The 60948-nt window shown below is 43.1% G+C and overlaps 2 protein-coding genes across 8 annotated transcripts; both read right to left on the bottom strand.

Annotated features, from left to right (window-relative positions):
* Positions 1-238: 238 nt before the first annotated feature.
* Positions 239-33076, bottom strand: ZUP1 (zinc finger containing ubiquitin peptidase 1). 7 transcript variants are annotated; one of them, XM_066606804.1, is made up of 10 exons: positions 32818-33076; positions 31884-32469; positions 30347-30454; positions 25547-25656; positions 24141-24309; positions 21118-21306; positions 20400-20568; positions 5359-5513; positions 1460-1680; positions 239-529 (listed from the first exon to the last, which is right to left on the bottom strand). In XM_066606804.1, the coding sequence occupies exons 2-10, from the start codon at positions 32425-32427 to the stop codon at positions 482-484; spliced, it is 1713 nt and encodes a 570-aa protein (XP_066462901.1). In that variant the 5' UTR covers positions 32428-32469; positions 32818-33076; the 3' UTR covers positions 239-481. The 7 variants fall into 7 exon arrangements, with proteins under 7 accessions (XP_066462901.1, XP_066462910.1, XP_066462893.1 ...); XM_066606813.1 differs by having other exon boundaries at positions 32822-33076; XM_066606796.1 differs by having other exon boundaries at positions 32832-33076.
* Positions 33077-36914: 3838 nt separating this feature from the next.
* Positions 36915-51294, bottom strand: LOC136579967 (protein FAM162B-like). Its single transcript, XM_066580136.1, has 4 exons — positions 51153-51294; positions 47310-47418; positions 40910-41018; positions 36915-38636 (listed from the first exon to the last, which is right to left on the bottom strand). The coding sequence occupies exons 1-4, from the start codon at positions 51292-51294 to the stop codon at positions 38529-38531; spliced, it is 468 nt and encodes a 155-aa protein (XP_066436233.1). The 3' UTR covers positions 36915-38528.
* Positions 51295-60948: the final 9654 nt, after the last annotated feature.

The following is a 60948-nucleotide window of genomic DNA, read 5'->3' as shown; positions in this document are numbered from 1 at the left end:
TTTCGAAACTTATATTGGTACTTGTATTTCAAACCATTTTAGAAACCTCCTATAAGGTCAGTACATTCATTCTTCCAGTATTCTGCTTGATGTCTTTTGCTTTTAAAAATAATAAAAAAAAAAAAGATCTGTTACAAGACAAAATTGTGGAAACCTCATCCATTTGAATACTGAAAACTTCTGGATTAAGAAAAAACAAAAACATATTTCCAATACTAATATAGTTATTAATATTTTATTAGTCATGTGCAAATAGAAAAAGGTTAGTACAGCTTAAGACACTTCTTTTCCCCTCAAATACCCATATATAAAAAGATAAATTACACAATAAAGTATATATATAAAATCTAAAAGCAGATTCCCGCCAGGGTCAGACAACTCCGAATGTGACCATAAAACAGGATTGAATCCCCTACTAGAGGCATTAAGTGAAAACTTTCTGTTTGAGACTTTCTTGCACTATTTAAAGGTTGAATTTTCTTCAAGGAATTCTCTGAGCTCGGAAGACTTTTGACATCAATAAACGGGCCTTTAAAATAGAAAAGCCACATATTAGGTTTGCAAGATCTACAACACAGGAATAATATTACTGAGTACTGTCACCAGTATCTAACAGTGCGTAAAACAAAAAAGAGGGTTGGTCAGGATTAGAAAAACATGTCTGCTTTCTTTCAAGAACAGAGCAAGTTCTATTCATGGATTGTGTGAAATATTACAAATCAGCTCCATTCTCTTCGATGAAACAGAGCAGCAACTCCAGGGAATTCATGGACAAGTGTGGTGCTCCTACCTGCGGCAGGAATGTTTTTTCCAATCCTGGCAAACAAACCGCAGCATGTTCTATTTCTCTGCTCACAGAGCCCCAAACAGAAACGTCAGTGTCCGGCCGCCGGCTACGGTCTGCACATGCACCGGCTGCCCGGCAAGCCGGCACATCAAACAGCCGGAGCCGCAGGAGCGGGTGAGTACGCGCTGCTCTCTGCAGGCGCTCGGGTCGGGTCCCGCGGTGAGAATCCTCGCAGCCGGATCCGACCCACCCGTCTGCAGGCGGCCATACTTGAATTCATTTATTGTTGATTTTCCAGGCACATCTGCTGGAAGTTTGTTCCAAGCATCTAATAATCTGTCAGTAAAATAATATTTTCTGACATTGCTTCTGATTACCCTCCCCCCCACCACCACCATCACTAATCTCAGATTGTCCCCTTTGTTCTAATGTTTAGCTCCCTAATAAAAAACAAACAAACCACTTCCCCCTAAACATTATTTCTACCTTTAACATATTTAAAAGTGTCACTCATGTCCCCGCTCTCCCCTCTCTCCTCCAGGCTATATAAATTAAAGTTCTTCAAGTCTTTACTGATAAGTTTTTTCTTTTCCTGTTTTTTTTTCCTGCAGAGACTGTGCATGAAAAAATCACTACACAACTAAGATTTAAGAGCCTTTAAGTAATACTTACAGCCTTTTCCTCTGGTGAGAGAACGCCCTCTACTGCCACAATCTGGTACTGCTTATGTTTTAGATCGCCTACATATTTGCGGATAGGTTTTAGATCAGCAGCATCTGCATTTTTTCTAGCGAGTCTCTGCATAATTTCTGAAGGACATCCAGGATCGAATAGTAATAAACAGTAGGATTTATTTTTCCTTTCCTCAATTCCTACAATGGTGCGACTGTGACCTGCAGCAAACCCACAAATGTTAATACACTTTCCAAGTATTAACTACAAACATGCAAGGGGAAAGTTTTATTCTGACCAAGTGTATAAAACTAGAGTTCTCCTACACTGGGCTTATTTTATCAGCAGCTGCAAACTCCAGAGCGGTTCCAATTCGCAGTTCTTAGTTAACATTAGTTCAGAAACATTAACTACTCGCAGAAGGACCAGCCAAGCTTCACGTTTAGGATCTTCCTTCCATCACTGCATCAGGACATCCACAACTGGTAATTAACATCAAGTGTGGCAGCAAGATAAAGTGCAATAACCTTTAAAAGCTAGCAGGAGATCTAAAATGCCCTTAGTCTACATAAAAAATAAAAATAAACACACACAACAGATAAAAACAGCATTTAGTACAAAGTGCAAGTTTTCCCCACCAGACTCCAGTTTCACTCAGTTAGCACCATATGAATAGACTCATTCTGCCACAAACCAATCCTTTACACTTATTCATGTCAAAAGAGGAAAGAAAAAAAAAAAAAAAAAAGTTACTGAAAACTGCACAGAAAGAATAAAAATGTCAAAAAGCTCATACATAAATGTGCACAAGGAGATACAGACTAACACATAAGCCTCAGATGTTCAGTTCAAAGCCTCCAATAGAGATGCAACATAAAATCCCAGACAAAACAGCACAGAATGCTACGCTATTTAATTCAGCGGGAAGGCTGCAGGAGATTTCTCTCCTCTCGCTCCCCTGGCCCTCTCCATTGAGATAACACAGTAGCTGTTCACTATTGAAATGCTGCCATTTACTCTAAACGATGAGCTCATCATCCATCGTTTATGCAGCATCAGGTAAAGCGTATTTGTCAGATGAAGCGTATTGGCGCTGGTCTTAACTGACTTTCCAAAAACCAGGTGGCATGTTGGAAACAAGAATGTAATTGAAGCGGTAGGATATTAGAGGGATTCTGTCACCAGGTTCATGAAGTATGACTCGGAGCCAAGCTCAGGTCATGGAGGTGGACTGTGCCAGCCTTTCTCTGCCACGTGGTGACAGAATCCCTTTTATGAATGGTTTCCATAATGCAAAAAAACTGCCTGACTTTTTGCTTTTTTGAGTCCTGCATCTATGAGTCCACCCAGAAGACGAAAGATAGTTTCGACAAAAATAGACACAGAGAGGGTGGACTTGTGGAAATCCATTCTTGTAAAATCAATTTGCAGGCTGCAGTGGAGACCTAATACATATTCATCAGTGTCATTTGGAGAGGATTGTGTGTTGCACCAAAATGGCCCATTCAGGTGTTATTTGCACTAGGGGGAACAAACTGTTGTAAATTTCTCAGCCTCTCGCCAATAGACTTGAACAACCAAGCAGGACCACAGATAATGAGAGAGATGTGCCTCAGGACCCTTTGGACATTAGGGCAATTAACTGCCATCAATTTTGTGGTTACGAGAGGGAAAACTATAAGCCCTGTATGCCAATTTGAGTGCCACATCTGAGTACATGGAGCATGAAAAACACAGTAGCTTTGTTAGTAATGTCAATTAGTTCTTCCAGTGAGAGCCCCATAAAATTCACCATCCATCCTGATACACCCTAAGCAAACTTTTATGTAACCTTATCTTTCGCATTAAAAAGTGGGTATTTACTAAAGCAGACACCAGAACATCAGTGGTGGCTGGGAGCATGTGCCAAACCTTTGCTGTGCAGCTTTGTGCTTGTATATAGTGGAACATGTTGTTTTGTATGTGGAATTTGCTCTTTACTGCTAACGTTGGCATGTGTCTACCATGGTTAGAAAGTTCCCTTTTGTAGTGATGCCTATAGATTTCTAAGAAAGGAATGTGCTGTGTTGGCTCACACTTGTGAAAGAATGGATCACCTACAAAAAAGGTAATAACGTGGAATAATGAGGACTGTGGGCCAGTAGATGTCCGGAGCGTTGCCAAGCTTTTATAGTTGAAAACACAAGGGGGCTGAATGACATCCTCTGGGAGCGAGTCAGGTGTGGCATGTACAAGGTAAAGTAAAGAGAATAGTTTTGCAAAGTGTTCGTCTACGGGCATGGCTATGCACGAAGATGAGGAGCTGATTCAGTTCACTGCGATGCGCAAAAGTGAGGCCAAATTGTAATGATGTATATTTGTTAGAAGGCTACGTTAGGTTGATTAGGGACTAAGTGTTGAAAGAAGAGTATTGGTGATACATAGTGAGTTCTTGAAAAATATACCTTCCATTAGGATCTGTGAATGTATACTAAACTGTAAGTTCTTGTGTAGTAAAATGGCAATGCCCCTGGACTTTGAGGTATAAAAGGACGAAAAGGTACGGGGCGATCCAAGGAGTCTTTAGTGAGCACACACCTCCTTTCCCCAAGTAGGTCTCCTGCAGAAGAAGTATATGAGGATGTAGTTGCTGCAAGTGGGTTACAACTTTGTTTCACAGGTGTGTTAGTCTGTAGGAATGTAGCAGAGCTTATGTTCAGTGTTTGCAAAAGCCTTTTTAGGATGGTTCTTATCCATTTACAGTGTCCCCTACCAGTATCATGAAGAAAAGCTAACAATCCAATGCATATGGGGCAGCCCAATCTTTGAATAAGCCAAATAGATAACTTGTTTATGGCCCAGAACATGGGTGCCACCAGCAGATTGCAGTCTTGCGAGAATGGGAATGTATATTTAAAGTATAAAGTGGTGTCAGACCTTCATGCGGACATCTAGAGACGTCATTTATTTAGACACATGACAAAATCAGAAGAGATTTCATTAATGGTACACAGGAGGAGATTCTTAGCCAAAAACTATGAGTGGATCCTAAAGGGGGAACACATGTAAGCGAAATTATAGGTCTTTCATAAATTCCCTTCTTATAGTGCTCTAAATAAAATGCATCAAAGTCTGCACTGTAGGAACCTGGTACATGCAGCTAGGGACAGGCTGTTGTGATATTCTCTCTCCCATGACAGAATACACTGTATCCAGCACCGTGATAGGGATTCTTGCTGGGAATTTGCCATATTTCTTCCAGTTCTAAAAGGCATTTCAAGCTAATAGCTATATATCAGATGAACTGCTGCAAGTGTATAATCCCATGTAAAGCCTAGTAATACTCTTGTATGTCAACATATTGTTTGTATGTCTGCACACTGGCGAGGGCGATATCAGGCCATGATTCACGGCCCAATATCACACACGCAGTCCTGAAAACCTTTGGATGCAAGGAGTTTTCACAAGGAAATCACCTCGCATCACTGCGGGGGGTTCCCTTCATAGCTGCGGCAGGAGGTAGCGATGTTCTCCCATTGTTTTTAATGGAGCCGGTGCTGCTGCCGCCAGCCCCATTGAGAACAATAGGCGATCTCGCAAAAAGAATGGGCATGCTGTGATGTGTCTCCTGCATAGCAACACAGTGCCATGCAGGGAAACATCGCAAGTGTGTATGAATCCCTTAAAAAGGTATAGGTTTCATACTTGTACGTCTCGCAATGCACAGATCTAACACAATTTTCTAGCCAGTTTGAAGGAGCCCTTATGCACGCTACTAGTAACCTGAATACAGGCTTTACATATCTTCTACTTTACCACTAAGAATTGTAAGGGGTTGGTATATGCCAGCACCCAAGTTGACAGACAATGACTAAAATCCCATAATGTAATATATTCAATGCCATGGAGTTGTACATTACCTTGGTGCTGAAGGTAAATGGCCGGCTTGGAGGTGCGCACTAATTTCCCTTCAGCTCCTCTTGTACCAGATGCGTAATAGTTTAGAACCCATTCAAACAAAAGGGGATGTGTCCCTGATGGACCACTAGGTGTGTGAAAGTCAAGAACTTGACATCTGTAAAAGACAAATTAAAACATGCAAAAATTTAAATTCTGAAAACTTTGGCTCAGTGGGTGTAATCACCTTTAACCCCTTGAGTGGCACGCCCGGAAATTTTCCAGGACGAGCTCCACTGCTCATAGCAATATAGCCCGGAAGATCTCCGGGCTATGTATCACTATGGGAGTTGCAGAGCACAGTGCCACAAGCTGTAGCATTGTGTTCTGCCTGCACAGTCCCACACAGAGCAGTTCAGCACTTTTAAATAAGAAGCTGGGAGATATTGCCGATCTGCCAACTTGTCAGAAGCAAGCTGGTGGTCTCTGTGGCAGGGAGAGCTGGTGCTTAGCTGTCAGAGGACAGCCAGGCACCAGCTCTTACAGCAGAGATCAGAGAAAACCTCTGATCTCTGCTGTGTTAACCCTTTACATGCTGCAGTCTATGTGACTGCAGCATGTAAAGGGCTGTCACTATTGGACCCCTGGAATGTGATCAGGGGGTCCTGATGGGTCTCTGTGGAAGTCCCCTAAAAGCGACAAAAACAAAAAAAAGTGAAAAAATTATTAAAAAAATAAAAAACAAAAACACTCGTTTCCCTTTACTTTGTAAAAAATTAAAAATAAAATTACACATGTGGTATCTCTGCATCATAATGACAGAGAAGGAAGTTAGTACATTATTTAACCCCTTAATGACATGGCCCCTTCCCCCCCCATTTCTTTTTTTCCTCCCCCTGTTTAAAAAATCATCCCTCCTTTATTTATCCATCGACGTCGCTGCTTGTTTTTTGGGGGCTTGTTTTTTGCGAGACGAGTTGTATTTTTCGATTGTGCTATTTAAAGTACCATACAATGTGCTGAAAACCTTTTACAAAAAATTCTAAGTGGAGTAAAATGAAAAAAAATGACATTCCGCCATCTTTCAGTGCGTCTTGTTTCTACGGCACACAAACTGCAACAAAAATGACATAACTTTATTCTCTGGGTCAGTACGATTACTACGATACCAAACTTGTATAGTTTTTTTTGCTGTGGTACTTGTATTTTTTTTCAAAGACATTTAATTTTTGTAAAATTATTTTCTGCTGCACCTTCTGCGAGCAATAACTTTTATATTTTTCCGTCGACATACTTGAGCAAGGGCTCATTTTTTGCGGGATGTCCTGTAGTTTACGTTAGTGCTAACTTCGAATACATGAGAATTTTTGATCGCTTTTTATTGCATTTTTTCTGGGAGACAGGGTGACTGAAAAAGTGCATTTGTGGCGTTCTTAATTTTTTTTTTTTTCCCCGACTACGTTCACCGTGCAGGGTAAATAATTCACTACTTTGATAGATCGGACTTTTATGGACGTGGCGAAACCAAATATGTATTTTTCTTTTATGATTTAGATTTTTTATTATAGATATGGCAAAAGGAGGGTGATTTAAACTTTTATTACTTTTTTTTTTTTTTTTTTTTTTTAGTGTGAAAAAGTCATGAAAAAGAAAAAAAAAAAACTATTTGGTATTGGCATAATTGTACTGGCCTGTAGAATTACTTTAATACATTATTTATACTGCTCAGAGAAGGCAGTGAAAAATAAGAAACATGCCAGGATTAGAGATTCTGTTAATCTTGCCACTAGAAAAAATGAAATAAAAGGCGATTAAAATTTTACATGTTCCACAAAATTAGATAAATGAAGACTGGAGTTCATTCCGCAAAAAGCAAGGCCTTCTAGGGCTCTGGCAATGGGGAAAAAAATGAATATGGCTCTTGGAATGTGGCGACACAAAAGCAAACCTTTAAGAAAAAAAAAAGGTTTTAAATGTACAAAAATAGCAAAACATAAAAAAACTGTATAAACTTGGTATCGCCGGAATCGTGCGACTCAGAGAATAATGTTATCACATTATTTATTCTGTACGCAGAAAGCCGTAAAAATGAAATAAAAAAAACAAATGGCAGAATTTCTTTTTTTTCCCCAATTGCCCTACAAATTTTTTTTACAAAAGTTATGCAATACATTATATATATACCCAAAAATGATGTCATCACAAAGTACAACTTGTTCCGCAAAAAACAAGCCCTCGTATGGCCTGGTTAATGGAAAAATGAAAAAGTTATGGCTCTTGGAACGCAACTGCAAAATTAGTTGAAATTAAATGATTAGACCATTTAAAAAACCTGCCATGGTGGGCACGACAGGGTGGTAAGAAACCCGCCACTCAAGGGGTTAAGTGTCCTATTGTAGATAAATGCAGGAACCATGGCAGCTTGCTCTGTCCCCCTTCCTGGTGCGCTTAGGCCAATGTTACACATGCAGTTTTCGTGATAGATTTTTCTTTTGGGCCAAAGAGAATAAACTTTTCAGTCTTTGTATTTTGCCTCCTTCTTGAGTCCTCTCCTGGCTTTGGTTTGTAAAACTACTTGTGTGATTCTATCCTTAGGCCATCATATTCTGGTAGCCACATGTATAGATGCAAAGAGTTGCCATTACATTCGGTTACAGAGATATATAGCCTTTATGAATTCATACATTCAGATGGCCATTTTCTAAAGCTCGTCTTGAATGACCAATCATAAAGCTGTGCTACATGGTACATCCATTATGATTCACAGACATCTCTCTCACACACAAACACACCTCTACTACAATCCATCATGACTCCACACATCACACACGCAGCTGTACTACATTCACTCTGATGATTTCCACACATGGCACACACAGCTGTACTACATTCATTCTGATGATTTCCACACATGGCGCACACAGCTGTACTACATCCATGCCGATTTCCACACATGGCACACACAGTTCTAGTACATCCATGTCGATTTCCACACATGGCACACACAGCTGTACTAAATCCATGCCGATTTCCACACATGGCACACACACTTGTACTACATCCATGTCGATTTCCACACATGACACACACACCTGTACTACATCCATGCCGATTTCCACACATGACACACACACCTGTACTACATCCATGCCGATTTCCACACATGGCACACACACCTGTACTACATCCATGCCGATTTCCACACATGGCACACACACTTGTACTACATCCATGTCGATTTCCACACATGACACACACACCTGTACTACATCCATGCCGATTTCCACACATGACACACACACCTGTACTACATCCATGCCGATTTCCACACATGGCACACACAGTTCTAGTACATCCATGTCGATTTCCACACATGGCACACACAGCTGTACTAAATCCATGCCGATTTCCACACATGACACACACACCTGTACTACATCCATGCCGATTTCCACACATGGCACACACAGTTCTAGTACATCCATGTCGATTTCCACACATGGCACACACAGCTGTACTAAATCCATGCCGATTTCCACACATGGCACACACACTTGTACTACATCCATGTCGATTTCCACACATGACACACACACCTGTACTACATCCATGCCGATTTCCACACATGACACACACACCTGTACTACATCCATGCCGATTTCCACACATGACACACACACCTGTACTACATCCATGTCGATTTCCACACATGGCACACACAGCTGTACTACATCCATGTCGATTTCCACACATGGCACACACAGCTGTACTACATCCATGTCGATTTCCACACATGGCACACACAGTTCTAGTACATCCATGTCGATTTCCACACATGGCACACACAGTTCTAGTACATCCATGTCGATTTCCACACATGGCACACACAGTTCTAGTACATCCATGTCGATTTCCACACATGGCACACACAGTTCTAGTACATCCATGTCGATTTCCACACATGGCACACACAGTTCTAGTACATCCATGTCGATTTCCACACATGGCACACACAGTTCTAGTACATCCATGTCGATTTCCACACATGGCACACACAGTTCTAGTACATCCATGTCGATTTCCACACATGGCACACACAGTTCTAGTACATCCATGTCGATTTCCACACATGGCACACACAGTTCTAGTACATCCATGTCGATTTCCACACATGGCACACACAGTTCTAGTACATCCATGTCGATTTCCACACATGGCACACACAGTTCTAGTACATCCATGTCGATTTCCACACATGGCACACACAGTTCTAGTACATCCATGTCGATTTCCACACATGGCACACACAGTTCTAGTACATCCATGTCGATTTCCACACATGGCACACACAGTTCTAGTACATCCATGTCGATTTCCACACATGGCACACACAGTTCTAGTACATCCATGTCGATTTCCACACATGGCACACACAGCTCTACTACATCCATGCCAATTTCCACACATGGCACACACAGCTGTACTACATCCATGCCGATTTCCACACATGGCACACACAGCTCTACTACATCTATGCCGATTTCCACACAGCTCTACTGCATCCATCCTGACATTTCACACAGAGCACATTCCACACACAGCTCTACTACCTGCATCCCGATTCCCACACAGGACACACACACACACACACACACACACACACACCTCTACTACATCAATCATGACTCCACACATCACACACGCAGCTGTACTACATTCATTCTGATGATTTCCACACATGGCACACACAGCTGTACTACATCCATGCCGATTTCCACACATGACACACAGCTGTACTACATCCATGCCGATTTCCACACATGGCACACACATTTCTACTACATCCATGTCGATTTCCACACATGGCACACACAGTTCTAGTACATCCATGTCGATTTCCACACATGACACACACAGTTCTACTACATCCATGTCGATTTCCACACATGGCACACACAGTTCTAGTACATCCATGTCGATTTCCACACATGGCACACACAGTTCTAGTACATCCATGTCGATTTCCACACATGGCACACACAGCTCTACTACATCCATGCCGATTTCCACACGACACACACAGCTCTACTACATCCATGCCGATTTCCACACATGGCACACACAGCTGTACTACATCCATGCCGATTTCCACACGACACACACAGCTGTACTACATCCATGCCGATTTCCACACATGGCACACACAGCTGTACTACATCTATGCCGATTTCCACACATGGCACACACAGCTGTAGTACATCCATGCCGATTTCCACACATGGCACACACAGCTGTACTGCATCCATGCCGATTTCCACACATGGCACACACAGCTCTAGTACATCCATGCCGATTTCCACACGACACACACAGCTGTACTACATCCATGCCGATTTCCACACATGGCACACACAGCTGTACTACATCCATGCCGATTTCCACACATGGCACACAGCTGTACTACATCCATGCCGATTTCCACACATGGCACACACAGCTGTACCACATCCATGCTGATTTTCACACATGGCACACACAGCTGTACCACATCCATGCTGATTTTCACACATGGCACACACAGCTGTACTACATACATGCTGATTTCCACACATGGCACACACAGCTGTACTACATACATGCTGATTTCCACACATGGCACACACAGCTGTACTACATACATGCTGATTTCCACACATGGCACACACAGCTCTAGTACATCAATGTCGATTTCCACACATGGCACACACAGCTCTACTGCATCCATCCTGACATTTCACACAGAGCACATTCCACACACAGCTCTACTACCTGCATCCCGATTCCCACACAGGACACACACACACACACCTCTACTACATCCATCATGACTCCACACATCACACACGCAGCTGTACTACATTCATTCTGATGATTTCCACACATGGCACACACAGCTGTACTACATTCATTCTGATGATTTCCACACATGGCACACACAGCTGTACTACATCCATGTCGATTTCCACACATGGCACACACAGTTCTAGTACATCCATGTCGATTTCCACACATGGCACACACAGTTCTAGTACATCCATGTCGATTTCCACACATGGCACACACAGTTCTAGTACATCCATGTCGATTTCCACACATGGCACACACAGTTCTAGTACATCCATGTCGATTTCCACACATGGCACACACAGTTCTAGTACATCCATGTCGATTTCCACACATGGCACACACAGTTCTAGTACATCCATGTCGATTTCCACACATGGCACACACAGTTCTAGTACATCCATGTCGATTTCCACACATGGCACACACAGTTCTAGTACATCCATGTCGATTTCCACACATGGCACACACAGTTCTACTACATCCATGCCAATTTCCACACATGGCACACACAGCTCTACTACATCCATGCCGATTTCCACACATGGCACACACAGCTCTACTACATCTATGCCGATTTCCACACAGCTCTACTGCATCCATCCTGACATTTCACACAGAGCACATTCCACACACAGCTCTACTACCCGCATCCCGATTCCCACACAGGACACACACACACACACACACACACACACACACACACACACACACACCTCTACTACATCAATCATGACTCCACACATCACACACGCAGCTGTACTACATTCATTCTGATGATTTCCACACATGGCACACACAGCTGTACTACATCTATGCCGATTTCCACACATGACACACAGCTGTACTACATCCATGCCGATTTCCACACATGGCACACACAGTTCTACTACATCCATGTCGATTTCCACACATGGCACACACAGTTCTAGTACATCCATGTCGATTTCCACACATGACACACACAGTTCTACTACATCCATGTCGATTTCCACACATGGCACACACAGTTCTAGTACATCCATGTCGATTTCCACACAGGGCACACACAGCTCTACTACATCCATGCCGATTTCCACACGACACACACAGCTCTACTACATCCATGCCGATTTCCACACGACACACACAGCTGTACTACATCCATGCCGATTTCCACACATGGCACACACAGCTGTACTACATCTATGCCGATTTCCACACATGGCACACACAGCTGTAGTACATCCATGCCGATTTCCACACATGGCACACACAGCTGTACTGCATCCATGCCGATTTCCACACATGGCACACACAGCTCTAGTACATCCATGCCGATTTCCACACGACACACACAGCTGTACTACATCCATGCCGATTTCCACACATGGCACACACAGCTGTACTACATCCATGCCGATTTTCACACATGGCACACACAGCTGTACCACATCCATGCTGATTTTCACACATGGCACACACAGCTGTACCACATCCATGCTGATTTCCACACATGGCACACACAGCTGTACCACATCCATGCTGATTTCCACACATGGCACACACAGCTCTAGTACATCAATGTCGATTTCCACACATGGCACACACAGTTCTACTGCATCCATCCTGACATTTCACACAGAGCACATTCCACAAACAGCTCTACTACCTGCATCCCGATTCCCACACAGGACACACACACACACACACCTCTACTACATCCATCATGACTCCACACATCACACACGCAGCTGTACTACATTCATTCTGATGATTTCCACACATGGCACACGCAGCTGTACTACATTCATTCTGATGATTTCCACACATGGCACACACAGCTGTACTACATCCATGTCGATTTCCACACATGGCACACACAGCTCTACTACATCCATGTCGATTTCCACACATGGCACACACAGTTCTAGTACATCCATGTCGATTTCCACACATGGCACACACAGTTCTAGTACATCCATGTTGATTTCCACACATGGCACACACAGTTCTAGTACATCCATGTCGATTTCCACACATGGCACACACAGTTCTAGTACATCCATGTCGATTTCCACACATGGCACACACAGTTCTAGTACATCCATGTCGATTTCCACACATGGCACACACAGTTCTACTACATCCATGTCGATTTCCATACATGGCACACACAGTTCTACTACATCCATGTCGATTTCCATACATGGCACACACAGTTCTAGTACATCCATGTCGATTTCCACACATGACACACACAGTTCTACTACATCCATGTCGATTTCCACACATGGCACACACAGTTCTAGTACATCCATGTCGATTTCCACACATGGCACACACAGCTCTACTACATCAATGCCGATTTCCACACGACACACACAGCTCTACTACATCCATGCCGATTTCCACACATGGCACACACAGCTGTACTACATCCATGCCGATTTCCACACGACACACACAGCTGTACTACATCCATGCCGATTTCCACACATGGCACACACAGCTGTACTACATCTATGCCGATTTCCACACATGGCACACACAGCTGTAGTACATCCATGCCGATTTCCACACATGGCACACACAGCTGTACTGCATCCATGCCGATTTCCACACATGGCACACACAGCTCTAGTACATCCATGCCGATTTCCACACGACACACACAGCTGTACTACATCCATGCCGATTTCCACACATGGCACACACAGCTGTACTACATCCATGCCGATTTCCACACATGGCACACAGCTGTACTACATCCATGCCGATTTTCACACATGGCACACACAGCTGTACCACATCCATGCTGATTTTCACACATGGCACACACAGCTGTACCACATCCATGCCGATTTTCACACATGGCACACACAGCTGTACTACATACATGCTGATTTCCACACATGGCACACACAGCTCTAGTACATCAATGTCGATTTCCACACATGGCACACACAGCTCTACTGCATCCATCCTGACATTTCACACAGAGCACATTCCACACACAGCTCTACTACCTGCATCCCGATTCCCACACAGGACACACACACACACACACACACACCTCTACTACATCCATCATGACTCCACACATCACACACGCAGCTGTACTACATTCATTCTGATGATTTCCACACATGGCACACACAGCTGTACTACATCCATGTCGATTTCCACACATGGCACACACAGTTCTAGTACATCCATGTCGATTTCCACACATGGCACACACAGCTGTACTACATCCATGTCGATTTCCACACATGGCACACACAGTTCTAGTACATCCATGCCGATTTCCACACATGGCACACACAGCTCTAGTACATCCATGCCGATTTCCACACATGGCACACACAGCTCTAGTACATCCATGCCGATTTCCACACATGGCACACACACCTGTACTACATCCATGTCGATTTCCACACATGGCACACACACCTGTACTACATCCATGTCGATTTCCACACATGGCACACACAGCTGTACTAAATCCATGCCGATTTCCACACATGGCACACACACCTGTACTACATCCATGCCGATTTCCACACATGACACACACACCTGTACTACATCCATGCCGATTTCCACACATGACACACACACCTGTACTACATCCATGCCGATTTCCACATATGATACACACACCTGTACTACATCCATGTCGATTTCCACACATGGCACACACAGCTGTACTACATCCATGTCGATTTCCACACATGGCACACACAGTTCTAGTACATCCATGTCGATTTCCACACATGGCACACACAGTTCTAGTACATCCATGTCGATTTCCACACATGGCACACACAGTTCTAGTACATCCATGTCGATTTCCACACATGGCACACACAGTTCTAGTACATCCATGTCGATTTCCACACATGGCACACACAGTTCTAGTACATCCATGTCGATTTCCACACATGGCACACACAGTTCTAGTACATCCATGTCGATTTCCACACATGGCACACACAGTTCTAGTACATCCATGTCGATTTCCACACATGGCACACACAGTTCTAGTACATCCATGTCGATTTCCACACATGGCACACACAGTTCTAGTACATCCATGTCGATTTCCACACATGGCACACACAGTTCTAGTACATCCATGTCGATTTCCACACATGGCACACACAGTTCTAGTACATCCATGTCGATTTCCACACATGGCACACACAGCTCTACTACATCCATGCCAATTTCCACACATGGCACACACAGCTGTACTACATCCATGCCGATTTCCACACATGGCACACACAGCTCTACTACATCTATGCCGATTTCCACACAGCTCTACTGCATCCATCCTGACATTTCACACAGAGCACATTCCACACACAGCTCTACTACCTGCATCCCGATTCCCACACAGGACACACACACACACACACACACACACACACACACACACCTCTACTACATCAATCATGACTCCACACATCACACACGCAGCTGTACTACATTCATTCTGATGATTTCCACACATGACACACAGCTGTACTACATCCATGCCGATTTCCACACATGGCACACACAGTTCTACTACATCCATGTCGATTTCCACACATGGCACACACAGTTCTAGTACATCCATGTCGATTTCCACACATGACACACACAGTTCTACTACATCCATGTCGATTTCCACACATGGCACACACAGCTCTACTACATCCATGCCGATTTCCACACGACACACACAGCTCTACTACATCCATGCCGATTTCCACACGACACACACAGCTGTACTACATCCATGCCGATTTCCACACATGGCACACACAGCTGTACTACATCTATGCCGATTTCCACACATGGCACACACAGCTGTACTACATCTATGCCGATTTCCACACATGGCACACACAGCTGTACTACATCTATGCCGATTTCCACACATGGCACACACAGCTGTAGTACATCCATGCCGATTTCCACACATGGCACACACAGCTGTACTGCATCCATGCCGATTTCCACACATGGCACACACAGCTCTAATACATCCATGCCGATTTCCACACGACACACACAGCTGTACTACATCCATGCCGATTTCCACACATGGCACACACAGCTGTACTACATCCATGCCGATTTTCACACATGGCACACACAGCTGTACCACATCCATGCTGATTTTCACACATGGCACACACAGCTGTACCACATCCATGCTGATTTTCACACATGGCACACACAGCTGTACCACATACATGCTGATTTCCACACATGGCACACACAGCTCTAGTACATCAATGTCGATTTCCACACATGGCACACACAGCTCTACTGCATCCATCCTGACATTTCACACAGAGCACATTCCACACACAGCTCTACTACCTGCATCCCGATTCCCACACAGGACACACACACACACACACACACACACACCTCTACTACATCCATCATGACTCCACACATCACACACGCAGCTGTACTACATTCATTCTGATGATTTCCACACATGGCACACGCAGCTCTAGTACATCCATGTCGATTTCCACACATGGCACACACAGCTCTAGTACATCCATGTCGATTTCCACACATGGCACACACAGCTCTAGTACATCCATGTCGATTTCCACACATGGCACACACAGTTCTAGTACATCCATGTCGATTTCCACACATGGCACACACAGTTCTAGTACATCCATGTCGATTTCCACACATGGCACACACAGTTCTAGTACATCCATGTCGATTTCCACACATGGCACACACAGTTCTAGTACATCCATGTCGATTTCCACACATGGCACACACAGTTCTAGTACATCCATGTCGATTTCCACACATGGCACACACAGTTCTAGTACATCCATGTCGATTTCCACACATGGCACACACAGTTCTAGTACATCCATGTCGATTTCCACACATGGCACACACAGTTCTAGTACATCCATGTCGATTTCCACACATGGCACACACAGTTCTAGTACATCCATGTCGATTTCCACACATGGCACACACAGTTCTAGTACATCCATGTCGATTTCCACACATGGCACACACAGTTCTAGTACATCCATGTCGATTTCCACACATGGCACACACAGTTCTAGTACATCCATGTCGATTTCCACACATGGCACACACAGTTCTAGTACATCCATGTCGATTTCCACACATGGCACACACAGTTCTAGTACATCCATGTCGATTTCCACACATGGCACACACAGTTCTAATACATCCATGTCGATTTCCACACATGGCACACACAGTTCTAGTACATCCATGTCGATTTCCACACATGGCACACACAGTTCTAGTACATCCATGTCGATTTCCACACATGGCACACACAGTTCTAGTACATCCATGTCGATTTGCACACATGGCACACACAGTTCTAGTACATCCATGTCGATTTCCACACATGGCACACACAGTTCTAGTACATCCATGTCGATTTCCACACATGGCACACACAGTTCTAGTACATCCATGTCGATTTCCACACATGGCACACACAGTTCTAGTACATCCATGTCGATTTCCACACATGGCACACACAGTTCTAGTACATCCATGTCGATTTCCACACATGGCACACACAGTTCTAGTACATCCATGTCGATTTCCACACATGGCACACACAGTTCTAGTACATCCATGTCGATTTCCACACATGGCACACACAGTTCTAGTACATCCATGTCGATTTCCACACATGGCACACACAGTTCTAGTACATCCATGTCGATTTCCACACATGGCACACACAGTTCTACTACATCCATGCCGATTTCCACACATGGCGCACACAGCTCTACTACATCCATGCCGATTTCCACACATGGCGCACACAGCTCTACTACATCCATGCCGATTTCCACACATGGCACACACAGCTGTACTGCATCCATGCCGATTTCCACACATGGCACACACAGTTCTAGTACATCCATGCCGATTTCCACACATGGCACACACAGCTGTACTACATCCACGCCGATTTCCACACATGGCACACACAGTTCTAGTACATCCATGCCGATTTCCACACATGGCACACACAGCTCTAGTACATCCATGCCGATTTCCACACATGGCACACACAGCTCTAGTACATCCATGCCGATTTCCACACATGGCACACACAGCTGTACTACATCCATGCCGATTTCCACACATGGCACACACAGCTGTACTACATCCATGCCGATTTCCACACATGGCACACACAGCTGTACTACATCCATGCCGATTTCCACACATGGCACACGTAGCTGTACTACATCCATGCCGATTTCCACACATGGCACACGTAGCTGTACTACATCCATGCCGATTTCCACACATGGCACACACAGCTGTACTACATCCATGCCGATTTCCACACGACACACACAGCTGTACTACATCCATGCCGATTTCCACACATGGCACACACAGCTCTACTACATCTATGCCGATTTCCACACAGCTCTACTACATCCATCCTGACATTTCACACAGAGCACATTCCACACACAGCTCTACCACCTGCATCCCGATTCCCACACAGGACACACACAGCTCCACTATCTGCATCCTGATTCACACACAGCTGTGTTACATCCACATCTATCCTGATTCCTACACATCACCAGCTCAGCAGACTCCTGGATGCAATGATCAGCCCCTGGTCATGTGATCCCTGACTCCACCCACACAGGTGATCACGATAGGTGACATCACCGTAGTTCCTTCAGCCTGCCAGATCTCTGTGGCAGTCATAGGTCGGTGTCTCCCGTCAGGACCGCCGAGTTGTGTCTGATATAATAACGGCTTAGTTGTATTCTCATTTTGTTATTTTTTTTGTCATCCCCTTTCAAGGGCCCTAACTTTGTTCTTCTTCTGTCGGTCAAGTTCTGTGATTTAAATATACCGTAGGACCTGCAATGACGTCACCAAAACCGGAGTGATGATGTCACCAGGGGGCGGAGCATGAGAAGCACCCACATATATACATACACACATAAATAACTCACACTCAAGTGCTTGTTAGTAGTTTGACTGTTATAAAAGAATGGCACAAGCGTTAAGCTTCTGCAATCTAACACTAAAAAAGTGATAAGGTGTGCCAGCTAACAATAAGCTGTGGACCCCGAGGAGAAGTCAGAAAGGGTTTGGGACTGCTTCTGTTTTGAATCCTTCATAGTGCTCATCACTTTGGTGGTCTTTTCAGAAGAGGCAGTTGCAGTGTCACCACCTCTACTGGAAACAATGTGATCGCCAAGAGCTACCGCATTCCCAGCTTGGCAGAGTTTCTTGGCCTTAATGAGCTGTAGATAAGCTCTAGAAAAGAGTAATAATGTTCTAACCAATGGAAAAGATTTACCTTAGTCAGAAAATTTTATTTTAACCTCCTTACTGTAACCATAAAAATGGTCATGTCCAATTACTACCACACATACAGTACATATCTGCATTAGTTAATACGCTAGACAAGGTTTAGGAATGTGTGATAATTGATTTGAGTTAGATATCACACAGGGAGGATGGAAAGCCACCAATTTTTTGAACTACAAGAGGCAGAAAATAAAGAATATTTAATCATAATTAAAACTTCCCTGGTGGTACAAGTTTTACAATACATTATATGGTACGTTAAGTGGTATCATTGAAAAATACCACTCACCCCCCCCCCCCCCCCCTCAAGCCCAAGCCCTCACAGTCATTTTGCTGGACAAAAAAAAAGTTATTTTTTGAAAGTGGGGATGACCAAGTGGAAAGGATAAAAGGGATGCAGTGGAAACAGTTTGAAAATATCAGTGCACAGGAAGAGCAGAGTTTTGACTTTTCAGTGTCTGGGCCACCTTAGTACTACTAGTCTTTTCATTGCTCTTGAAGCAGCCCAGTCAGTATAGTAGCGGTAGACTATGAAAAACAGTATTTAATGATATATTTGTTGGAGCGCTCTGCCCAATTATTAAAGGGGTTATCTGTGCTGTAAAATTTGATGGCCTGTCCTCATGATAGGATACCAATATCTGATCAGTGGGACAACTGTATTGCAAGGGGGAAAAAAAAAATTGAATCACACACTCCACTCCCACGGCCATCGTGTTCGGACTATTATCCTGCAATAGTGATCTTGTTAAAGGGTTAAGCATTCTGCAAAATAAGATCTAAATAAAATGCAAACATAAATTAATTCACTTACTTTAACCTCAAAGATGTTAGAAGGCAAAATATTTCACATGCTCCAATCCAAGCCCTGGTACCTTGCAATTTACCATTAAAATGAGACGCACCATGAGGATCAAAGCCTTCCTTCCAAGCATCTTCAATCAATTCTTGAATCTTAGGAATACAGGGGATGTATCTATAATCTAGAAGAAATATAAATGCATAAAAATATTTACCACATTGTATCTTTTATGCAGACTGTGTACATTTGGCTAGTAGAACACAGATTAAAGGCCCAATGTCCACGGGCGGATTTAACGTGTCGAACCCGCAAATCACGCAGTTCATAGGGATGCATTAGCATCTGCAAAACAATTTGAAGCATGCGGATGGGTTTTCTCTTATTTTCACACCGGTGTGCGGATCGCACGTGCGGGAAGAAATCGTAGCAGGCTTTATTTTTCTGCGGATCCCACAGGGATGGCTTCCATCGAAGTAAATGGAAACCGTCCGATCCTGCTAGGAAAGCAGGAGATTAAAAAAATAATAAATAAATAAATTGCACTGCGCATGCGTCAGGCACGTCGGCCAGCGCACCTCCCTTTAAGGGGTCAGTTTATCACAATAAAATTATCCTTTTGCTCTGATATTGTAATCACCTACTTATATCACAAGTTTCATTCAATTGTGACAACTCCGTCCAGAGAATGTTTTTTTTTTTTTTTGACAATTAGTTTATTTTAATAAAATACCTTGTAAGAAGTCTTTATATGCATCATTCAACAAAATGGAAGAAAACAGCATTTGAAAATTTCGAAAGCCACAGCCCCATCCTGTGTCACCAGCAGACCTACTAAAGTGATTTAGTGGAGAGCAAAGCCAGACACGACGCACTTCTGGGCCAGCAGTGTTATAATACTGATACAATGCTTCCAGAACTCCTGGATAAACAAGATTAGACATAAATTAGCCTATACAGATATAGAATGAAATTTACTTACAGTAAGCATTAGAAACGTATGTATGAATGCTGTAATCTTATCTTTTGAACATAAAATCTACACTTAGGTCGTAATTTGTCATTTACTTGACAATAAGTAACTGGAAATGACAACTCATTAAACAAAATAGGACAACTCAGTAGGAGGAACAACGTACTTCATACGAAACTGACGAAATCTTATCTGAAATTACAATATATACACCTACGAAAATAACTAGCGAGTGATGCATTCTGGCTAGAAGTCCTTCAATAGATGAAAACATTTGTGTTCTATAACGGCATGCACATTTCCATATGAAGCACTGTATGGGAAAGCATGGCACGTCAACCTTTGTTAAAGGGGTTTTCCAGGGAGACTACTATTGATGACCTATCCTTAGGGTAGGTTATCAATAGTCGATCGGCTGCGGGCCGTCACTCGGGACCCCGACCGATCAGCTGAGTGGGTGCATGCTGTCAGCGCTGAACATACACAGGAGTCAGAGCTGAAGTCTCCATACCGACCTCTGTGTAGTGGCCTGTGTGGAGGCTTCCGCTCCAACTTCTGTGTATTTGCAGCGCTAACAGCATGTGCCCGCTCAGCTGATCTGTCGGGGTCCTGAGCGACGGATCCCAGCTGATCAACTATTGAGGACCTATCCTAAAGATAGGTCACCGGTAGTATTCTCCCTGGAAAATCTCTTTAAAATGTTGTCCCTTAGCCTCTCTTGCATACCACCTGTCTATCACCCTTTGCCCATATTGAGCGTGTCACAAACGGATTGTTACTAAATACGGTATGTATTAAAGTGGTATTTTAGACTTTTTTTTTTTTTAACTGATGACTCTTTACCTGGGAAAGCCGCTCAGAACACCTCTGTCTATTAGCAGATTGTCTGGCCCGTTGTCAATGCAGCAGACCAGTCATCGCTATCAGTGGTCGTGGGACCGCCTGCTTCACTGCCATTGAAACAGTAGGAGGGTTGCCCTTCTCCTACACTTCCTGCTTCTCTTATAGTTAAAACATCATGTCTTATCCTGAGCGTTAAGTGTAGGAGAAGTGTAGCGCCCCCAACTGAATTAACTATGTGCAGTATTGCAGCTTAACCCCATTCATTTCAATGCTACTGAGGTGTAAACACCAGATACAACCCATGGTCAGGTGTGGCGCTGTTTTTTAGCGGCAAGTAGTCATGTTTTCTTTCTAATAAGGTTTTTAAAATTTACTTTCTATGAGCAAACCTATATCTATCCAGAAACCGGAAGGGCCCAATTTCAATCCCATACTTTTCCCTAAATAAGTCAATGCGCCCTTCTTCTGCATCCCTATGTAAAGGCATGGGAAAAAGATCTGCCACAGAATAGAGACTCAGCCGCCTGAAATGAAAGGTTTTTAAATGTGACATCAATGTCACCTCTCTAAACCCAGGCTACAAAGTGCTCCTTCCTATGGCCACTAAGCTAAAACTGATTAGCTTGGTGCCTGCAGGAGGGGTATAGCTGGTAGAAGGAGCCAACACTTTTTCTGCTAAGTGTCCGCCTATTAGTGGCAGTAGCTATACCCCATGGTCCAAGCTGTGTCCACCAATGACACAAACGAGAAAAAAATAAATTAGTATTCCCTTGCAAGATGTTAAATCCAGTATTGATTGGTTATTTAGAAATGAGAAATTATCTAGTATGCTTTTAGACAAACAACCATTTTCTGAAAAATTGGCAGCCTTGAATAGAATATGCCTATTCTCACATATCTCTCCTTGCCCCTACCCCAATGCTTCTTTCTTAACCTTTACATGTCACTTTTTGGCAGGCTTGCCTAGGTCCCCTTATCCTTCCCCATACCCATCTCTTTTTTTCCTCACTTACTTTCCTTTATACTCTCTCTTGCTTGTTTTCGCTGATGGCTCCTTTACACCTCGACTTGCTTTCCTTCCTCTTTATTTTCGCTTCCTTCAGGTCTATATTTTACCCACCAAGTAGACATGGACTGTTGATCTAGACTTTGGCCAATGACCACCCGTTCTATTGAAGATCAGCACAGCCCTATGCAAAATTGACATTTGTGTATGTTTCGGGACTTTTGAGCAAAGCTGGTCATTTTACTAATCCTATCCTTCCAATTATTACTCTACTCTTAGACTTTCTTACCCATTTTACTTGTTTGTTTACATGGTTTTAGTGTAACTTTATTCTTTTACCCCTTAGTTTACAATGCTATACTCTTGCACAATGCCACACTTGTTACTTTTATTGAAAATAAATCTTTAAAACCTTAAAAAAAATATATAAATATCTATCTATGCTAATGTTTTATGTTGAGTTTACCATAAGATGTTTCAGTGTTCTCTAAGGCCATTAACTCACACAGCTGTATGCGACTTGCACCCAAGATTATCAGGTGCAACTCATACCGGACAGCGGATTTGCTGCACGTAATGGGTCTTTGTTCTGTCTGTGAAATACACAGACAGCACATGGACTAAGAATATGGTGAAAATTGAAATAAATTTATTAAAAAAAAAACAAAAAACACACACAACCACAAAAAGGATTTGTGCACACTGCAGCACATACAGGCCTACTCTGTATAATATTATCTCCTAGTAGCTATGCATTAGGGAAGAATGCCTCTGTACACAGTTTAATAGAGCATGACATTTTTTTTCCTTAATGGGCACAAAGTGAAAAAAAAATAGGTATGAAATTGGAGACAGAGAGGTGCAAATAAAGGACTTGTATACACCTCTATGGAAGCCTATGTGGCTCTGTACAGAACAGCCTATAAATACCAACCTGAAGTCCTTGTTCTACCATCATCTACACCGGTAGCTAAAGACTCCAACATTTCAGCTTTATGCAGGTGATATTCCATGGGATCCATTCGTCCTCTTGCAACTGCTCTTTCTAGATTTCGTACAGATTGCTGTCGATATCCTCCTGAATTGTCTAGGCCAAACTGTCTCTAGTACATAAAATAAAACACCATGCTACAATATATAGTATTTGTTTCTGAAAAAAAAAATCTTAGTTTTTATAAGAAAATGAATCTTTAAACAATCAACTTTTTAACACAATGGGATAACTATCAACTCAATTCTAGGATTTTTCTGGCGTAATTATATTGAAACACAAATTCTGTTTTTATGAAGTCTGCAACAATTTCAACACATTCAAATGTGTAATTTAAAATTTTTTTTTTTTAAGTGGAGCTTCAGCATCGCAGCTTACTTACAAAAGGTTTCTTAAACATTTCCAATTGTGTAGAAAAAGTTGTGCTAGGCTCCAAGATTTAGACGACCGGATATAGGATGGGTTTTCACGCCGAGCCGATATACGGTGTCCTTGTCTGCATGGGGGGGGGGGGGGAGGAAGAGACGGGAGCAGGAACTGAGCTCCCGCCTCTTCCCCGCCCCGCACCACTATTTGCAATGGGAGGGGCAGGGCTAAGCACAGTTACTTAGCTCCACCCCCATCTCACCCCTCCTATTGCAAATAGTGGCAAGGTGCGGAAGCCCAGTACCTGCTCCTGACTCTTCCATCCTCCTTCCCCTGCATACAAGGACACCGTATATCGGCCAGGCGTGAAAACCCAGCCAATATACGGTCATCTAAATAAGCCCTAACATGGTATACCCCCCATTATGTTGGCAAGTTGTAAAGTTCTATAGCTAGTAAGAATTCTATTACCGTGAAACTATTTTAACTTCCAACAGCTAAAGCGTTATTAGACTGAGTTTTGCATATTACGAATAACACAAGTAATATAAAGAATATTGCTCACATATCATTCTGCACCATTAACTATCAAAATCAGTCATATCTATCTGTGATTTATTTAGTGCCATTTTTTTTCTGTCTATTGATTGGCAGCTCACAAAGTAATTATTTTAACATTTTAAATCCTACTATTAACCCTTTGCAATCCAAGTTGTATCCTGGTTTTCTTAGGGGGCTAACTCTTTTTCTGCTGTTATACGACGGCACTATATGCTGGTAAAGCCAGTAGTGCATGAGGTGACATGTTAGATTGGCTCCGACAGCAGAGAGGCTGGCAATATACAGTAAGAGAACCCCGACGGATGTATTTCATCATCAGAGCTGTACAGCCTTAAATCATAATGTCTTTAGACGTCAGACAGTGGATTGGAGAGGGTTAATACTAATTTCATTATAAGACCAATTTAAAGAAGCCCAAGTACCTGTAATTTTTGGAATTCTTCTTTCTCTCTCTCTGACTCTTCTACTCTTCTCTGTTGATCTTCCTCAGCCTGTAGCTGTCTGGCCAATACGGAGTCACTGGTAACCTTGGCTGTGAGAACAAAATATATAGCATTATCCTAAGCCTTTCCAAATATAGGTAAAAACTGGTAATCCTCCCATGTCATTTTTTGGGTTTTGTTTTAACAGCGCTATTACTAGATTGCAGGAGGAGAGGCTTTAATCCCATTCCGCATTTCCACTATCGGTTGGCATTACAGCCCAGCACAGAGCACCGTAAATTTACTGTGCTTGGTCCTGAAAGGGTTAAGGTACATGTGATTTTTGTGTTTTTGGGAAGCAAAACAAAGGAAAGATAGCAATTCTGGCAGTAAATTACTTTTACTGTATTTGCCATGCAGGATAAATAAAATATTTTCATTGTCTGGGTTGCTAGAAATTCCACAAGATCTATTATGTGTTGCTTTTTACATTTCTTTTGGCATTATAAAAAGGTTTAAAAAGGGTTTTTTTGTGGGGAAAACGCATTTTTGTTTACTGGATTTTCTTTTCTTTAAAATCAAGTTTAACGTCGAACAATTGCATCTTCAAGTCCCCTTGAAGGACTAATGGTGTCAATCATTAGGATAGTACACTGCCTTAGGTATGTAGTGCGATCTACCAAGCCTACTAGACTCTGCTGGAGGCAGATATGAAGGCTTTTGTCAGGCTTCTGGATGCTATGGGAACCTATTGCTATTTTACAATTGCACTGCAGGGTGCAATAGGAGCACCCTTTCCCTGTCAGCAACTGCAGCATATAAGCAGATATTGATTATGGCATGTAAGAGGTTAAGCTACCAGGACCTAAGGTTTCTCAAGTCCTGGCATTTAGAGTGCCTATCAAGTCATACCTATGGCATGGCTTGGCAGAATGCCTGTCCGATTGCTGTACAGTATGATGTAACGCTAAGGCATATTGCAGGACAATTTTGTTCGTATGCAGCAAAGTTCGTAACTCGGACATTTGCAAGTAGGGGATTATCTGTAGTGGTTTCAAGTTTATTAGCCGTCACCAGCATAAGATAAGGAAATGCTCTCTCTAACATTATGGAGAACCATCATGTCATAGTCTGTCTGGTACCACACGGTACTTGAGTCAGCAATTTTAGAGACAATTAGCTATCTGTGTAGTGCTGCAACCAGGTTCATGAAGTTTGACTCGGAGTGGAGCTCTTGAGTCATGGAGGCAGCTTATGCTGGCTTTTTCCCACCCATTGCACGCAAAGTGATAGCTCTCTCCCTATACACAAAAGGGATGAGACTGTGCATATGCATGAAGCAAGCGGGAAGAAGCTGGCATGGCTCACCTCCATGACTTGAGAGCTCTGCTCTGAGTCACGCTTCATGAACCTGGTGACAGAATCCCTTTAAGTACATTAGAACATTAGTCACTCTCCATCCCACTTATAATAGAAGGCCATATGCCCTAACTGGGTATATGGCAGAAGTTTTTTTTTTGTTTTTTTTTTAATAATTGGTAAAACGTTACTGATTTTATTTTTACTTTTTTTTAGTCCCCCTAGGGGACCACAACTTGTGATGCTTTGATCGCTCCTGCAGTATGATGTAATGCCATAGCTTTACATCATACTACAATCTAACAGGCAGTCTATCAAGCCACCCCACGGGGACGGCTTGATAGACATTCTGCCATGACAGCCCTGGGGCCTTTTAAAACGCCCTGGCTACCAGGACACCCACACGGCTCCCTGCGATCTCATCATGGGGAAATGGCGTACGGGATCCCCGAACATCGGTTGGGGGATTTAAATGCCGCTGTCAGAAATTATAGCAGCATTTAAAGGGTTAACAATGCCAATTAGCCGTGTGGCTCGCCATAGCTGTTGCCTGCAAGCGTCAGCTGTAAGAAGCAGCCGGCACCCACGGTGTATGGAGGTAGACAGCTGCATGATCTCCCTCTATACATGTACTGCAACGGCAGGATGTAAAAACACTATAGGCGGTCACTAAAAGGTGAAGGAAATGTCCATATTGTCTACTGTGAAAATCTGCAGCATAAACTGACAACTTGCGGATATAAAATCCACAGGAGAAATTACGCTGTACAGAATGTGGATGAGATTTCTTGAAGTTTCGTTCACATGGCTTGTCCTATAATACACTACATATTTTGCATAATACAAATTAGCAGTGGAAAATATGGTGTGAACAGACCCCAAAGCTTGGGTAGGATAGGGCTTTTTGTTTCTCTTGAAACCTGTGTCAGAGTCCCTGTCCTTTTTGCATCCCACTAGGAATGGGAATACTTGGGGAGTCTGCATCCCAAGAATTAAAAAAAAAAAAAAACCTGCCTGCCCATTATTGATGTGGATTTCACAAGGCATCAGTGTCGATCAGCTCAATCGGCAGTGGCTATTCTGCACATGGATCCACAGCATCTTCAAATAAAAAGTATAAGGTCTCCCTCATACAGGCATTTGCAAAAACACATTTACTGCAGATTCAGCCTGGATTTAGCAGGGCTGGCATTCTTTATGCCAGTGTTTTCAGCAGAGGATGCTGGGGAAAAAATAAATTTAAATAAAAAAAACAAAAAACAAACAGTACTCACCTAGCAGCTGTTGTCAGGGTGCTGGCCACGGGTCTGTCACTGCTCTGCGCTTTCACTGCATTTACAGATGATCTATTGCTGTAAGCGAGGTTTAAGAACCCAGCCTCCAGCAATAGATTGCTGCGATTGGTTGCTCGATGCCCAATCACAGCCATTCATTGACTGTCTCAGCCAATAAGAGCATGAACATGTCTTTAGGCTGGCTAAGACAGTCAATGAATGGCTGTAATTGGGCATCGAGCCAGCGTCGAGAACCAATCGCAGCAATCTATTGCTAGAGGCGGGGTTCTCAAACCGCACAGCAATAGATCATTCTGTCAGTGCATGGGAAGTCCGGAGCAGCGTCAGATCAGCGGCCGGGACACTGACGGCAACTGCTAGGCGAGTATGGATTTTTTCCCATCTAGTGTAGCCAAGACTGGTTTTCAGGGTAGGGCTTATATTGCAAGCCCTCCCCTTGAAAAATCAGTGTGCGGTTAACGTTGCTATAAACACGGCACCAAGTTTTGCTTCGTTTTCAGCAGACCTGAAACTGCTGCCCATTCATTTAATTGGCGATGCAGGGCTGAAAACGCCCAAAGATAGAACATGCAATACTGTCAAAGCTCAGCGTTGGAAACGCTGCGTTTTGACGCTTGTGTGAGCAGCCCCACTGAAATGAATGGGAGTGTTGTACAGCGCTTAGCGCAGCGCTAAAAGCTGTACAAAAACGCCTGTGTGAGGGAGGTCTAAGTCAGAAATAATCCCATGGATTTCTGCGGCAGATTGTTGCCCCTGGGAACTCACCAGTTATGCCCACACGTAGTGGATTTTGGTGTGGATCAGTGTCAAAACTCACACTCATTTGAGGATTTGAAATCTGTAGCATAAGCTTATATACTCTGCATTTAAAATCCACGTTGCACATCAGTTCTGATGCAGATTAGAAAAACAAGGTCGTATGACCTGTAATATGCATGATGGGAATTTTCTGTATGGAAATTCCACAGCATTTAAACTAAGTACAAACAGGTCTTTAAGCTTAAAAAAAATAATAATTTAGCCTAAACTTGCAGATCTTGTATACAAAATAAAACATGGTTTAGATCACATGCTTGAAGGGATTCAGCCACCAGGTTCATGCTGCCTGAAGCACATTGCATCATCTATGTGTTATTCTGAAAAGCTGCAGTATTTCAAAATAAACACACTTTAGAGTTTAACTCAGAAAGGCGCCTCTAGTCACGCAAGACAGTGGCCTCTCCCTGCCCGCACCATGTAGTGACAGATCTCTTCCGACACAAGAGCTGTCACTCTAGATGATGCAAGTTGGGAGCGGCCATCCCCGTGAGTTGGAGCGCCCTTCTGAGTCAAAGTACATTAATTCTGAAATGCCACCAGTGTGTTCCAGAATAAGAAAACACATGGGTGAAATGTGCCTACTTGTCCCAGGTTCGTGCAACCCATTGTTTGGGCAGCATAAACCTCTCTGACAGGTTCCCAATAAATTTGCACCATAAATACTCATGAATAGTTAGCCCAACACATCAACAAGTTCAACTGTACTTTAGTGTGTACACAAACAATTGCGTCTCTTCTTGACTTGCATTTGCTTTAATGCAAGAAGTGAACAACTAAGGCGGCCTTCGCACTTGCAATAAAAATCGTGCGAGAGAGTGCAAAACACAGGATTATGAAAGCAATGATTTTCAATGGTCTCATTCCCATTAGCGATATTGCGATTTAAAATATATCTTTCTGCGGTTTGCAATTTTTAATCACCCATGTTTCCCAATGGTGCCTCCTTTTTATTGCAACACAATGCACGAACTTGCAATTTTTGTGCGATGCGTTTTTAACATTAGAAACTTTTATTGACGTTCATGCAAAAAAAAAAAAAAAAAAAAAAATAAAACACAGGATTTTATCGCGGGGGGCAGTGATGCGATGCAAGATTGCTCTTAAGAAAAAGCATCGCTGACGCTCAAAAAACACCTGAACACAATTGCGATTTTGCCACAATTTTCTAGCGGCATAATCGTGATCGCCAGTGTGAAAGAGCCCTAACTCACCAATTTTAAGCTAGCTTCAATACATAAAACTCAGTCGATGGAAAAGACCAGATGTCACAAGGCACCACTGTGGTCACTTTATAGTAATAACAGCGGGCAAAACATAAAAGACGCACCTGTGTGATAGTTTTCCTCCAAGTGCAGGTTCACATGTTCTTCTAGAAGGTTACCATTTGCACAAACTAGAGAACACATGGGGCATTCATACCGATGTTTGGCGTTTCCTAATGAGAAAAAAAAATATCAAAATCAGTAACAGACAAAGAAAATAAAAAATAAAAAACAGAAAACTTCAAAAACTGCAGCAAAGACCATAGCATTCCCGTTTCACACTGTAATCTCCATAAACACCACGGGGAGACTCTTGAAAACTATCTAAGAGAACTATAAGAAATGAAAACTCTACTGCGATTGGCTGCTATGGGTAACGAAAGCAGGTTCTCTTTGTTTTTGTTTTAAAGGCAGTTTCATAAGGCCGTATACCCACGGACAGATTATCGCTGCGGAAATCGTGGTCAGACACCCACCGTGAATTCCACAGCAATGTCCGTCCATAGAAATGCTGTGGTAAACGATTCTTTCATGCTCAAGAGCAGAAATCAACTGTGATGTTCCGCTCGCAGGGAAGAATCGCAGCGAGTTCTATTCTGTGCGGAAAATCGTGGGGGCGGCTTCCGTTGTAGTCAATGGAAGCCATCCATTCCTCGATACTTCTGCAGTGTCCACAGCACAGAATATCGTGGGACAGACGGGTTCCATTGACTGCAATGGAAGCCGTCCGTACGATTTTCCGCACAGAAAAAAACATGCTGCAATTTTCGCCCGCGAGCGGAAAATCGCAGTTGATTTCCACTTGTCACGTGCTGAACTGCACATGCACACCGGGCGATTCGCTGCGATATTTCGCAGCCGGAACCCGACCCAGCCATGGGCATGAGGCCTTAATCTCCAAAAATGTATCTAGAAAACATCAAGATATTTTAGATGAATGTCCAAATGTATCATTTCTGAGGCAATTAAGAAAAGTATATAGAAAGTTAGGATGGAAGAGCTGCGCGTGTCACTCTAATTGTAGCAGCTATAGGACGGCAGCCTTATTGGTTGGCATTCAGCTTGAGGGCGGTTTCACACGGGCATATTTGCGTGCAATGCACAAAGAATGGAACTCATTTTCAATGGGTTAATTTTCGTTTTTGTTCTTGAAATGCGTGTGAAAAACGAAAAAAAATGCAAAATGCTCTATTTTAGTGTATATTTGCGCACCAAAGGCCTATAGGAGTCTAAGGGGGATGCACAAATGTGCATCCCATAAACCCACAAGATTGTATAATACGCTGCACAATTTCACAAGGACCAATTAGTCTAAAGAGCCTTTTAACCCAGGGTGCGGCTCTGTTCAGCACCTATGTGAATTGTCCTGGTTAGCGTGAAAAAGTACAGTAAAATGCGCAAATACATATAAGATAGCGTGATGTTTTTGTACAGTGAGCGTCACGCTATCGCATGCCATTTGCACATACACTCGTGGAAGCCACCCTTACCTGACATAGCTCAAAAAATAAATCAGGATCAAACACGCCCTGTGTATAGGCGATATAGGTTCTTGGTGGGACAACATTCACATACAACACGTATGACACATATACCACATGCCTTTATTGGGGGAGGCTAAGAGATCTGGATGTTCCAATTCTACATGCAGCTCAAGTTTGTCTATGGAGGTTGTAGCTTCACCACAGAAAGGGCATGGTACAAGGTCTTCAGCAGATGCCTGAGGTGGGGGGTTGTCTTCCATAACAGTGGCACTGCCGAATCCAAAGTCTTTAGGTGCTGGAAGTGCCCTGATAAAGTCACCATTTCTGGGGATGCCGTCTGCTTTGCGGCCAAATTGCTCTTTGTTCTCCTTCCGTCCCACGGGAAGCTTCCATCCTTCCGCTGTCCTGTGGTTTCCCTCAACATGCTCCTTCCTCACTACACTGCTGGAAGAGTTTGGGCCTTCACGGACTCCGTCAGCAGCCTGTGGCTCCCAGGTGTCGGCATGTGCCGTATGTACGTGATTGCTCAGCTCATCATATGTGAGACCAGCGACAGTACAGAGGGGACAGCAGCCATCTTGTTCCACGTGTACCACAAGCAGGTGGCTCTTCATGTCATCCTCAGAGGGGACTTCCTGCGTGCAGATGTCACAGACCAGCATGCCGTCAGTAGGACCTTCACAGGTGGATACGGGGTCCTAAATCTGGTGAAAGATAAAAAGGGTTAATACACAGAAGATGGGAGGAGAGCGTGCGCACGATCCGGCAGACGCGGTGCCACGCTTAGATCAGGGCCATTGTTTAAGGAGCCACATAGGAATAAGTACTAGAAACCACCCAGCGGTACATGTGCACACGGCCAGCCGATGGCAGGAGGGGTCCACCCCAATGTCATCATGTATGAAGGATCTACTAGAATGGGTTGTATAATAGACCCTACTGGATCTCCTGACATATCAGACACCTGGGCAGCTAATATGCAACATATAAAACAAAGTAAGCATACATACATGTACCTGTGTGCCCACCACATATATCACATGCATACGTACATACATGTACCCACCACATATATCACATGCATGTAATATATGACATCCAATAAAGGCTGCTATGGATTCCCATTATAGAGATGCAGCAGCCCCCAGTATCAGGCGGCCCCGCTACCTGCCCCCATATCGGTGCACACACTGCCTTTCACTTCTCAGTTTCTTTTTCCCTCTCTGTACTCAGCTGACACTGTACTAATAACTGTGGGAGCCCCGTCACACGTGACGTATAACTCCGGCGCCACTGTACGGAACCTGCACGGCGTACTATAGTGCTGAGGCAAAGACCGCCCACAAGTGACGTCTAGTTTTTGAGCCAGCGTACGGAACCTGCATTCTAATTGGCAGTCCTGACCAACTGTGACGTATAATTCGTGCGCCGGCGTACGGAATCTAGAGCGCTAGAATTCTTATGGAGGCCGCCATGATGTGATTCTCTTGAGTAGTCCTTGTCCGCTGGTTGTGGAAGGAAAGAACGTGGGGACTGCAGGGCTCATACGGCAGTATAATGTGACAGCAGGGGGCTTCATTTGCTTTTCAGAGCGTGACTCTGCGTTCCTATAAGGGACACTACTTTTCCAATCGTAATCGGCAACCCTACAAAATGCCAAAGGCCACTTGTACCCGTGCTGTGCGCAGGCAGTACGCAGTGACATATTGTACGGGCTGTGGGCTGCCCATCACCATGTACGCATAGTTATATCATGAGCGGTAACATACCCTCCTATGGGAGATATGTACAACATATTCTGTGTGCAAAACGTGCCTGAAAAACACTTTAGTGACACGCCCGTATGAGCCCGGAAACAAGACCCAGTCCTATATTAATTTTTGCCCCAAAAGAGGCGCTCGCTCCAGGTCACTCCGGCACGGTGCCCACAGAAGATTACGTTCTGGTTATGGAGTTCATAAATCCCGCCTCCATGAAGCGATGGCTCTGGTTGGTTCTTCCAGCGGTGCTCATCCAATCAATGCAGCACTGGATGACCCAATCACAGGCATTGCTTCATGGAGGCGGGATTTATGAATCCTGTAACCAGAAAAAATGGTTTTCTATAAGCAGCCGAGGACTGTGGGAACTGCTGGGAGCTCTGGAGGGACCTGGACCGAGCCTGCTAGGTAATGTATTACTTTTTTTTTCTAATGTAACGTCACTAGGGCTTATTTTCGGGGCGAGCTTTTATTTCAAGCCTCAAAAATCCTGAAAAATCTGACTAGGGCTTATTTTTGGGGGAACACCGTACGTCTTCCACCCAGTCACTAAAGTAGGAGCTCACGCCCGCTATCACAACAGCAATCTGTAAGGCAGTAAGACCCTGTGACATCACTACCATCCTGTACAATGCCAATATGTACAGAATATGACCACACCATATTAGAAATGTGGCTAACACTCCCAGTTATACTCATCTTAATATAGCACCAACATATTCTGTAGCGCTTACGAAACAGGGAAAATGGAAACAAAACCATAGTAACATCTAGTAATCAGCTGATGGAAACACTAGGGGTGAGGGTCCTGCTCCAACAAGCTTACATACTACAAGTAATGGGGTGATACAGAAGGTGAAGGGGCTGGAGATGTGCACGGTAAGGCGGGGTGGATAGTGTAGGATGCTATACACACAGACAATGATGAGAATTTAGCTGTATAGTGGCTGAATTGGTGTGACTGTAGGGGGCGGTTGATTGCAGCTAGCAGAGATTGCAGTCAGTAGGACAGGAAGCACCAGGGTTTGGTTTAGGAGATGTGGTATGCCTCCCTGAAGAGATACATTTTTAGAGCTCGTCTGAAGTTTAGTGTGTCAGGGATTGCCCCGATAGTTTGTGACTGTGCAGGGAAAAAAACGTTTAAAAAAAACTGAGGCAAAATACTAATTTTTTAGCATTTTGCCTCACTAAAAACGCAATAAAAATGGATCAAAAAGGCCATATGTACCCCAAAATGGTACCAGTAAAAACTACAGCTCGTCGCGCAAAAAATAAGCCCTCATAGAGCTCCGAACATAGAAAAATAAAAAAGTTACAGGACTTTGAATGCAGCCATATAGGGAAAAAATTTTTCCAAAAAAAGGGTTTCTATTGCAGAAAAGTGGAAAAACCTAAAAAAAATGTAAGAATTTTGGTATTGTTGTAACCATCCCGACCCGCAGAAAAAATAGATTGTGTCATTTATGCTGCATGATTAACGCTGTAAAAAAAAATAATCTATGGCAGAATTGATGCGTTTTCTCTCCCTGTTATCATAAAAAAAATAATAAAAGTTTTACAATATAGTCAATGTACCCCAAAATGGCACCGATAAAAACTACAGTTCGCCACGCAAAAAAACAAGCCCTTATACGGCCGCGTCGACGGAAAAATAAAAAAGTTATGAATTTTGAAAAATGGAGAAGAAAATCCACCAAAAATCGTTGCGTCCTCAAGCCCAAAATAGGCCATGTCCTTAAGGGGTTAAACAAAAGTCATAACCCCCAGATTTCGGTAGGGAACTCCCAATCATCTTCTTGCTGCCATAATCATAGGTGACATGAAGCAGCTGAAGGCTCACTGACTACAAAGTACTGTAGGGAAATTATAACTTCCTTTACGGAACTGTTGAAACATTTTGGTGCCTACTTTTTTGTGCAAATATTTATGGAGGAAATATGTACTTCACTTTTAGGCTATCTTCACACGGGCGAGCATGACATCAGGCCATGAAACCCACACCCATATCACACCCGCCATCCATGTGAAAGCCCCAGGGATGCGAGGCGTTTTCATGTGAAACCAGCCTTGCATCACTTTGGGGATGAAGAGCACCTCTGTCACGGCTGTCACAGCCACAGGAGAGGATCGCAGAGTTCTTCCATTGCTTTCTATAGGACCGGCGCTGCTGCCATTGGTCACATTGAAAACAATGGGGCTGAGATGCGATATAACGCAGCCAGATAGAACATGCCGTGATTTGTTTCCTGTACTATGGTGCCATGCGGGAAAACGTCACTTTTGTGTATGACCGCATTCAAATTATTTTCTCTGCCCTGTGAAGCTGGCCTTAGGCGCAGCGTCAGGGGAAAGAAGCATTAATACATAAGGGCTCATTCATGTGAGCGTAAATATGTAGCGTATTAAGCGGTGAACGGCGTCAATGAAAGTACATGTGATTTGATCCATTCACATTTGCGTACATACATTGCGTATAATACGCACATGAATTAGAACACAGCATGTTGTAATTCACATATTACGCTCATCCAGCCCTATTGTTCTCTATTGCCACATAATAATTGCTGTACATGCGTAATACATTGCGTATGTGGGGGTTTTAATACACAACGCCGCTATGAGAAAGAGCGGAGAATTAAAACTAGTCGCACTAGGCATGATAGCGTGCGTGAGATACACCATCATACTCAGTGCCCAATCACTGCCATATGCATATGGCTGTGGGAATCAGCTCTTACATGCATCTTACTCCACCACATTTGAAATTAAGACTGCCGTAGAAAAGGCCTCTCTTAATAAATCTTGGACTGTGTTTAACTCTGAGACACTGTGGGAGAAACTTGTTAAGACTGACGTTTTACAAGTTGGTTCTAAAGTATACCTGAGTTTTCAACAAGTTTTCTAAAATACACCAGGTTTTCCTTACCTGCTCATTTGCTGCTGTTTACCCCCTGTTACCAATTTTTAGGTTCTTCGTGTGGTCTTCCCATTTTTTCTGCGGCCCTGCTGTTTGCAATCTACTTTTATGGAGGAGGCATGTAGTAAACCTAGCATTCCAACAATAGTTCACTGTCCTGTACTTCCTTTCCCTCACTTTCCAAGCTGTATTGGACTGTCTCTGGTTCAGTTAGCTGGGAGCCAGTATATGAGTGCCCACCCCTCTGCCACCTCAGGATGATTCAAGTAGTCGGAGACACTCTGGCTAAATGATTAGTAAACCCAATACACACCTATTGTAACAAACAGGAGAAGCAGAGGTTGTGGGGAGTTTGCAAACACAGTGTCTGCAGATCTGTCAGCCTGTGAGTGCAGGAAGCAGCCATTGAAGATAGCCCCTCCCCCACATCCTAGTTACTACAGACACAGTAAATTGCAGAGGAGCTGTGGTAAAACAAAACCATTTTTAATGAAAGTACATTACAAGATTGATGAGACACACACAGGCTATTGCATAAGATGTTTGAAAATTTAGTGCCTTTTAGGGCTCATTCACACGGCTGTGTTGTCATTCGCGAGGGGTGACAATCGCGGATACCACAATCAAAATCTGTCCATGTGCAGCCAGCCTAAAGGTGGTTTCATATCTGCATTGGAACACCCAGCTGGAGGTTCCATCGCAGATCTGGCAGAAAATATTAGGAGAAAAAGCACTGCAGGCAGCGCTTTGTCTTCCGGGTAAAAGCCGGGCAGCTGAGCGGAAACTGGACGGACCCCATTATTATCAAGTGGGGTCCGTTCAGCACTGTATGGTTCTGTCCTAAGGCCGGCTTCCCACGGCCGTGACGGGCTCCACCGTGGAATTCCGCGGCGGAGCCCGGCACAGCACCCCCCAGAGACCCCAATACTTACCTCCCGCGTCTTCCGCCCCGCATGACGCTTGGCTCTATTGTGCATGCGCGCCAGCCACATCTTATGACATGCCCACAGCGTCACATGACGCGCCGGCCGCGTCATATGACGGGGAAGCAGTTTCACGCTATCTTCCGCTGTGCTACAGCGGAAGATAGCGTGACGGACGGCTTCCATTGACTGCAATGGAAGCCGTCCGCGCGTACACCCGTGGCAAATAGAGCATGCCGTGGGTGAGGTTGGGTGATTTCACGGTGTGGAATTCCGCGATGGAATTCCTCACCGTGAGCATTGAGCTATTAGGTTCAATAGAACCTAATAGCTGCGGGCAACGCGGTGGATTTTCGCCGCGTATTACGCGGCGGAAATCCGTCCGTGGGAAGGAGCCCTAAGAGAGAGCCATTTGGTCATAGGGATTCCCCTTTCCTGCTCTCCGAACGAAATAGAAAAGTGGAACTCCTAACACAGGTGTGAAACCACCCTAACCCCAAGTAGATCTGAGGTGTCAGAACTGAGATCCCATGATTATCTGAGGAGAAAGAGGCCAGGAGTTTCAGAAAGAAAGGAAAAACTAACCAACACTAGCTGACTTGTATATACGGGGTGGGATAGTTACATAATGAATGAAGAAAAATCACCGGAGTGCCCCTTTAATGATCTCATTGTTGACTGGTGTAGTGTAAGGACACTCGGCTTCTAGCGTGCAGGCTCACACACATATTGAGGGACAGTGCTGTGACTCGTCTTTCTTCCAGTCTTCTCTTTACTGTTTTGCAGAGGATAGATGTTATGCTGAAGTGATTTGCGAATATTTACAAAAAGGACCTAGAGGGTGGAACTACGGCTTGTTGGAGACTGAGAAAGATAGTACTATATATCCTGTAGGTTACTTATACTACTGATTTATGAAAACTCCCAAAAAATGATAAACAGGCTTTAAATAAACACATTAAAGAATAGTTCTACATTGTGCACAAATGTATACCCTTACATTATATAGTGTTTTTTGAGTGTATCTTAAGTAAACCCTATATACTTTTCAGAGTTCATATGTCATTGACCCCATATATGCAGAGAGAAGAATTACTTTTATACTTTGACATATTTGAATGTGAATGTAACAATTGATCTGTTACAGCGGTTTCATTTTATATCTATTTATTATCAGCTGCTTTTCTAAGTTTGAGTTCTTCTGCTTCCTTCCTCCACTTTTCTTTCTTTGCTAGGTTCAGACTGCTTAGTGTCTCGTGACGTGAAGCAGCCTGTAGAAGAGAAAAAAAGATACAAGCAAGTCACAGGTTAGGCTTTTTGGTTGTCATTATTAAAGAAATGCTTTGCGGAGATTTTCACATGTGAATTCCTACATGAAAGACAAACATTTAGGTTGTTGCTTATTTACTCTAGTTCTTAGTTTTAGAAAGCAAAAGCCTTTCTGGTTTCTGTGGACAACACTACTCACATTATATTGATCAGTTTTCATTAGTGGCTTCTCTTTTCAGCAGTCAATATTCTCTCCAGAGCTACATTCACAATTCTTCTGGGTTCTGACCTCAGCCCCTTAGTGACCACTAGAGATGAGCGAGCATACTCGCTAAGGGCAATTACTCGATCGAGTACCTGCCGCTTGGAAGAAAAGATTCGGCGGCTGGCGGGGGAGAGCAGGGGGGAACGGAGGGGAGATCTCTCTCTCCCTCTCTCACCCCCGCTCCCCCCTGCTCACCGCCGCAACTCACCTGTCACCCGCTCCGGCAGCCGAACCTTTTCTTCCGAGCAGGGAGATACTCGCTAAGGACAATGCTCGCTCGAGTAATTGCCCTTAGCGAGTATGCTCGCTCATCTCTAGTGACCACCCTATTGTGTTTTTATCTCCTGCCATTGCAGGATGTGTATGGAATAATATAGTGCTGCTATCTCCCTCCAAATCTGACAGCAGCATTTAAATCCCCCGAACGATGGTACGCCCACCCTCTCCATCCCCCGCGGTGAGATCGGGGAGCCGTGTGGGTGTCATAGCAGCTGGGGCTCCAGAGCTGTCATGGCAGAATGCCTATCAAGCCATCCCCTAGGGGTTGCTTGATAGGCTGCCTGTCAGAATGCAGTATAATGTAATGCTATGGAATTACATCATAGTGCATAAGCGGTCTAAGCATCGCATGTTGTAGTCCCCCAGGAGGACTACAAGAAAAAGTAAAAATAAGAACAATAACGTTTTAATAATTATGTAAAAAAAAAAGTTATAAAAGTAAAAAAAAAAACTTACCATATTTACAATAATAAAAATATAAATAAGAAAACAAAAATACATATTTGGTATCACTGCGTCCATAAAAGTCCGATCTATCAAAGTAATACATTATTTACTGCGCAGAGTGAACGTCGTCCGAAAAAAAAAAATAAAAACCACCAGAAATGCCCTTTTTTTGGTCACCCTCTTGCCAAGAAACAAATCTAATAAAAAGCGATCAAAAAGTCCTATGTATTCTAGAATGCTACTAACGGAAACTACAGGACATACCGCACAATATGAGCCCTCACACAACTATATCGACAGAAAAATAAAGAAATTATTGTGCGCAGAAGATGGAGACAGAAAATAATTTTAAAAAATATATATATCTTTAAAAAAATATATAAATAGTACAACAACAAAAATATACAAGTTTGGTATCATAGTAATCATACTGACCCATAGAATAAAGTTATCATGTTATCTTTGTTGCAGTTTATGCGCCGTAGAAACAAGACGCACTGAAAGATGGCGGAATGTCGTTTTTTTCCATTTCTCTCGTCTTAGAATTTTTAAAAAGTTTTTAAGTACATTATGTGGTACATTAAATAGCACCATTGAAAAATACAGCTTTGGTGAGAGCTGCACCCCCTCATTCAAGTGATCAGTGTGTGTGTGTGTGTGTGGGGGGGTCTTAGCAGCCGGACCCCTCATCAATTCTTTTCACATGTCTCTGACACGTTGAAAGTGCAGTTATTCTTTAACAGAGGACTACACATTCTGGGATGTGCATTTTACTGCAAGCACAATAGAATAATCTAATGTAGGAAAACTAAATTTCCAGAATACAGGGTAGCACAATACAATACATTATAAGATATGTAAGCTGTCAACAGTTTCCTAGATTACTAGCACAACATATTAGTACATAGAAATTATAAAAATGTGTTCAGTATTGTTATACACAAAACACATTTAATGCCAATGAACCACACATTTGCAATTAGTCATATTCTTATGACTCAGAAGTTCATCAGAAGGCTGGGTTCGGTTGACAATAGCCAGAGCCTATCACAAGTGGTATTTCCATATTATCATTTTCACTCACCAGCAGATGGCGCTTGACATCTTTAGATTTTACTGATTAATTCAGTCAAAGCGGTTTTATGTTGTGTCATGGTGCTTAGTGATTTCTAAATCCCATAATGTAGGCTTGTTTGCTATGTGATTGTATGGTGGCTCTCAACAGTGACATTTGCATCTAGATACGATACGTTAGAGAAATGAATGGCCTATCAGCTTACTTACCCTTTTACCAGATGCAATAACAGCAAAGCATGCTATAATAGTGGCTGCAATCATAAGGTAACATACTTGGATGCGTGCCTTGTTCCGAGCTCCCATCAGCTTTTCCACCCTAAGTATGAAATTGAAACGTGTAGCTGTGAAAGAAATATTTTCTTTTACTTGCAAATATATCTGTTTTTATGTATTTATTGTACCTTCAATAAGCCTTACTGGTGGGTAACTAAATGTCAGAAGTAGAGAAGCTGAAAAATGTCATTTTGTATTCAAATGTTTGGAATTCTTCATCTAACATCTCTAATTTTCATTTAATGGTGGGTGGAAACGAGTTGCTATGCTGTCTTTTATACACTGGACAGAGAAGAGCAGGATATTTTCTTCATCTCTCTGTAGCACACCCTCATTATAAAAACCATCATGGAGGACATTGTACAGCTGTACTGAGCTGTGTATATATAATTTCAGTAGTTTAATATACATACTATAGGGGCAGTACTGTCCTCTATCTTAGGGCTGTAATGCAGTTTCTAAGAAGGAGGATCAATCACTCAGTGTCAGGCCGCCTGCACACGTGTAGGTCGGATTTTGCATGCAGAATCCCGCAGTGAAGTCTGGCCCTGGCAGCAGCGGCGTCTGCGCGTACCTGCTTTCTTTTCTCTTCATCTGTACTGTGGATGGTCCACACAGCTCACTGTCGAACATGTGCAGTTTTTTTTTTTTTTTTGTTTTTTTTAAACTCCCATCAATTTCGGAAGGGCGACGGCTCGGACGGCTTCCATTGACTTCAATCGAATCCGTCCGTGCGTAATCTGCGCCAAAATGGAGCGTTCTGCGTTTTTTTCTCTGCGAGCAGAAAAAAAATTGCAATTGGATTCCACTCGTGTGCATGAAGAATTACTTTTTCATAGCAAGCTATGGGCGGTATTTGTTCCAGAACCCAGAGGTGGATGCCCGCTCCAGACTCTGCAATACAAATCTACCTGTGTGGAGGCGTCCTTAGTCCAAGAATTAGTAGAAGTCTGTGTGCTATTGTTTATTTTGTGTATTCTGTGATCTCAGTAGTTGTCAGACACAATAAATCACATCATCACTCTCTCCCCCACCCCTCTCACTCTGCAGGTGTAAAGGCCCCCTTAATCAGATTAGGATTAACATTATTTATTTACTTGGAGGAGAGAGGGGTGTTCAGAATGAAGCAATAAATAGTGCCAATGTGGCATTAACATTCCTCCTGCATCTCTAGCATATTTAGCAGATGGAGTGCAGTGATGCAAGCAAAGGGTCAACCGGCATATAACGGAGCGGTGTGGTATCTTTCATTAAACCTTGAATAAATGTTTATTTGGTGCTTTTTTAGTACATTGTTGCTTTTCTACCAAATATTTATGAAATCTATTGGCATGACTGATTTTATTTCTAGATATTGAGCTAAATACTACTGTCCTGGCACAGAGTAGTTTTGTATTCACCCAGCTTTTAACCATCCTGTTTCTGGAAACCAGGATTTTAAGCGTTAATTGAATATCAATGTGATAAAATAAGACTATGGGGATGATCAGTTAGTAACAGGATGCTGAAAAACTAGCCAGTGAATGATTTTCCCTTTTTAAAAGGGGTTTCCTGGGACTAAAATATTGATGACGTATCCTCAAGCTAGGTCATTAATATCCGATTGGTGAGGGCCCACAACTCAGGACCTCTGCCAATCAGCTATGGCTTTTTCTCCGTCCAGTAATGTCAGGGATTTGATACTATTCACAACCACACTGCTCGGTACTGTTGTACACTGCCCTGCATGATGTGCGAAATACAGACAGAAAGCAGAATCTGCTGTTCTTTGTATGCAGTGTATTGAACACAGTATAACAGCCAGGCTCCTCCCATCAGTCCTAAGAGGATTGATAATCAGACATTCAGCATGCAGAGGGGGAAATGGGGTAAAAATAAAGACTGCAAGTCATATAATGGCCAAAAATAATGTTGTTCCTCATATACATACGCACTAGCTTATTTTGAAAAGTTAGGTATACTTTAAAGCTAAAATTTAACAAATTTGTTGTGACCATGTGCAATGAAAGTTACCATGTAACCTCAGCCTCCTAACAAGCCTTTCCACTGAAGGAGTATGTCATACTACTATATCTGTGATTTTGTAAATAGATCATTTCCATTACTAGAAATTGAGTTATTGCCTTTGGCTTTAGAACAAAGAGAAAATGTCCAAATGGATGATTAACAAAGCTTTTAAGTTTAGATAAGAAGCAGATTCTGGCAGGATTTATATGCAGACCCTACTGCTAATTGTAACAGAAAGCATCATGGCCCAGAGATTGAGAAGATAGTCACAGGGAGCATTAGTTATCGTAAGGTGGTGGTGCTTAATATTCTAATATAGGTGTTTCAAAAATGGATAAACAGTCCATTATTAACATTTGTATAATTATCCTTTTTACCCGATGTGTTCAAATTAAAAGCATGTTCACACATTTCTTCTTTCACAAGTACATGCTGAAAATGTACATTTATGAAGTTAAGGCTGATAGCTGCAGGCTCAACAGTCATTTGGCTCTTTTATACAATATTCTAGTTATATAATACTACTTACACATACTACTTTTGTCACAATAAAAATTATCCATTCCTACTGTTGCATATTTTTTCAATTTTGAATGGAGTGGTGAAGCACAGGGATCTATACTGTTTCTGTATCTCAGACGTTACGGAAACATGGTCCAGTAGCTTGCTGTGTTACACTGTGTCTGTAAATCCCATTCATTTCTGTGGGAATTATGAAAAGCGTATAGAACAGCCTGTTCAGCTATTTACGCAATCTCAACCACCAGTGGCCCCACTGTGCGGGCTGAGATGGGAATACCTCTTTAAATTCCTGGTGGGCTGGTTGGGTCCTGGGGGCTGGTGGAGGGGAAGAAGTTTTCTTAATCTGTTTGGTGTAATAGCCAAAAATAAAAATACCTGTGTCTCTCCTCCTGTTCCTAGCATCTGCACTGTTCATGGGTAAAGCGAATATGTGACAAACAAGTGATCACATGATAGCTGTACCTGGAGCCCAGTGGGTGAACAGTGTAGCGCCATATGCGGACTGCAGATGCTAGGAAAAGGAAAAAAAGACACAGGTGACTATAACAGGTTTTGTTTTTTGTTTTTTTTTGCTGTATATAAATATCATGGACAAGGTCTGGAGACTAAGAGGGGCACAGTTATTGAGAGAGGACTGGGGGGCTGGGTCCTGTGGGGGGCATTATTACTGAGTGGGGCTATATAGGATATTATTACTGAGTGGTGGCCTGTATAGGGAATTATTACTGGAAGTGGAAGCCTATATGGGGCATTTAGGGCTTGGCGAATAATCTAATTACCATATATATTCGAGTATAAGACGACCTGAATATAAGCCGAGGCACCTAAGTTTACCATGAAACTGGGAAAACTTGTGACTCAAGTATAAGCCTAGGGTGGGAAATGCAGCAGCTACTGGTACTGCATACATAGGAATATTTCCTGCTGGAAGTCCCCTTGCCACTGAACACTGTGACAGCACTGTCACAGTGCTCAGTGACAAAGGGACTCCCCGTGGGGAGTAAAGAATCCCCTGCCACAGCTGTGGCAGAGGATCGCAGAGCTCTCCCATTGATTTCAATGGAGATGCCGCTGCTGGCATCAGAAGAAAAAGCGTGTCAGAGGAAAAAGCGGTGTTTCAAAGGTTCACTAAGAAGTTAAGCGCAAAGAATAAACTTTGGGAATTACAGCGTCATGTTGCAGAAAAGAAGGTTCAAAGACTGATGAGGTCTAAGAACCAGTTCAGACAGCAAGTAAAAGAAAAGAAGGTCTTGTTGAAGAATCCTGAAAATGAAATAAAAGGTTGGCTTAGCACCAAGAGGGATGCTGAAAAGTAAACAATGGCACGAGAAAAGCGCAACAGCAAGTTCCAACAACTGGTAGCAGGAATGAAGACCCATTTGGAGATTAATAAAAAATGAGATAAAAACAGTGAAGTGTGCCAAAGTACGTTTAGCAACTGACCTGCCCGTTAGAGGTAAACAGTTGGTAAAGAGTGGCAAAGTCTTGAGAGAAGCAATCACTCAGGTAAACAAGAATAAAGGCACTGAGCAACAGTTGAAGGCTGAGCAATCCTCCAAAGTAAAAGTGGCTGCTGAGACTGAGGAAGCCACTGAAGCAGAGACTGGAAAAGAGGCCTCAGAAGTGGCAAGTAAAGAAAGCTGTGTAAAAGAAGTTGCAGACAGTAACCACAACCAAGTTATTAGAGGCACACACCATACAAGGACTTAAAAGGAGGGCATTTAGTGAGAAAGGGTCAGCTAAGTCACAAACTAAAGAAAAGGCTGGGAAGGTAGTTAAGCTTGAGAAAGATGAGGTGGCAGCTGGGACAGTGCCAGTTACAGATCCTAAAAAAAGGTGCAGTGATAGCCCCACACATGGAGATCTCCGAACCTGGAGTTTTGACCCCAGAGAGGGGCAAAAGCTGTTATGTGGCCTATGGCCTTTATGAGGATGGGGGGATATGTGGGAGGGCAGTACACAGAAAGGCCTGTAGACGACTGTAGACAGGATTTCTGGTACTGCAGTGAAAGTGTTAAGGCCTATCGGTGTGGCAGGAAGCTACATAAAAGTCTGTTCCTGCCACACGCAAAGGGAGAATGCTGGCTGCTAGCCAGAGAGGCAGCGATAGAAGTCATGTCAGGAACTGGGAGTCTGCAGTCTGGTGCTGACCAGTTTGGGGACAGTCATGTCAGTCTGAAGGATAAGAACATCCTCCAGATGCCCTTGGGCGGGGTTAGTGGGTTGTGAACGCTGGACATTTTAAATTGTATATGAACTGTGTTACTGTTGTGCTGTGGAATAAATGCTGGCAGGTGCCAGATTTATAAGAAATCGCAGTCTCCTGGAGTATTCTTACATGGTTGGTGCCCATGTCCAGTCCAAGAGGTCGGCAATCCGCTGGCGAGTAAACAACCTTACCACAACTTTTTAAAGTCATACAGAAAGGAAATCACCAAATAAAGTTATACCACTGCAGCATCTGAGAAGCAGGCCTACAGCCGAGGAGATAGCGGAATAGATTTGGGCTCTTGTCACGGGGCTCATCTCTCCTGGGGGTAGCACAGGACCGGTCCAAGTTACCACTGGGGGAGTTTCACGGGGTAACACAAAGTGCGGTTTACCTTAAAGTTCTGTCACTTGTAACGCCACAGTTCCTTCCTCTACGGTAAATCCAGATTGTAGAAAAATAAGTCCACACACGGAAAATGTTTCAAAAGCAAAGCCGGGAACAGTAGACAGTGCTTGTTTACTTGAAGAGAACTATTTACAGTACAACAGTGGTATACACAAGCCAGCAGGAAAATGGTGCAGAACACAAAGGGGTGTGACAGGGAGGATTCACAGGATGATAAATGAATCCACAGTCTAAGTTATCTGTAGGGTTCTGTTTCCAGCCAGTCTCCTTCACTCTCTCCAACTCTCTACTGGTCAACACTTACATTTGGAAGACAGGCACTCCCAGCTGCATGGTGGCTCCTCTCTCTCTCTCTCTCTCTCTCTCTCTCACTTTCACGGTGTTTAGGAGTAACACTGGTATCTCCTGGGTAAAGCAGGCCCATTCTGGACCACACAGAGCAGATAGTATCTGTGTGGCTCACTTGCAGAACAGCATTCTCCTCTCCTCTCTCTTGCAAGCCCAGAACAGATCTCTCTGACTCTGTCTCCCTTGCAGAAGCTCTTGCAAACACTTATATATTACACAATTACATGACACACAACAACATACATTCTCCAGACATCTCACATACTAGACAGTTAACCCTTTCAGTGCTGGATGCAACATAGAAGACACTGACAACACAGACACAAGACAAATGCATTCACACTTATGGAGGGGCCCCATTAACTCTGGGCCACTACGCCACAACCATGCAAATCTGGTGTCTGGGATCCACATACATGAAATAATTTCTGAAGTCAGGTCAGATTATACTTGACAACTTCTATTTACTGTTATTGTATGTGTAGAAAAAAAATATTAGCTAACAAACACAATAGAAATTGATATGAAATGTTCCAGTCCTAAAAATGGTAATTCATATCCTTTTGAACACTATTCAGGTTTTATGTCCATTGCAAAATTTTAGTAAAATCAAAGTCATGTTGTTTGTGAAATATAGTGGCCTGGCCTGGTATTACAGCAAACTTCCTACTGAAGTGAAAGGGAACTTTGCCTGTAGTATCATGCCACTGCAGTGGGAACGGAACTGTCTTCTTCCTGCAGAAAACTGCTCAGTCCACAGCGGGGCATCCTTGCCAAGCTAATATTGATGGACTAACAGTTTACAACTGAACAAGTATTAAAACACGTTTAGATTCTTACGGAATTATTGGTGGAATGTCGTTTTCTGATTTGTATCTTCCAGTCCATTTAAGTACCTTCTTATCAAAGGGGCTTGGTCTGCAGCGTAGAATGTGGCTGTTTATTTCATCTATACACAGGAAGAAATTAACAAAAGTAGAGATAAGGTTTGTAAGGTAGATAGGTACCTTCTCTTTGGAGAGGACTCTAGTTTGGCTAAAATCATTAGTCCTGTTTCAAGGTCCTGTAATGGGCTGGACATTGACTTACAGGGTCGCTTACCTGCAGCTTCCTCTAAAACTTTTAAGACCACAGATTTGTTTGTTTTTTCTCTTCATCTTTACCTTCAAGATCCATAACTTTTTTATTTTTCCATCAATGTAGACATATGAGTTGCATGTTTAAATGTTACCATTTAACGTACTATATAATGTATCAAAAAGCTTTAACAATGTAAGTGGAGTGTTTGTTCTTACAATGTTCATAGTGTGGTAAGTGATTTTATAGCCTTATTCAATGGATCAGTACGAATACAGCAATATCACATTTTTATAGTTTTTTTTTAAGTTGTACTATTTTAAATACATAAAAAATTATTTTTTAAAAATAATAACTCCTTTCTGTCACAATATTTTGAGACCCATAAAGTTATTGTTTTTTAGTTGATGGGGCTGTGTGAGGTCATGTTTTTTTGCCGGATGAGCTGTAGTTTTTATTAGTACCATTTTGGGGTAAACATGACCTTTTGATAGCTTTTTCTTTAGCTTGTCTCTTAGAGATAGGGTGATCAGAAAAGCACAATTCTGGCATTCTGCATTTTTTTCTGACAGCATTCATTGTTGGGATGAATAATGCAATATTTTAATAGACCAGACTTTTACAGACACAGCAATGTTATTTTTTCTGTGTTTTGTTTTTTTTTATGGGAAAAAGGTGTTTAAACTTTAACATTTTTATATTTAGTACTAAAATACTTTCTTAAACTAGTGGGATTTTTTTAGTCTCTATAGGGAACTTGAACATGCAATCATTTCATTGTTTGTACAATATACTGCAATACTTATGTATTCAAGTAATATTGTCCTTTTGACGTCCGCCTATTTAACCCTGCAGCAGGCAGGGCTTAATAGGCTGAAATCTATTGCAGCTCCAGGAGCCTTCACCGATCAGCACCCCACAATCTCAATACAGGAGGTAATTGGGTAATAGAGGAAACCTCCTACCTCTGTCCATTCATGTAAATGCCAAGATCAGTTTAACCGAGGCATCTACAAAGTTGAGGGTAGGATATAAGATATTTCTGTGGTCGGGTGTCAGCTGTGTTTTACAGTTGGCATTCCCTGCATATGAGAATGGACTCTCCTCCTGAGCCCACTCCATACTAACCGCACACAATCTGATGTTAATTAACATCGGATTGTGCTAAAGGTTTAAAGTGGGGTGCACAACCTGCTGTCCAAGGACCACATGTAGCCCTTGAGGCATTCCATTTGGTCAGAGGCTTGCCTGTGTCTGCTCACATGTATATTTCATCTTAGAGAAGAGTGGAACAGGGACAGTTCAATGCTAATGGTCCACTGTGTGGCCAAATCTCGGATCCCCATTTATTAGTAGAATGGGAGTTTTCCTCTGTTGCACTCTAGAAAGTCGTAGATGAAGAAGTCTCACATGCATATGGCTATCGTCGCTGTAGTTTATGGGAGTTGTGAACTATTCAGCTTTTCCATCAAATAACATAAACTACAATAGAGCCAAGTATGTGCTGGTCTCCTCCTTCTTGGAGTGTGGACATGGGAGAAGGGACCCCTCTTTATCCCAATAGCCCCAGTTCTACTTCCATATAATGAAATCTTGTCAGCAGCACTCAACTATTACAGGGGGCTCAAAATATAAGATTATGAAAAGTCCATATGCCACGCCACATGTAGGTCAGAGCCAATAATCAACCAGCAATAAATAAAGAAAGTGGCAGCATACAAGGTGCAAGATATTCTTGTTATTTATTCCTCCATGAATGCTTGCACCTTGTATGCTGCCACTTTCTTTATTTATTGCTAGTTCTACTTCCAGGTCTCTGACATTTAGGATATGTTATTTTGACATGCCATAAATGTCTCCGATGGTAATAACCCTTTAAGTGTTTTTGTGGCTTTGGGAAGGGTTCACTCTGTGCACCCCTGCTTTAGAGAAAAAATCATATATAAGGGACAGCGCTCCAGCTCTGACAACACAGAAGCATAACCAGAAGAAAGAAAAACAGGACTTACCCGGCGTCAGTGGGATGACCTAGTTAGAGGTCCCCCACTGACACCTCCACGTCCTGGTCGGCGTATAACAAATCCACAGAAAGGCAAGTCCACATGTGTTTTTGCAATATCACGACGTGAAGACAGGAGAGCTAGCCTGGCAAGTTGTACCTCCCAAGGAGGTCTGCTTAATACCAAAGTGAACACCAAAAAATAATTTAAAAAAGGCTCGGCACTCTAGCAGGAAAAAAAACCAATATATTCCTAAAGATCAGTGTAAATGATCTTTAATGCCATAAATGCTCTCATACAACGTGTTTTGTCGCAACAACCGCAACTTCTTCAAGTACTTGAAACGCGTTGTACGACAGCAATTATGGCATTAAAGATCATTTCTTTCTTCTGAAACAGAACTAGTTTGCATACTTTTTGCTAGGGAGCCTTGACTGTAACAGTTGCTACACCGGCTGGTGGTCTTCGCTAGGAGAAACAGTACTCTCATAGAGATAAGCGTAATATGTGTGATTGATTGTAAGATTATACCTTTGTAATCAATGCATGTGTATTGTATAGATTGATTTTGCTGTCTTAAGTGCTGAGCAGCAGACTCCTTTTTTTAATGTAAGCCCAATGCATTTGGTAAAGTTGCTGTATTATGGAAAAGGGAGTCCTGTATGGATCTATATTATGACGCAGATTGCAGGGACTATTCTTTTATTTGCTCAAACTGCAAAAAATATTGTGCTATTTGGTTAAAAGGAGTGAAAGTCTGCAGCTGACACTATGACCTCCCCAGGCCCTCTTTCAGATTGATAAGCTGCTGTGTATTAATAGGAGAGCAGACCTCTGCTTGTAATATGTCAACTTTACGTAAGGAAGAATATTCAGGTGGCAGATTCATTTTAACCCTAGAGGGAAAGGTTTCACATATACAGCGCTTAATTGAGCATGCCGCATTTTTTATTCAGTTGGATTCTTAAAAAAAAAAAAACATATGAAATTAGAAATCTAGGGTGGTATAGTGAAGGGGCCGTTCTCTCCTATGGGTACAAAACAGAGCTGTAAGTTGGCTGTGTACACGAGACCTAAAATTTAGCATTTTAAAAAGTTTGCCCAGATGCAAACTACCTGTGGAACTGTCCCTTTTATTGATAACACTCCTATATTCTTACATAGTGTCATATTACAATATGTACCAACAGACCTATAAGTTTATAGCTTGTGTTTTGCCCTGATACTATAGGGAGCAATAGTATGTGGTTATTAATGTTGAAGTATAGGTTCTAAATTAAGGCGATAACAGAAGAAGCCGTCCCAGCAATACATGGGAGTTATATATATATATATGCTACTTGCCTGTACAAACAAGTAGAAATACAGTAACTACCTCACTTACATGATAGTGTGATACATTTTTGTTGGAGGCAGCTAGACACTATCTTTTCTGCATTTTGTAAGAGGTACTTAAGTTCTGTAATAGTTAGAATATATCTAAAATAATAATAATCAACTAAAACATATGTTCTCAATATGGTGATTTTTTTTCTGTCATTTAGTAAAATATTGAAATGTATTTCTTCAGCATTGTTTCTGTTGTCTCACTGCTATTAATCCTTACCTTTAGTACTGCTGTTTGTAGAATAGAGAGCAGGAACAATCTCCCAGTGTCTTGCTGGTTTTAGGGTTGCCGTCTGATGAGTAAATTTATACATGATCTTGGTTAATGTTAAGCATTTCTTCATTGACCCAATAGTGAACATAGTTCTATTCGATGAGCTTGAGCTTGATTTGTCTTAATATTCCCAGCTTGCAGCTAAATGGCATCATGGAAAGAGGCCAGATTTTTTTCTTTCACTCTTCAAATACGTCATTGCTGTATAGCCCACCCTCAGCTCTCAAGACTTTGTTGTTTTTTTTCAGAGTCCTGAGAAATAGTTTTGTTTTTTTCTTGTGACCTTACACTTTTATTTCAATGGATAAACAAGATCATATAAAATATGGGTTCGCTACATTCTATGACATATTCTGTAGACATTTGCCCCCCAAAAGAGATTTTAAACCAGGGAAAAAATACGTATAAGGCCGCCTGCAGACGGGCGGAAATTCCGCGGCGGGAATTCCCACAGAATTTCCGCCCCTGGAAGCTGCCATAGGATTGCATTAACAAACGCAATCCTATGCAGACGGCCGCGATTTGGCCGCGCGAAATCTCACGCAGCAAATCTCTCGCAGAGCCCCGCACAGAAACGTCACTCAGTGGCCGCCGGCTCCACTCTGCGCATGCAAGTGAGTGTCACGCTGCTCTCTGCAGACGTTCGGGTCGGGTCCCGCTGCGAGAATTCTCGCAGCCGGATCCGACCCGGCCGTCTGCAGGCGGCCTAAGATCTGTGTTTATGAGAGTATATATAAACATCACTGCTCAATTTCAATAAACAATTTTTTGAAAATGAACGAAATAAGCCAGTTTGCAATTAATATTGATTACTTTTGGTAAATGCTGTGATTTTATGACAGAAAACTTTAACCCTTTAACGACCACCCATGTACCTTTTGACGATGCCCAATCCCCTCTGTTTAAGCCTTTACATGATGAGGTCAATACGACCCGCAGCATGTAAAGTGCTGTTAGAAGGTCAAATGTATTTTTTCTATCGCTACATTTAAAGACCCGTAACATTTTTATTTTTTCATCAATGATGCTATGTTAAGGAGGTTTTTTGCAGTATGTTTTAATGGTAGCATTTTTTGATCTAAACAATTTTTTGATCTTTCTATTCTGTATTTCTGTGAGGCGACTTGGCAAAATTAGCTATTTTTGCCATGTTTTTTGTATTTTTTTTTCATGTGTTGCTCCGTGCGGGTTAAATAATGTACTAACTTTTTTACTTGGGTCATTACGAACACAAAGGTACCAAATTTGTGGTGTTTTTGTGTGTGTGTGTGTGTTTCTTTTTTTAAAATAAGGGGACAATGGTGAATTTTTGACTTATTTTTTTCTATTTTTTACTTTTAAATGTGGTCTCACTAGGGTACTTGAGATTCACAACTTTTCATTGTTCTTATAATACACTACTGTACTTCAGTATAGCAGTGTATTATAAAGCCTATGAAGCTCATTCAGAGGCTGAGCCCCATAGGCCATTGTACCTGGCAGACCTGAAGGCCATCCTCACACCTTTGGGTGCTAAAGCAACTCATTGGGACCTTGCAATTCCAACAACTCCTAGGTGCTTGATTTTTTTTTGACAATCAGTGCATGTGAGTATGTATGTATGTGTGTGTAATGATATTGTGGGAAGACAGCTCAGTAGAGCGCGGGTTTGCTGGGTGTTCGGCAGTCAGAGACAGACATGTTTAACCTCTTAGTGACGGCCCCATTGCCTTCTTACGTCCTCACTAAGTGGGCTTTAATCCTAGAGGACGTAGAAACATGCATCCTCTTAGGATTAAAGCCCTCTTGGCTGAGGACATGACAGCTCCATGCTGTCGATACCCGCAGGTAGCTGACAGCATCGAGCTGTCATCCTGGGCAGCGGGCAGTCCTCCCCAGCAATGCGATCGGCACTATCCATTGGATAGCGCCGATCGCAATAAAGTAAATAAAAAAGTTAAAGATTCAGCTGCCCTGATGGATCGGATCCGTCAGGGGAGCTGAAATTACTTACACGGTTTGTCGGAGGTGTCCCGCGGTGAATGGGTCCGCCAGGACCGGCACTGCTCTTCTGCGCATGAGCGCCAGACGTATGACATCACGTGCATGCGCAGAAGGCCGGGAGCCCCGCAAATTCAAAATCTCCTGGCTCCCAGCTCCTGAAGGTAGCTGGGAACCAGGAGATGTCACCGGGAACCGCGATCGCCGCTATCCAGTGGACAGCGGTGATCGCAAAAAAGTTTAAAAAAGTGAAAATAAAGTTCCAGTTTCACCTCCCCTCATGGATCCGATCCATGAGGGGAGGTGAAAATACTCACCTCGGGTCCTCCGCGATGTCCTGGTCTTCTGGGACCCAAAGTGCCCCTCTGCGCATGCGCACCCGATGTCAATCATCGGGCGCGTGCACAGAGGGGCTCGAGCCCTGGGAAATTCGAAATCCCTCTGCTCCTGGCTGCCATGTGTATCAAGGAGCAGAGGGATGTCACTGGAGAGATGATCACTGTTATCCAATGGATAACAGTGATCATTTCAAGTTAAAAAAAAGTGTAAAAAGTAAAAAAAAAAGTTTTAAAAAGTTTAAAAAAGTTAAAAAGAAAATTAAAAATTAGTTAAAAAAGCTTACTTTTCATCTTCCCCCACGGATCAGATCCGTGAGGGAGGATGAAATGATGTACCTAAGGCTCCCGGATTTATCCGCGGACCTTACCCCAGCTTCTGCGCACGCGCCCCTCGCCAAAATGTCAGACGCATGTGTAAAAGCCGTGGATTTCCAGGGTAATTTAAAATCTCCCTGCTCCTGGCTACAAAACTTAGCCGAAAGCCTGGAGATTCTATGGGGGTGGGCCGCGGTGAGTGGTTCTTGATCACGTGTACGCCGTTATCCAATGGATAATGGCGATCACGTAAAAGTAAAAAAAAGGTGAAGCTTCATCTCCCCTCACCGGTGCGATCGGTTAGAGGAGTTGAAACTTTTTACCGGAGGCCTCCGTATTTGCACCCCGACGCGATCTTCCTCCGTGAACTTTCCCGGATTCTGCACACGTGACCGCCGGCAAAACACCGGACACATGCGCAGGAGGCGGGGAGCTTAGGAAATTTAAAAGCTTCTTGCTCCCAGCGACCAATGGTCGCCAGAGCCTGGAGCAGTGACCTTGTTGAGCGATCGCCGGATTCCACATGCGTCTGATCCGCGGTAATACGCAGATCAATCGCATTGGATTACACAATTCCGCTCACATTAGTGGGTCGGAATTGCATAATCCACTCGCAGAAAAGAGAAAGCAGCAGATTCTATTTTACTGCGGATATCCACAACATAGAGACCATTGTGCTGTATGGTCGCAGCAATACCCGCAGCCCATACATAACTACATTGTGTACGGGCTGCGGGTGACAGTGACAGTGCGGGAAATACAAACAAAAAAGGGTGTACTGCGCATGACCACCTGTGTGAGTAGGCAGTTATGTGCAGTACATTACGTGGCCGTACGCAGGGTCACAGCCGGGCTTGCAGCTGGGATCTTCTGCTGGTCTCCGCAAGCGGATTCCACCTACGGCTGCGTGAGCCCGGCGTTATTCAGAGTGCTACCTATAATACGTAATTTACAAGAAGCCCCGGGAACGTTCGCCTTCCTGCAGTTCAAGGAGCAGCTTGTTGAGCGCCTTCTGTGTGAGCCGCCACATCTCATCAAACTTACGGAGACTTACAGAGCGCCACTTTTTACACCCCATACCTGCCGCTGAGGTCAGGAAATACCCCCCAAAAAGCACGAGAGGAGGGGGGATACCCGGTTTTATTGCCCCATGTACCCATCCCAACCAGCCTCTGTAATTACCCCTGTCTTCGGAAATACTACACAGTTCACATTATTACTTTGATCTAAGATTTGGGGAACGCCGAAAAGGGCGCGGGAGAGGGGGAGTGGTTAAAGGTGTCAATTTTTATTCCGTACAAGTGAGCAATTGGGCCTGGAATTTATTCAGTTGTGCCCTGCAATCCAATGGGTGTTACCTCCATTACAGGCCTTGAGCGTCGCAGGGGGAAGTTGTAATGCCTTCCTTGTCTTTCTATTGGCCAGAAAAGCGCGCTAACATCTCAGAGATGAAAGTGAAAGTAACTCGAACATCGCGTGGTACTCGTCATGAGTAACGAGCATCTCGAACACGCTAATACTCAAACGAGTATCAAGCTCGGACGAGTACGTTCGCTCATCTCTAGTCCTAAACTGCAATAATAACCTCACCAGTATTTTTATCTGTTTTCTCCAGTAAGGGACCAATTTTTGAGGACCTGGCTGTAGAGACTCCCATTGATCCTTAGAATAGCACAGTTGTTAACCCCAAAAATCGTGCAGTCATTTTCCACTAAAAATCAGAAGCACATTACATTTTTCATAATTTTCATTCATTTTAATGGAGAGCGACCAAACTTTTTAAACTATCACTTACTAAGATACCCAAATTCCATGCAGAAAGTAAACACTGAAACCAAATATTACAGAGGAATTATTATGGGCACTACAAGCATTGTTAATAAAATATGGTTGCACTACTTGGGCATGTGGTATTTCTATAAGATGCAACAAAAAAAAATTGCTAAAAAGTGGTTGTGTTTTATACAATGGAGTTCCCCATCCTGCAGCATCTCCTGAGTGCACAATATAGATGAAGGCTCCTGGTTTGAAGGACTTTTCTGATTCTATGATCATGTGACCAGATGCATTGGAGGAGTCATACTCAGCCAGCTTCAAAGCAGAGCTGGAAATTAAGATTTTTAGATGGCCAACTTCCCTCATTGATACTTTGTCTTAATGTACTTTTACACTTTGCAATAGTTGTTTGCCCAAGAGAAAGAACAAATGATACCATAGTTTGCTCATTCACTTGGGCAGCCAGTTTAAATACAAAGATACTAGTAAATGAGAATGACTAGGTGTGTAAACCAAATGATCAGCAAATGAGCCAACCTGTTTGTGGGTATATAGCTATGCTGTGTGTGTGTAGCAGTGCTGTGTGTATGCTTCTGCTCTGACCCCCGTTTATCCTGGCACTGAGAGCTAGCACTGCCTGCAAAGCCCCTTTAAATGTATTTGAGTGCTGTAGAAATGTGTTTTTGCTTGTACTGTATTAAACTGCATTGTCGTAGCCATGATGTATTTAATTTATTAAATGCCTGTGCATTTAATTTATTTGTTCGAAGTGCTGACTTTGTTGTTTTTTGTTGCTAAAATGATAAAAAAAAAGGCATACTTAGCTCCCCTGGGTCCCTGCAGCTCCAGCACGGTATCTCTTTTCTTTCACCAACACTCTATTTACAGGTTGCAGTCAGCCTTTTTATAGAATGTCATAGGCTGCTGAAGATATCAGATCTGTGATTGGCTGCAGCAGTCTCTGACATTCCATTCACTGGCTGACGCTGCAGCTTGTAAACAGATCTGGTGGGATCATAGATGTGATGCTGGAGATCTTGGACAGGTGCGTATAGGCATTTTATTATTTTTTTGGTTTGCCCAGCACCATTTAAAAAATTCACTTAAAAAATTCAAAAAGCAAAAAGGATAAAGCAGGACAAGCAGACACAATACAGACATTTACATGGATTGCAAAATGTAATGAGGTAGCTACATGAGCTGTTGCAGTTTGTTGGAAAGCTCGAAAGAGGAAGACACACCAAGTTTAACGGTAGCAGAAAGAAAGCACTGCCTAGACCATCAAAGGTGCGGGTACTGACCCAACCATTTCCTTAGACCAGCAGAGAAATTTTAATTAGTGTGAAATATATTTTTACTTGGTGTCTTTGTCTATATACTGTACATTTATACAGTATATAGAGTAAGTTTGTAGGTGTGCTGTATGCACTCGGGGTCATGGTTAAGAAAGTCTAAAGTTATTTAAAAAAATAGGTACTTTTCACATTTACGTCTTAAAGGAGATGTCCCGCGCCGAAACGGGTTTTTTTTTTTTTAAACCCCCCCCCCGTTCGGCGCGAGACATCCCCGATGCAGGGGTTAAAAAAACCACCCGCACAGCGCTTACCTGAATCCCGGCGGTCCGGCGTCTTCATACTCACCTGCTGAAGATGGCCGCCGGGATCCTCTGTCTTCGTGGACCGCAGCTCTTCTGTGCGGTCCACTGCCGATTCCAGCCTCCTGATTGGCTGGAATCGGCACGTGACGGGGCGGAGCTACACGGAGCCGCTCTCTGGCACGAGCGGCTCCATAGAAGACTGCTGAAGACCCGGACTGCGCAAGCGCGGCTAATTTGGCCATCGGAGGCCAAAAATTAGTCGGCTCCATGGGAACGAGGACGCTAGCAACGGAGCAGGTAAGTAAAAAACTTTTTATAACTTCTGTATGGCTCATAATTAATGCACAATGTACATTACAAAGTGCATTATTATGGCCATACAGAAGTGTATAGACCCACTTGCTGCCTCGGGACATCTCCTTTAATAACATAGCAATTTTTATTATTATTCTTAAGCATCTATTTAAACATCATTTTAACTTAAACTGACTTTTTTATTCCAGAGCCTGGATTTCACTGATGAGCAGTGTCAGGCCATATTTCTGTATTAGAAACTCTGTTTAGAGCTTTTTATAAAAGTGTATCCACGCTCAACAAGCGCAGGTAAAACAGAAAGGACTATAACACAGATCTTTCATAAAATCAACAAGAAATGATAGGACTCATCTGGTATGGAGCCCATCAGATGTGACAGGGCTCCACACCTATGGTCCTTGGTTGCGGTTATAGACTCCCGAGGGTTATCCTGGTCTGCTGTGTGTTGATCAGGAGAGCTGCATAGGAAACCGGTGCGCGGTTGAACAGGCTCGGTGGTAGACAGTAGGAACAATAATCAGAAAAACTTTTCTTGTGCTGCTCGTCACCCAAAGAATAGGAGTGAAATTAAATAAAGTCAAACTTACTTTATTGAGGGGGTTTGGACACCAGCCAACTCCCCCGTCCCCCAGATTAAGGACAGTCTGGTATATCAGAAGAAGTTAGTGCCAAAGCATTTCATCAAAGCAATTTATTTATAATTTGGCAGATAGTAAACGAGCAAAAACAACGCGTTTTGGTGTGTTCTGTACACCTTTCTCAGGCCTCAGTCACACGGGCATTTTGATGAACAAATTTTTGAAAGCATCAGTTATGCATTCAAAAATTTGCATAACCGAAGCGGGCATCACGGCAGAAAAAACGCTTCTAGCAGCGTTTATCCACTCAAAAAGACCCCTGCCGGCTATTCCCTGCTGCGGCTGTGAACGCTGCAGCAGGGGAATCCTTGGATGTGAAACCCCTGGATGCGGTCACATGTGGTCAGTGGGCCAAGCGGCAGCTGCGTTGGCCCCGTTGGCATACAGAGAACATCGTGATCCTCTGCTACAGCTGTGTCAAAGGATTTCTTCATCTCTGCGGAGACTCCCATTGTCACTGGACACTGTGACAGCATTGTCACAGTGCCTAGTAAAAATGGGGCTCAATTAAAAGCAATGGGCTGCCGGCAAGCGCTGCAGTGATTTTCGGAGAATGAATGGGTGAGTGCTGCCTCTGATTGGCTGAGCGCAGGGACCAATCAGAGGCAGCTGGCAGCTGTCATTCAACAGCTGCGAGCTGCCTCTGATTGGTCAAAGTGCTCAGCCTATCAGAGACAGCCCATTCAGCAGGCAAGATTGCACACCACTGTTCGTCGGTCGTCAGGCGTCTCTGTGAAAAACTGCCACACCGTAGAGCACCTTGACCTCTGCAGGGTGGCATGGCGCGAGGGGGCGCTTTGGGAAACAGTTGGTGGATTATTCGGTCTGGCCCTGCTTCTACCCCTGGCCACCGCACTGGCTTGGCCTGTGCCCACACCCTGACTTGGGCCTCCGCGTCCCCCGCCCGTAGGTGTAGGCCTACAACTCTAGGCCTACACCTACCCCTCAGCATGCTGTATTACCAGTAGTGCAGAAACAGAACGCTGTAATTAAATGTGCCACTTATTGGCCTGTGGTTGGAGGCTGACTTCGCTTACGGAACGCACAGCAGAGCCAGGAAATAATTTTGCGCAAGCCTGCTGTAACACTTAGCTGGCTGCATATGAATTAGGAGGACAACTACACCCAGCACAGACCCAGTACACTGAGGACAGTCACAGGCAGCCCAAATAGATTTTTTTTCCCAAATGTTTTTGGAAAGGCCCACTGCCTATATTCAATAAATATGTCTTCTGTCCCTGCGTCACCACTACTGGCCCTGGAGTATGTAAAATAACTGCAGACTGTTGCACTGTGGACAGGAATACAGCGGTGATGTAAGAGGCAACACAGAGCCAGGAAATAATTTTGCGCAGCACAGACCCAGTACACTGAGGACAGTCACAGGCAGCCCAAATAGATTTTTTTCCCCAAATGTTTTTGGAAAGGCCCACTGCCTATATTCAATGAATATATGTCTCCTGTCCCTGCCTCACCACCACTACTGGCCCTGGAGTATGTATAACGTCATGTGTCCTATACGTAGATTAGGGCCACAACGGGAATGTTTTTGAGCACAGGACAAACGGGGGATCCATTTTGGAGTGAATGTCTTCATTCCTATGTATACTGTATGAAAAAAACTGTTTTTAAATTGACAAAATTGCCAAAAAAATGAAAAATTGTAATTTTTTTCCTTCAGCTTTGCTTAGATTCATTCAAATACTGTGGGGTCAAAATAAAATATGCATGACACCCCTAGATGAATTCGTTAAGGGGTCTAGTTTTCAAAATAGGGTCATTTGAGGGGGTTCTTTATCGTTTTGGCCGCTCAATGGCTCTACAAGTGGGCAATGGGGCCTGGAATTTATTCCATTGTACCCTGAAATCCATTGGGTGCTCCTCCCATTATAGGCCTAGCCATGTGTCCTTTAAGTAGATTAGGGCCACAAGGGGTATGTTTCTGAACACGGGACAAACAGGGGTATCCATTTTGGGGTGAAAGTCTTCATTCCTATGTGTGCTGTACAAAAAAAAAACAGTTTTTAAATTGATACAACTGCCAAAAAAAATGAAAATTGTAATTTTTTCCTACTGCTTTGCTTAGATTTATTCAAAAATTGTAGGGTAGAAATACACAGTCACCCCTAGATGAATTCGTTAAGGGGTCTAGTTTTCAAAATGGGATCATTTGTTGGGGTTCTCTGTTGTTTGGGCCGCTCAAGGGCTCTACAAGTGGGGCCTAAATCACCTTCATGCTAAATTTCTGTTCTGAAAGCCACCGACTACTCCTTACATTTTGGGCCCCGTTGTGCATCTAGACATAAGATTAGGGCCACAATGGGCATGTATCTGAACACGGGACAAACAGGGGTATCCATTTTGGGGTGCAAGTCTTCATTCATGTGTGTGCTGTACAAAAAAGCTGTTTTTAAAAATGACAGAATTGCCAAAAAAACGAAGATCACAATTTTTTCCTTTCGCTTTGCTTGAATTCATTCAAAAACTGTGGGGTCAAAATGGGCAGTACACCCCTAGATAAATTCGTTAAGGAGTCTAGTTTTCAAAATGGGGTCACTTGTGGGGGTTCTCTATGGTTTTGGACGCTTAAGAGCTCTACAAGTGTGCTATGGGGCATGAAACTCCTTCAAGCAAAATTTATGTTCTGAAAGACACTGACTACTCCTTTCGTTTTTGGGCCCCGTTGCCTCACCACCACTACTGGCCCTGAAGTATGTATAATTACTGCAGGGCACAATGCTCTGCACGGCCGATATACAAAAAAAAAAAGTGCAACACTGCAA

The sequence above is a fragment of the Eleutherodactylus coqui genome, chromosome 1 (assembly GCF_035609145.1).
Source record: "Eleutherodactylus coqui strain aEleCoq1 chromosome 1, aEleCoq1.hap1, whole genome shotgun sequence".
NCBI lineage: Eukaryota > Metazoa > Chordata > Amphibia > Anura > Eleutherodactylidae > Eleutherodactylus > Eleutherodactylus coqui.
This window is presented reverse-complemented; position numbering and strand designations above follow the sequence as displayed.

Excerpts from the sequence above, each read along its gene's own strand:
- ZUP1 (XM_066606804.1), bottom strand. The coding sequence starts at position 32,427 with ATGCTGGTCTGTGACATCTGCACGCAGGAAGTCCCCTCTGAGGATGAC. Across the intron at positions 30,455-31,883 it reads CTTAGCCTCCCCCAATAAAG|GAAACGCCAAACATCGGTAT; the intron begins GCATGTGGTATA and ends TTTTCTCATTAG. Across the intron at positions 5,514-20,399 it reads CTAACATCTTTGAGGTTAAA|ATGTCAAGTTCTTGACTTTC; the intron begins GTAAGTGAATTA and ends TGTCTTTTACAG.
- LOC136579967 (XM_066580136.1), bottom strand. The coding sequence starts at position 51,294 with ATGTTCACTATTGGGTCAATGAAGAAATGCTTAACATTAACCAAGATC. Across the intron at positions 47,419-51,152 it reads TACAAACAGCAGTACTAAAG|ATGAAATAAACAGCCACATT; the intron begins GTAAGGATTAAT and ends TCCTGTGTATAG. Across the intron at positions 41,019-47,309 it reads GACATTCCACCAATAATTCC|GGTGGAAAAGCTGATGGGAG; the intron begins GTAAGAATCTAA and ends TTTCATACTTAG.